Source organism: Schistocerca piceifrons, chromosome 1 (genome assembly GCF_021461385.2).
Source record: "Schistocerca piceifrons isolate TAMUIC-IGC-003096 chromosome 1, iqSchPice1.1, whole genome shotgun sequence".
NCBI lineage: Eukaryota > Metazoa > Arthropoda > Insecta > Orthoptera > Acrididae > Schistocerca > Schistocerca piceifrons.
In genome coordinates this window covers 559317136-559389224 of record NC_060138.1, presented here as the reverse complement: position 1 = coordinate 559389224, position 72089 = coordinate 559317136, and positions in this window count along the sequence as shown.

The following is a 72089-nucleotide window of genomic DNA, read 5'->3' as shown; positions in this document are numbered from 1 at the left end:
GGACTCCTGTTAGTTGGATCCCTTCACAGATCCACAAAAAAACAGTACCATATGCCGCTCAAACAATACTAAAACCAGTCAATATGGAATAGCAACAGGGACGAACTGCAAATAATAAGAGACACACACAACACAAAAGAGGCCAGATGATCCGATACACGTCATCCGCTGATACGACCAACTGACCAACCAACAGTGGTTCACGATGAATTCACAGGCAGGGGAAAAGGTCTCAGGTGAATCGCCAAATGACCGCTTGTTACCAAGAGGTCACTTCGACGGGTGGGTACACAACCGGCTACGTCGGCAACACACCTTGGCTGGAAAACTAATAATCATCAGCCTCTCACGAAATGGAGCGTTTGGTCACTTCCAGCACAACCGTCGTCCCAATCACTTCAGCTCGGAGTCCTAATTTCCTTCCCTCGCTGTTCAGAAGAGAGTCGCTCGTATCGAAAATTCGGATCATCGGCTGCAGCGTGGCGGCAGTGCCACGGGATGACCAGAGCAGAAACCAAGCACATGAAATCGCCAGACAAGGGGATCGATACGAAGACTCACATTGGACAGTGATGATCGGCAGAAATATCGTAATCTGCAGTCTAGTGTTACATACGCTGAGCGATAATTTGTCGTAGAGACAATACCTGGACGACAAGAACATGAACTACACGAGGAACGTTATGAAACCGTAACTACAGCGAATGAACTATGCACTATGAATTAAAATTCAACAAACAACTGTGATATTTATTAAGTTCAGGTTATGACAGTGGATGCCAATTTACTCCCAGTGGTCAACCAGAGCACGAACCAAATCAAGCACTGCTGCTACTAAGATCCATCCAAACCTCGGTCGACCACCTCAACTACTTTCAAAATAACATGTTCTGTATACACGAGGTGTGTTCAAAAAGTTCCAGAACATTCGTAATTTCTCACCAATGGTGTGAAAGAAAATATTTACAGACACATCCCAAATGATACAGAAAACCCTTACGAATGGTTCATAAGGTTCCAAAATGGCCGGAGGGAAGTTAAGTTTGAACCTGTTCATTACGCCCCTCGTTGTCTATCGACGCTATATCAGGAACGTCAACTAAACTATTCGTGCCAATCGAAGACTTACTGTGAGAAATATTGCAGAAGAATGTAACATTTTAGTTGAATCACGTCATGAAATCCTGACACAACATCTTGGAATACATAATGTTGCCGCCAAGTTCATCCCATGATTCACGAGTGAAGGCCAGAAAGACATTCGCCTCGCAATCTTTGAACAGTTCTTGGATCGCGCAAACGAGAACGAGATGTTCCTTAAGAGAAACATAACTGGTGATGAGACGCAAGTGTATCGTTGTGATGTTAGTACAAAGATTCAATCTTTACAGTGTGTTGGGGTAACGTCCTCCAAGAGCAACAAATAGTCGCCAGGTCATGTAAACAGTGAGAGGGAACCGACCTGAAATGTGTCGACACAATTCATGTCTCTTGCATCACGATAACACCCACTGTTGGACTGTTGGAACGTGGCTGCTGCTGCTGAAAAAAAAAAAAAATAAAAAATAAAAAAATAAAAAAAAGGAAATCACTGTGCTACCTCGTCCTCCTTACTCCTCAGAAATGGTCCCTGCGGACTTCCTTTATTTCCAAAGTAGAAACCCCGGTTGGAAGGACGAAGATTTGCTACGACAGACGAGATAAAAGAAAATTCGCAGACGGCGCTTCGCTCGATCCAGCAAGAGGCATACCAAGACTGCTTCTGGAAGTGGAAACGGCGCGCCGATGGGAGTCGTGTGTCCACTGTGGCAGAGACTATTTCAAGGAAGGCCATGCACAATAAGTAAAAGATAAACGTAGAAAAATTTGGTGGACAGAGTTCCGGAAATTTTGAAGAGATGTCGTATGCATATTTTGAGATATTTATTTCATTTTATTACGATGACAAATCCTGTATCGCGGTAAGATGATGACTGGATGAATAAATAAATAAATGAGTGATGCGTCATAACTTCAGGTAGTGTATAACTGGATACGGTCACACAACTGAATCAGGGTTTCGAACATTATTAAAATAGGTTTACAATAACTGCAACGCCGTTCAAAATGGGCCTATAATTAACGTGGAATGATCAGATTAAACTCAAGATCAAGGTATGTCAGTTCGACGAAGTCCCTTTGGGACCATCACGAGGGAATATGCACCCATCGCAGACCATTTTTGCGATGAACTCACACGAAAAGCAAGTTGTTAAAGGCACAAGCTTAAGTAACAGTCACTCTCAATTTAAATTTGTTGGTTATCTTCTGTCGTCACAAATCTAAATGGTTCTTTATTTACGTGACCATTACGGCACTCCAACCCCAGTTCTCGATACCAGTAATATCGTACTACTTTTCTGCGAAGTAACAGACATATTTTTGTGACAATATTCACATTTGGTTTTATTAATGTATAGGTACTCCGCTCTATGTTGCGTGAGGAACGTTATTAATCTGATTTCTAACCTACTTTGCAAGTGGTGGTATTGTTACAATGTAGAGGCACTGTTGATTCCAAACTTAAGAGACAACTATGTTCCAGCATCCTAGTTGCCAGACGCAACTTTAAGGTGCTTGAAGTGTGCTCTAACCTGTTTCTTGGTACCTTGTTCCTGTGGAGATCACCTTGACCACACCTTACGGATCCACAAAGTTGGAAAGCATTTTCAGGAAAAACGACGTCACCAACCCGCAAAGAGTCCAAGCGGCTGCCTCCATTGTTTTGGGCAGCCTCCCCCATTGGTCACGCTTGTTTTTCCTCACCCAGTTTTTCGTAATGAGCTTCTAATTAAAATCCTTGGAGAGGAGAGCATTGAATGAAGACAGTTTGGATGTAGATTCGTTAACAGGAAAGCGAACATCAGTTTGTCAAGGGGTGCTTCAGTGAGTTTCATGCACAGCGGTATTAAACACAGAATTAAGCCAACTGATTGACACCACTTGGCCTGCATTTGGGCATGGAAAATGATTAGGGCAGATATTAGGTTTCACCTATCTCGATCTGAAAATGTTGGCTGTGGGTAATAGTGTATGTTACCCAAATTCTCGAGAAACGAAGACACCCACAAAGACCACACATCTACAATATTCATCTTAAATGCTTAACTCTAGGTATGGTGGGGATGTACTTACTTACGCGCAGCTAGGCAAAACCCATAGAGGCATGGACCACAATCATTCTGTACCAGATATCCTGTTTAGTATGTGGAGGTTGACATAGATATAAATAAAAATTTCGTCCCACTGGAATCAAGCTCACATGAACAGGTACTGGGATGGGATTAGTCACGTAACACACTTGACGTTTCCCAACTATCGTCCTGAATCGACATTCCAGATTTGCCAAGTTATATTCGCTGTAATTTTGATGACTGTCTTATAAAACCGTAAAGAATAGTGTAAGTTCCTGAATACCGGGGCAATTAATACCCTTGGCAGACATATCTCATCTTTTCCATCATAGGGAGCCCATTAACAGAGCATGCTCTGGCAAAGAGAATACCCTGACAGCTACTTCTATAATCGTCAGCTGTTTGGTTATCCATGACCTTGATGTGCCTCACTTCGAACCGGAAAGTCGAGGTTCTCGTGGTCATCTAACGATCGTTCTGGTCTCACAATACCTCGCCAAGACCCATACTAAGGCCAGGTTATCAGCTACCAGTGGAACTATTTTACGCTCCAGTTAAAATTTACAATTTCTTTTTTCAAACCAAATAGGATGGCTAGTGCCTAGTTTGTTCTCACTGATGGACAGTGAGTGACCTTAGTAACATGATTGCTATTTCCGAATTAGACCTACTGGTCTGTAAGATTGAAATTCGGGATGGCCAGCACAAGCACAATAGCTAAAGCCATTTTAAAGCACTGAAAGTGACTTTCTGGGTATCAGTCCACTAGAAAGTTTTCCCCTAAAGCCACAGCTCATTTAGGAGTGCGACCAATTGAGAATTAAGGATAAATTTGAGAAAAAAATTATCATTCCTGTAAACTAGTCTATACCTTTGTCGTCGCCATGATAGATGGCTTTAACACGATCCTGATCTACTTTAATTCCTCTAGCGGTCACTTTAAGCCCCAAAAATGAAATTTCCCGATTGGCCAAGTTTACCTTCTACAGTTTTACCATCAGCCCATCGCCATTCATCGGTGCAAAGCTGCCAAAGACTATCAAGATATTCATCAGAAGTTCATCCAAGGGCCGGCCGGTATGGCCGAGCGGTTCTAGGCGCTTCAGTCTGGAACCGCGCGACCGCTACGGTCGTAGGTTCGAATCCTGCCTCGGGCATGGATGTGTGTGGTGTCCTTAGGTTTGTTAGGTTTAAGTAGTTCTAAGTTCTAGGGAACTGATGACCTCAGATGTTAAGTCCCATAGTGCTCAGAGCCATTTCAACCATTTTTCATCAAAGTTTTCACTTTAGATGACCAAGTCGTCCAAGTAATTATACGTACCTCTAAACATCAGCTCTTGTAACATGGAATCCAACAACTGTGACCACACTGCCGCCCCCCTAGCTAGCCCAAACAATATATTGTTAAACTCATGTGGTATGCTGGATTAATATTTGATGTGGCGGGATACAGATCTCTCGAAAACAATGCAAAGAAATTGTGGAAGTCGAATAAGAGTGCTGATTTGACCACAGCTATCTGATTAACGGAATGGTAACCAACAACTGGCTGATACCCATCACAACTTGCTGATATTTATCACCACTGGGTTTAGGCACTAAAAATATATAAGTCGCGAACAGGGAGACAAGGCCTCCTCGCACCACCCACAAAATCTTTCGCAATTCCCACATCTTAAGAGGAAACAACTGCTAAGAGGACTGGTGGGCAGACATCTGATCGGTAAGATGGATTTTATTTTCGATATTATCGTTGACTCCTAATTTCACAGTAAGCACATCAGGAGATCCTCCAAAACTTCCACTGGCCCCATGCCTGCTTTCTGCAGAAATGAACTACATTAAAGAAGGCTCTTCTTCTTTAACATTGTACTCTCTTTGAAGGTAGCTTTGATAACGCAAGTCATTCTGCTTATCAGGCTGAAATCTAAATATCAATTTCCTACTAACATAATCTCGAATACGTGCCACTTTTTCAAAAAATATCACATCCAATAAATGTTTTGGCTGTAAAGTTGCTTACAACAGGATAGTTCATCGACTGCGACAGCTACCAGACCGCTAAATATCCCTAAAACCGACAACAACTTCCCATTAACGGTCCAATATGCAAGTGTACCTTTTGAAGACGAGGCAACTTACAAATTCGAGGATGTCTCTTGTACCACCAGTAAAGGCGTTAAAAAAGGGGAGTGCAACTATTCTCACTGGAAGTATACAAAGGTAACAGCTTACAGGCATCAGAATTTGAAATAAGGAATCTTGACCCGTCAGCTGTACATATGCAACTTTATTTTCAACAGGTTTCACTTATTGCAAGGGTCATCACTGGAGGAAAAGCCGTACAGTGAAAAATCAGAATGACGTTAACATTAAATAGGGAGCGACCATAGGTACTCCATAAATAAATGTGATGATGTAGTGTAAACAAACAATAAAACTGACTTTAATGCGATTCATTCCGGTAGTGTCGGTTCATTGCGGCAGTGTGGTTTTGCACATGCTCATTGTCCTGGTGAGTATTATTTACATTTGGTTAACAATGATTTCCTAACTAAGGACTCCATTGAATGCGGTGTTGTCACGCTTATCATGTCCCCGTGTAACAAAGTATACAGGATCGTAACTACTACCGTGTCTTTTGTTTTTATTTCCTTTCAGTGAGCTTTGGTTTCCTTGCGCACACATCTGTCACAGCAACCGTTGGCTCTAATTTGATTGTTAAAATATATACCTAGTGAAATGGAATGGCAGTGCCATTGTCATTATGTATTTTGGAATCTCCGTGTATGAAGTTATTTAACTATCGTGCAGACATAAAATGCTCTCAGTTTGCTTCAAAAGTGTGTACTAATTTTTCTTAGGTTTCTAGTGGCGGTTTAGTTTTAAGAACCTGTATAAAATCTCAGTTTGAGATCAGTTCATCCGAGTGCCGCATTTTGTTCAAATCTTATTTGAAACATTTACATAAACCACCCTGTAAACTGTAGACGGGCTCTGGATTGGGAATTTCTTTCCTGAGCCTTTCCTGCACAAAGATAGACCAATATTTGATTAAGAAAATCTTTTAAGTTATTCACATGACTTTCAACATAACTCGGCTATTTCCGTTTCGCCGCGCGGGGTAGCCGTTCGGTCTGAGGCGGCTCCCCCTGCCGGAGGTTCGAGTCCTCCCTTAGGTGTGGGCGTGTGTGTGTTGTTCTTAGCATAAGTTAGCTTCAGTTAGATTAACTAGTGCTTAAGCCTAGGGACAGATGACCTTAGCGGTTTGCTCCCATAGTCCTTACCACAAATTTTCCAATTTACGTTTCACATGGTGGTTTTTTGCCCTGCATAATATATATTATACATTTTCCAAATCGGCCTATGTCTTAAGCACCGAGCGAGGTGGCGCAGTGGTTAGCACACTGGACTCGCATTCGGGAGGACGACGGTTCAATCCCGTCTCCGGCCATCCTGATTTAGGTTTTCCGTGATTTCCCTAAATCGTTTCAGGCGAATGCCGAGATGGTTCCTTTGAAAGGGCACGGCCGATTTCCTTCCCAATCCTTCCCTAACCCGAGCTTGCGCTCCGTCTCTAATGACCTCGTTGTCGACGGGACGTTAAACACTAACCACCACCACCTATGTCTTAAGCAAACTTTCTTTAAAAGATTTTATGAAAATGTCTGTGTACATGTGCTCCTTTTATGGGGTGTGACGACTTGGAACTATCTGTGCTTTACCAGACTTTCTCAAAGAAGAACAGACGGCAAAGAAGGAGCTGCTCCCATCCCGTAAGACGAACAGTAAGACAACACGCTACTATGATCTCTATGTATGCTATCAAACTGGCTCAGAATGTTATGAGCATCACCTTCTCTAGTAATAATGGATGGTGCATCACGCATGATTTCCGTAACAGCAGACAGCTCGCTCCTCACATCGCTGATTTGTGTGTGACATTGATACACAACTTATGGTGGTCCCTTATGAGTGTAGCTTTAATCTAACAAACCTCAAACCTTAATACCTCCCCTCAAGCATCTCAATCCGTTGATACTCCAGCACTAGACCGTTGTATACCAGCTGAACAGGAAGTAAAATTGAGAGAACTGTTTGATTTGGAGAGCCGGAATTTTTCTTATGAATTTATCAAATGGAGATCTGAGAAAGATCCGCTGATTAATAAAACTACGGATTATTAATCAGTGAATCTTTCTCAGATCTCCATGCAAGTCCGAAGGAACTTTGCATCTCAGTTCGGAATAACACAGGCACTGCAGTGTCTTGTTTATCCGCCGACAACGGGCGAACGACTTTCAAGTATAATGTTTCTCTCCCGTACGGGAATGTACATTATGGATGTACGAGAACTGTTTGTAGACACACGGTTGACGACATGTGGAAGTTAGTGTCTGGCCGTGAGTCGTGCTCGGATAGCCACATGGTAAGGCAATCGCTCACGATAAGCGGGATATCTGGGTTCAAGTCCCGGTGTGGTGCAAACTTCCATTGCTGTCATTCCATCACATAGCTGATGGTAGTCCATATTCGCAATTGCGAATACATTTTATGCGATGGACGTGTGTCCCATTAAGAGATACCAGTTTCAATGCAATTTGCTTTGGAGCGTTCCCACTTACAAGCAGCTCTGACTTATACTGCCTGCCATCGTGCTTTTTGTCACTAAAACGGATTTTTTGGATGATCGCTAATAGCCAAGAGTTAAGTGCGGCAAATATTTTAGGTTTATTAATGAAAAGGATTTGTGACCAGTCCTCCAGATGCTCACTTCCAAATCACTACTGACTGCCTCTACCTCTAACTTACCAATGCAAAGGACTGACAGAGCTATCCCAAAGCCAACAGTATACCGCACATGTGGCTCCCTGCGGCCTTGGACACAGTAAAAGTATCGACTGGCTGAGCTCATTCAGAATTCTATTTGGCAGATTTTCCTTCCGTCAAGCTTTAGCAGACCTACTCAAATAACCCTTTCGTCAAGAGCTCAATGCTGCCCACTTTTCCCCAAGTTAAGCAAAGGAGAGGGATAGATAAGTTGGAATATGATGGAGTAGGCAGCTTTTGAAGTTATGCAAACGTTCGGTGAGGTATAATAGGTCTACAATCTGACTGCTCAAGTTAAGAGATAATTTATCAGCCCAAGCGATGGTCACTCTGCCTTCAAACAGCAGGTCTCATATCATGAGTTCTTATTGAAGTGGATTTTTGGTAAGGTATGGAATGTCCAGCACACTCTTCCAGCCCATAGCGATTTACATTTTTAAGTGACCTGAAATCGAAAACACAAGCAGTATACGTAGCAAAATAATATCTCTTTACCAGTATACAGGATCAGAACCCTGGCACTTCAGCATAACAACGCTGTATTACCACTGAAATGGTAGAGAGTTAAGATGTGAGCGGTATTTGCTGGATTAGATATTATTTCTATTAGTTTGTTTCACAATAAGCTCTCTTAACATTCCAGGCGGACACTATAGAAAAGCAATTTACACCTTTTTTGTACTCTTAATCATTCAAAATAAAGATGACACAAACAATGAAACATGGAAACAATTTCACCTGAGTGCCACATTAAAATGCAATAGAATAAATAAACATAGTACCTAACTAAGGGCCGTCATGGCGACAGATGTGTCTAAATGCAATTTTAAAACAGGAATAATTAATAGCTCACCTTATTTGACAACCAACGTAAACAAGATTAAAAATAAATGAATTTGGGGACTAGCTGTGGCAGCACTCATAGTACATTATCAAAACAAGGTATATGAGAATATCAAGGGCTCAGGTGGCCAACGACGTTTCATATAAGTTGGAAAGTAGCTCGTGAACAGGAACACCGAGGAAACGAGACCCCCACTGAGCTGTCACTTAAAATTTTACATTCCTTACAAAGCCCATAAACAGTAGGAGGTTACCTAAAGAACACAAAAAATCTTAAAGCTTTCAATACTACTTCTAGGGCACACAGAACTAAACGTGAATTTAAAGTAGACAAAGCAGATCAAATATTTAGTCATCAGACAATACGAAAGCAAAGAATACACCAAGGTAGGACCATCAAACAACCATCTGCGTGAAAGGACAAGAGAACAAAATATAAATACCAGTTCATGTGGAAGTAGCACAGAACAAATCGAAAATCACGTAACTATAAACGTGAACAATACTTTAGTCAGTGCCACCGGCCTCATGCAGTTTTGTATACAATATAAACACCTGTAAAATAAATTACGTATTACCCGGCAGCCCACTGCATGTACACCGACAAAATGTGAGGCATAACTGTATAAAAATATGACAAAAATTAACACACTTGCTTATAGCCGAGCGTTGTTGGCAAGTGAAGCGCCTCAGCCCTTGTGAGACAAACTGAGGAGCTACTTGATTGAGAAGTAGCGGTTTCCAGTCTCGGATACTGACGTATGACCGGGAGAGCGGCGTGCTGACCACATGTCCCTCCATATCCGCATACAGTGACGCCTGTGGGCTGAGGATGACAAGGCGGCCGGTGGATACCATTGGGCCTTCATGGCCTGTTCGGGAGAAGTTTAGTTTAGTTTAGTTTAATGTGTCTCGATAACTAGGATGGCGGAACCTTATAGCAGAACACAGGGATTTTCCAAAATTTCACTCCCTAGCAGCCGATGGCTGTAAAGGAGAAGCTCACCTAGATTCCATGTTGGACCTGAATGAAATAAAATCACCAAAAGTCCCATGTCCACCAGGCTAAACTTAACTGTGAAAATCCAATGGCAATTCGTCTGCTAGTTTTGGAGATTAGCGTGTTCAAGCACACAAACCGACAGAGACGACGATTTTAGATAAAACACCACATGAGGACATCTTCCGCTCTCCATGATCTGGTCTCGATGACATAAAGCCTACACGTTGTCCCACGCTACGCGCAAGTTAGCTGTGAAATTCAATGAAAATTCTTCTAGTTGCTTTGGAGACTGGACAAACAGACACGACAGTTTTGCAGTATTGTTATCAGTATAGACATAGATAAAGATACAGATATAGTTTAGTGTTTCAGGGTTTGAACTGCCACAATGCAGGTAAAATTTTAGTTACAGTAAGAATTACTTCTTTGTTTAAACATCCAAGCAAAATTTTGATACTTCATAGCAAATATGGCTTCACTACGAACAATATATATACGAAAATGTGTCTCATATACAATGATACCTTACTTTTTATATGAAGTTGCTTTGTCCGATTTCGTTTACAGCATTCGCCAGGTAGCGTATCTAACAGAAAACATCAAACTATGACAGATAACTGAAAACTAGTCGACGGAAATGAAACGTTTCACCATCAGTAAGAAAATTCGTTAACTTTTAGGAGCGAGCAATTACTATGGACACTTGAAATGAGATGCAGTCAAACCTTTAGAGTTCTAATTTTGGTAAGATTTCACTACAGTTGTAAACGATCTGGTTGACACTAATAGCATATGCACACTCTTTAAAGTCCATCCATGAATAAATGGAATTTATTCAGAAGACCGGGTGTGAGCAAACAAGCGCACCGAATGATCAGGATATCCATTTCGGATTGAGTTAAGGATCTTGTTTGGGTGTAGAGGATTCAGTAGACAGCGTTAAGAGCCAATTCGGCGTGGGTGTTTACGACGAGCAGTGTGCTGCGAGAACAGCGTCACCCCGCACGCCGCCTTCGCCATCAGTCAGCGCCTGCCGACATCTCATCTTACAGCTGCTCCAAACAAATTTCGTTGGAGTTCTTGATTTCCCAGGCGACCGCGATCTAACTTGCTCGCGAGCTTCTTTTGGCTGCTTCAATTCTCCGGTTTTATTGGGCTCCCGGAGCACTGTTATTCGTATACAGTTTGCAGAAGACGCACTGAAGAAATTGATACGTACTCTCAATTACCGGTCTTTGTATTAACACTGTAATGAAGTGAAGGCCCTGCAAGTGCTATTGGTGAAACACTAAACTTTGTCAGTAAGAAAGAGCGCTTAGCAGAGGATGTAAAAAAAAATGCAAAAACGAAATCTGTTTTTTTATCCTTAAACTGTACACCATTTATTTTAGCCTGAAATGGTAGGAGCTCTTAAAAAATTTCTGCTTACAGAGACGATACACCAGGCCCACAATAGTATGCAGTGGTAGCTGTCCTTCATAGATAGGTAGTCAAGATTTTTCCTGATTTTCCACATAATTCACGTACCGTGCTCAGTATTGCTATTATGTAATGAAAGTTGTATCGGAACAAGATAAAACGAAAAATGTGATACAAAACATGCCAGTGATTTAAAAATGAATAAGTATCTGAATTACGTGCTTTAGGTTTGAATTTCTCTTACGACTGCATCCAAAGCAAGGATTCCCAGGATCTACGTCTTACAATCTACTCTTCCTACAGTGCAATTTTGAATTATGTTTGGTAGCAAGCAAAAAGAAAAACCAAATAGAGAAAGGGCAGATTGCAATTGACTGATAAGAGCGAAAAAAGTCGACCTAACTCGTGGTAGTAGTTCCGTCATTTATAAGGGAGCCGTGGCCGTGAAAAGACTATTAAGAATTTCAAATCCGGTACTGACTTTGTAGAAAAATGACTCTTCAAAATAACATCGCAGTTAGTAGAAAAAACTAAATGATGACAGGTTGTAACACCGATCATGTAGGTAAAGCTGTTACAATGGCGCCTGGTCCATGGTCTCACCGTATTAAGACGTCGGACATGATTCACGTTCCACATATTAACTGCTGAAAAAAATTAGAAATTCGAGTTACGACAAGGAAACGTTTAAAATATTGAAGAACGATTGAGTGGATCTCATCAAATTTCTAATCAGTATAAAATATACAACAAAGAATGAAACCACATTCTGCCTATTTTGCAGTTAGGAGCAGCGCCAAGAGAGGATAGGCGGTAGCAGACGCTGCCGCTCTAGCGTTTGTCCTAGAACACAGTACAACTGAAAAAGTACCGCTAAATAATTTGAATATTCATATATATTCCAGCAAGTCATCTAGGGAATCGAGAAGCTGTCACCCTATCCATAATGATTTATTATAGTCTACTTACATCCGAGGATGAACATGGAAATGACATAAAAAAATACGGGGTACCTGTTGGAGGCATCAATGGTCGTTTAATATGTAGACATAACAGTCTGAAACACTGAACAAGAGTAATCTAACAATGAGACTTGGCCAAACCATGAAAAGAAAACAGAGCTGATCTTTTGTTTTACTATCCTATCCCGGTGTTGCAGTTTAAGTAAGTCTAAAATCTCAAGTTATGAGTCAACGATCAAATCTTTGCTATTATTTGGTGTACTGAAGAGATAAATTTACAAATATAGGCCCTAAAATGTATGTATGGCGAAGGTAAAGTTTTATCTTTCTATAGTTGTCAATCCTTTTCTTTTTGGAGACTAAAAGGTAAGTATGCTAGAAGCCAATACCAAATAAACTCAAAATATAGTAAAATAATTTCTCTATCGCCACCATTCTTGGTGTTAATAACAGAGATAAAATTTCCTAATAAAACTTCAATAATATTAAGCTCATCGAAATGGATACAAAATCAGTACCCACAAGGAGAATGTGTTCTAGCAAACAGATTTTCGAACACAGTGTAAGAAACATATCAACATGTAATTTCGACTGTCTCGGATGCGCAGAGCTATACGCATATGAAACCTGTTCCTCGGATTAATGCCTCTTAATCTGTTACAAGGACGATGTGTGTTTTACGTTGTTTTCCACACTCGTCTAGGATAATGCTGGCCTGGTCTTAAACTTCCGCATCAGGATGCACGAAATATAAACATTCACACATAGCGCTCATAGCTTTCCTGGCATAACATAACTGTGACAGAGGTGGAAACAGGTGCCACCTACGTCAAAGTTAAATATCAAAAAGTGCCAAATTGTGAGGTAGAACTAGCAATATAACCACAGTATATCTCATATGGTGTTAGATAACCCATCCAGTGGATGTTTGAGCACCGTTACTAATAGCCGACAGGATGAAACAATTCATAAATCGTCTGCTCTGGAAAGCTGAGGACCAACAACTAGCCAAAACCTGCAGCCCCCTACACAGCCTCCTACACAGCCTCCTAGAACTTGTAACACGAGGACTAATTTACTGATAAGCTAATGTCAAGTAGATTCACAAAACATAGACTCCGATTCATCTGACACAATTAACATAGGATCATTTTGTGTTGTTGTTGTGGTCTTCAGTCCTGAGACTGGTTTGATGCAGCTCTCCATGCTACTCTATCCTGTGCAAGCTTTTTCATCTCCCAGTACCTACTGCAACCTACATCCTTCTGAATCTGCTTAGTGTATTCATCTCTTGGTCTCCCTCTACGATTTTTACCCTCCACGCTGCCCTCCAATACTAATTTGGTGATCCCTTGATGCCTCAGAACATGTCCTACTAACCGATCCCTTCTTCTGGTCAAGTTGTGCCACAAACTTCTCTTCTCCCCAATTCTATTCAATACTTCCTCATTAGTTATGTGATCTACCCATCTAATCTTCAGCATTCTTCTGTAGCACCACATTTCGAAAGCTTCTATTCTCTTCTTGTCCAAACTATTTATCGTCCATGTTTCACTTCCATACATGGCTACACTCCATACGAATACTTTCAGAAATGACTTCCTGACACTTAAATCAATACTGGATGTTAACAAATTTCTCTTCTTCAGAAACGCTTTCCTTGCCATTGCCAGCCTACATTTTATATCCCCTCTACTTCGACCATCATCAGTTATTTTGCTCCCCAAATAGCAAAACTCCTTTACTACTTTAAGTGCCTCATTTCCTAATCTAATTCCCTCAGCATCACCTGACTTAATTAGACTACATTCCATTATCCTTGGTTTGCTTTTGTTGATGTTCATCTTATATCCTCCTTTCAAGACACTGTCCATTCCATTCAACTGCTCTTGCAAGTCCTTTGCTGTCTCTGACAGAATTACAATGTCATCGGCGAACCTCAAAGTTTTTATTTCTTCTCCATGAATTTTAATACCTACTCCGAATTTTTCTTTTGTTTCCTTTACTGCTTGCTCAATATACAGATTGAACAACATCGGGGAGAGGCTACAACCCTGTCTTACTCCCTTCCCAACCACTGCTTCCCTTTCATGTCCCTCGACTCTTATAACTGCCATCTGGTTTCTGTACAAATTGTAAATAGCCTTTCGTTCCCTGTATTTTACCCCTGCCACCTTTAGAATCTGAAAGAGAGTATTCCAGTCAACATTGTCAAAAGCTTTCTCTAAGTCTACAAATGCTAGAAACGTAGGTTTGCCTTTCCGTAATCTTTCTTCTAAGATAAGTTGTAAGGTCAGTATTGCCTCACGTGTTCCAGTGTTTCTACGGAATCCAAACTGATCTTCCCCGAGGTTGGCTTCTACTAGTTTTTCCATTCGTCTGTAAAGAATTCGTGTTAGTATTTTGCCGCTGTGACTTATTAAGCTGATAGTTCGGTAATTTTCGCATCTGTCAACACCTACTTTCTTGGGATTGGAATTATTATATTCTTCTTGAAGTCTGAGGGTATTTCGCCTGTTTCATACAACTTGCTCACCAGATGGTAGAGTTTTGTCAGGACTGGCTCTCCCACGGCCGTCAGTAGTGTACCGGCGGTAAATACAGTAAAAATAGCAAGGTAACAGAACCTTTAATGACTCGACTAAAGCAATGACTCAGATTTCTCTTCCTATGGAATGGAACTGCGAAGCATCTCAACCAGAATGGATGTGAACATGTGAAAATTTTCTTCACCGTCACAAGGAAGGTCCTCTATCCGCGGTCGGCGCTCAGAGACAAAACGACGAATGGCTAGCGGGCCACATAGTGTCACCATGGCCCCAAATTTGAATATCAAACGCACAGACGATTAGCGGAAACTTTTTCTTTAATATTGTCTCGAATAAGCATGTGCAACAGGTCTGAACCGTCGCGGCAACAATTCGATACTACGTATTGTACGTTTGCAAGTACGGCTTCTACAATGCAGTAGGCATAAAAACTTATTTTATTTTTTATTTACAGGTCAAGTTCCGTAGGACCAAATTGAGGAGCAAATCTCCAAGGTAATGGATCGTGTCACTACGTGAAATTATAACATAAAAGTAATAAAACAGATAAAAATAAATGTCAGTCCAAATATTAAGTAAACGCTATCAGCAATACAACCAGAATCAGCTTAATGTTTCAAGGACCTCCTGGGGAAACTCTTCAGTATCGATTTGAAAGCGCGTGGATTAGTGATAAGACTTTTGAATTCGAGTGGCAGCTTATTGAAAATGGATGCAGCAGTTTACTGCAAAACTTTTTGCGGAAGAGAGAAGGAAGTCCGATCCAAATGTGGGTTTGATTTCTGCCGAGAATTAACAGAGTGAAAGCTGTTTATTCTTGGCAATACGCTAATATTGTTAACAAGAAACCACAATACGGAATATACATATTGAGAGGCCAATGTCAAAATACCCGTGACTCGTGAACACAGGTCGACAAGAGGTTCATAAACTTACACCACTTACTGCCCGAACCGCCCGTTTCTGAGCGAAAAATATTCTTCTAGAATGGGAAGAGTTACCCCAACATATACCATACGACATAAGCGAATGAAAATAAGCAAAGTAGACTATTTTTCATGTCGAAGTATCACTCACTTCTGATACCGTTCGAATAGTAAAAATGGCAGTAATAAGTCTCTGAACAGGGTCCTGAACGTGGGCTTTCCACGACAGCTTACTATCTATCTCAACACCTAGAAATTTGAACTATTCAGTTTCACTGATCATTTGCCCGTTCTGTGAAATAAAAACGTCAGGTTTTGTTGAATTATGTGTTAGAAATTGTAAAAACTGAGTCTTACTGTGATTTAGCGTTAGTTTATTTTGTACTAGCCATGAACTTAGGTCATGTACTGCACTATTTGAAACCGAGCCAATGTTGCACACAACATCCTTTCTAACCAAGCTAGTGTCATCAGCAAACAGAAATATTTTAGAGGTACCCGTCATACTATCGGGCATATCATTTATATCAATAAGGAACAGGAGTGGCCCGAAATGGTTCAAATGGTTCTGAGCACTACGGAACTTAACTTCTGAGGTCGTCAGTCACCCAGAACTTAGAACTACTTAAACCTAACTAACCTAAGGACATCACACACTTCCATGCCCGAGGCAGGATTCGAACCTGCGACGTAGCGGTCGCGCGGTTCCAGAATAAAGCGCCTAGAACAGCTCAGCCACACAGGCCGGCCCATGAGCAATGTGTTAAGAAAAGCATTGTATTTATCATCTATGTTATCGGCACTATAAAAATCCTGCCACTTTTGTTCCCTGACAAGGTTTAAAAAACTCTCTACTGCTGTTGGATTAACTTTCCTACATAGTTTGTAATTAAATATGACATTGGTTTGAGTACAAAAGCCATTTAGTGTTAAAATTTGAGCTTCATGATCTGAAAGGCCATTCACTCTTTTACTAACAGAATGCCCATCTAGTAATGAGAATGAATAAAGGTATTGTCTATGGCTGTGCTACTGTTTCCCTGCGCCCTAGTTGGAAAAAACTTCACAGACTATTCCGCACTGCAAAATCGTTTCTGAACTGATGAGACCTGATATGTTATTCGGGTTGTGACGAAAAGAAGTGACCTAATACACTAGTAGAAGCATACAACAAAAGAGTGATAAATGACAAATCATCCACACAGAAAACATTAGCAGTTGTCTGTTCACCTTCACCGGGTCGGATAATATACTAAAAGAGGGGGGCGGAGAGGGGGAGACACACACCACGAAGAAATTATTCGAATAGGACGGAATTTATTAGATGTGATATACATGTACAAATAAACAAATGATTAAAGTTACACAAAATTTTGATGAGTTATTCAAAAGACATAATTTCACGAATTGAGCAAGACAGTAACGCATTGGTCGACCTCTAGCACTTATGCAGGCAGTTATTTGGCTTGTTACTGATTGATAGTGTTGTTGGTTGACATCCTGAGAGATATCGTGCCAAACTCTGTCCGAGTGGCCCGTTAGATCGTCAGTATCCCGAGCGGACTGGAGGGCACGGACTGTAACGTCCTTGGTTGGGGAGAAATCAGGCCTCCTTACTGTCCAACCATGAAGACAAGGAGGAGAAACTCTCACCATGTGCGGGCTGGCATTATCTTGCTAAAACGTAAGCCCAGGATACCTGCCATGAAGGACAAAAGAACGGGACGTAAAACATCGTCAGCGTACCGCTCTACTGTAAGGGTGTCGCAGATGACAACCAATGAAACAGCATGCCAGTCCATCACTGTTGGTTGTCGGGCCTTATGGCGGGCGGCAGTCACACTGGAATCCAACAGCTGTCCGCGGCGCCTCCAGACATGTCCTCGCTGGTCATCTGAGCTCACTTCGAAGCGGGACTCATCACCGGAGGCATTTCTACTCCAACCAATGAAATTTCTGGTCGCAAGTGCCCGATACCTCCTCATCCGGCCTTCGTGGTGTACAGAGGTCAATGATAGCTAGCGCCATGAGCTAAGCTCCTTCCTGTGTGCCGGCTATTAATGGCCCTTGACGTCACTGAGGCACCGGTTGCACGGCGGATTGATGATAATGATGAATCCGGGGCTCTGAATGCCTCCCTGACGACTGCTCGGTCGTCTCGTTCTGTCGTGTCCCTAGATCGACTCCCTCCTTCTTTATGCTGCGTTCGGTCAAGGTTAATCCATTCCTACCAACATCGTGGTATGGTGCCATCGCTTCTCTTCAACTGTCGAGCGATTCACCAACTACCACAACCGGCTTCTATGATCCCAACTACACGTCCTCTCTGAAATATTGACATCTGCGTACGTTGCTCACACGCCTGTCTGCAAAGAGTAGTTACGGTCCAACTGAGTACACGGAATGAAATTTGCAGACACTTTATGACATATTTTTAACATATCCTTGCCAGCTGTGCGATGAAATTGCTCTGCAGCTTCACATATTGTCCTATCTGCCGTCAAAGTTTACGTCTTTTCTCTTTCCGTCGATACCTGTACGAGTGGAAATTTATGAACTATTTGCATAGCACCTTCATGGTGTTTCTTTTTTTGTCGTAGAGTGTACGAACAGAAGAGTTAAATACACCACTAATTATGCTTAGTTTCGAACTAATCGTTTATAGACTCGGCCTTCAAGGAAATCGAAGAGATTCAAGGAATGTTTAATAAACTCCACTGCTGCAGTTTGCAACAAATGGGAGTCGCAGGTAAATGCTCTTAGGGCTTAATTGTCCTGTAGTTAAATAGTACGATAAAGTTAATTCTCATTAAAAGCGAGACCACTCAGTCCACATTGTTCACGTATCGAGGCAAAATAAGATTAGTTAAATATTTTATTATACCAGCTTACATTACAAAGTCTTCCACCACATCCGCTTATAATTAACCATGCACATTAGTAAGAGACAAGAACTCCCAGATTATTCATACACCGCAATACCGACCACACGTTCAAATCCATGTAAATAAGCCAAATTAAATTTACCTTTAACATCAATGACACCTCCTCACCTGAAACATGACGTATTACCATCTTGTCAAGAGTCGATTGAAACTGGTTGAATAAATAAAGTGTTTAGCCAACTGTTTCATGCGGTAATATGGCATTTTTCAAATATACGGGGTGAGTCACTAACTGTTGCCACCTAGAGTAACTCCGAAAGTATGTTAGTAGCTGAAGAGTTTGTGAGAAAAATGTTGAATGGGACAAAGGGGGCCACAACATGACGTTGGTTTCTTGTTGCTAAATGGGGTAACTGCGGAGATATGAAGGTCTGGTTTTTTATATGGGATGGTGTAGTTTGTTACTTACTTTCTGATAGCGGCTATTGAGACTAATCCAATGATATGTAGTAGTAAGGTCTTTGATGGTCAACGCAAATAAAAATGGTGGCGTGAACGTCCATGTACAGAAGGTGTTCGAAGTGAGGCCCATTCGTATCAGTACAGTGCTGCAGTCTCCTTATCATGGATTGAGTGGTATTCCTTATCACTTCGGCACTTAGAGAAGCGCATGCTCTGACAATTCACTCTCGTTTATCGTGCAAATAATAAATATTCTCCGAATACGGCGTATCCATCTAATAAGCCATTGACATGTAAATGCCATTCTACGGTTTCGCAGTACAACACTAATAGTACGATAAGACTAGTATCGTCAAATCAAGTGAATGTAAAAATGTATTACTTCGAAGAACAAGTCGATATGCTTCTCATTTACGGAGTATGCCAACACAGTTCAGCGAGATCCAGAGACTTACACGCTAAAATATGTCCTCACCCTACACATCGCAAATTTAAATATGTGTGTGATAAATTGAGAACAACTGGATATTTAACGCATCCGAAACATATCCGGAAAAGGAAAGTTACTAACGAGGAAACGGAAATTGGTACTCTTGCCACTGTGGTTCTAGATCCTTGTGTTAGTTCGCGTAAAATGGCTAGGGAATCTGCCATCAGCCAGAGTGTGTCGTTCGTTTTCAGCGTTGCCATAAATATTATCCTTCCCATATCAGTCTCCACCAAAAATAAACTCCTACGGATTGTATGCGTCGCATTAAATTCTGCCGATGGGCGCAACTGCAGAGTCAGAGGGATGACACATTTATTACTTTGATTTCATTTACCGATGAGGCTTCATTCACGAACCATGGAAATGTTAATTTGCATAATATAATTTATTGGGCAACTGAAACTCCGTGTTGGTTGCGGCAAGTTGCACACCAAAAACCGTGGTAGGTGAATCTATGGTGTGGGATTCTGGAGGACAGAATTATAGGCCTCTATTTCATCAAAGGAAATCTTAATGGTAGGAAGTACACCACATTCCTGCAAGAAATACTAGGTCTGTTATAGGAAGAAATACCTTTATGAACAAGGAACAGAATGTGGTAGCAACACAATCGGTGACCGGCACATTTTTCGCTGATGGCTAGAAATGACTTGCAGAGAGAGTTCCCAAATCGTTCGATTAGACGCGGAGATGTTTCATGGTCGGCTTGTTCGCCAGACTTGACGCCTCTGGATTTTTTCTTGTGGGGATTCGTAAGAAGCATTGTTTATAAAGACGTTCCAACTACACCTGGAGATATTCGAGAGAGAATTGTCAGAGCATGTGTTTCGATAAGTGTCGAAGTGATAAGGAATACCACTCAATCCGTGATAAGGAGATTGCAGCACCGCACTGATACCAATGAACATCACTTCGAACACCTTCTGTAAATGGACGTTCATGTCACCTTTGTGCCGACCGATGTGGCCGTGCGGTCTAGGCGCTTCAGTCTGGAACCGCAAGACCGCTCCGGTCGCAGGTTCAAATCCTGCCTCGGGCATGGATGTGTGTGATGTCCTTAGGTTAGTTACGTTTAAGTAGTTCTAAGTTCTAGGGGACTGATGACCACAGATGTTAAGTCCCATAGTGCTCAGAGCGATTTGAACCATTTTGTCACCTTTGTGACCTTCGTTGATCTTCAAAAACCTTACTTTCACCCATAATTGGTTTCGTCTCGATAGCCCTATCAGAAAATAAGTTCAAAAGTATAGCATCCCATTAACAAAAAAAAAAAAAAAAAGAAAAAAAAGAAAGAAAGAAACAAAGTAGACCTTCATATCTCTGAAGCGACCCCACCTAGCAACAAAAAACCAACGTCATATAATGGCCCCCGTTGTCCTATGCAACGTTTGTCCTACAAACCTTTCAGCTCCTATCATACTTTCGGGATTATTCTAGGTGGAAATAGTTAGTGGCTCATCCTGTATAACGACTGTGGGGCAGCAACTCTTCAAAATACCAACTACTCCCTTAGGTTTTTACATTCTCTGACTTCTCTACTTCTTACTTCAATGTGTAACATGCTTGCAACATACACAAAGCTCCAAAAAGTTAATTGCTACCTTTTACCTTATTCTCAAATCATCGTCAACCTGCTGAAATTTGAAACTTACGGTATGAACGTTACACTAAGCGACAAGCTAGTAAATTCCATTTTTCTATTTTGAGAAAATCGACTGTATGCTGTAACGTCTAATCTTACTGTTGTTTCTTCAACTTTCAATTTACCTTTGGCTTGATTATTTACTTGTTATGTCCACATCACACCTTTTTTATCTATTCGAATATGGAAAATCGGTTGCCGCTTTTCAAAATACATTATCCTCCTCACATTCTACATTTTTTCCTCTTTCATTCTTCCTCAGATGGTGGATCTCTTGCATCTACTATTAACAAAGGGAAATAAAATACCATAGTGTTACATAAGTAGCTTTATACCGCACGCCTACTCCCCATTGTTGGCAGATGGTCGTCTCACACAACACATGGCATTTCTGTCTGATCAACGACAATGACTTCTCTATGATATGGGAGGTTCCTCTCCTGCTCTTACTGGCTCCATGAGATTACTACACGAAATACAACAAAATCAACGTAATGTTGTCTGCAGATGCTTCGGCGTGTGCCAAAGATCACCACAACTCCATAATGACCCACAAACTCCACAATCAACCACGAATCCTCTGTAGCGTGAGCCTATAAAAATCTCTCGCTTCCTCACTTAATACTAAATAATGTAAATACTTCCGGAGCTCACGTGCTAAGATCGAATCCACATACTGTTCGTGCCAATTAACGCTACTCCATATTACAGTTACTATGGGTGCTACACGTTTGTCCTGAACGCCTAACGGCGTTCACCTCTCGGTCGTCTCTCCACAAATGACTGTACGTTAGTAACTTATGAGACCTCAACCACACCCTATGTGCGTTAGAGAATACCTCATCTTCCTTTTCTCGGTGTACACGCTCACCACAACAACGTCTTAATGTGTACGGAGGCTGAACCTCGAGGATCTATTTGTTAAATAACTTATGTAAACAACATACTCGCAAATCATCCGATAGTGCTTGTGACGTAACGTCACATCATTCAACTTGATGAACGTCCAACATTCCACATACATCCATAACATTGAATTCAGTTTCCTACGCACACACACACAGCAGACAAGTCCTCCTCAACTAATTAATCCCCACGAACTAATTAATCTTCTCTAACCTATCTTTATGTAAGCAAAACATTCAAAATGCTTGTCGCTGAAGTCTGTCTATTCCATAAAGGGTTTGACATTCTTCAAATGATCGGTACCAAGGAACTTGAATGACTTCAGAAACTCATATAACCTCAGTGGGAACAAATCGAATAATGCATAACTCACTGAACTTCTCTTAAAACTACACGTGCCAAGACGTTGACTTCAGTTGTCCTTAGGTCTGACACTGGTGTATCTGAGTATCTTCTGTCTTACCCGTGTGAACCCTTCGTCATTGTCTTTATGATAGGCTAGCAACTGAATTCAATAGCCGGTAGGGGAGGGGGGGGGGAGGGACGAATCTCAGCGATTTCCACGTCTTGGCTCTGTGGTTCCCGACTATTCTCTTCCTACTTCAATCTATTAACGTTACTGTCCTTCCTCTGGAAACTGTTGCACGTGCCCTTTTGTTCTTCATGTCGTTGTCTATCTCTGCAGACCCACAAAACTGCGCATTGAATCATATGGCTATAATCACTCCTCATGAATTTTATGTCTCGCAGCACATCCTTAAAGGCTTTAATGTCATGCCTCTCGCATGCCATAGGATAGAACTGCAAACGTCACTGTACCTTCTGGTAGTACAAATTAATTATTTAAACGGAGCTGCACAGCATGTCGAGAAAATGTTTTCAGGATTACCATCCTTCGAGCTCTTAAACCCTAGAAATCGCGCTCTGTAATTATTTTGACTTTCGCCCTTTCCTGTGCTGCCTTCGACCAAATTTGCCTAATAAATCTTCGCTGAATTACTTAAATGTCGACAACTGCTGCGCGATAGGACACATTCTCACAATGGTCCGGCCCTCCATAAGCCCACACATAAACCATATGTGATGCATTAATGATCACAACAGTGGGAAACAAAGATCACATTGTTCCAGGCCAGCCTTGGGATGTAATGAGTTCCTGCTGTCCTTTGTAATCAAAATACTCCAAGCCTGCTCACCTTTGCTGCCCACTAGAATCTTCTCATTCCCAATGTTAACTCGGCCTGCTGCTGACAAAACTGAACTGTTTCCATCGTTGCTTGCACACTGTGTGCTAATTCTCACTTCTCCATCCTGATAATTGTCGCACAGTCACTGACAGTCTCGGGGATATCTCAACAACCTAATGTCTGATGTACTAGCGCTGCAACCGCTTCAGAGACCGTCTCCAATTGTGTTACCTTGATTTTCTGTTGCCCATTGATGGCTTCTTGGTTCTCCTTAAATGCTACAAACTCTTGTATTTCTGTAGCCTCATCTACTGGTGTCGGACAAGTGTCCTCAGATTTCCGACGCGTGTTCTGAATCACTTCTCTAATAAGCGTTCGATAAGCAATTTTTAACTGCTCAGTGGCGGCACACAGATGGTGCCCCATTTCCTCTGGTATCTGCTCAACCTTGTATTCTAACAATGCTAGCCGTTCGTCTGCGTCGACTAGTAGATTTTCGTTGACGTCTTGCCCTTGCGTCAAGAGGTCAACCTGTTTCTTAATTTCTGGAACTATCTCTAGTGTCTTTGAAATTCGATTACCCTCACTGACACCCCCTTAGTCGTCTTAATCTGTTCCAGAATCGCTTTAGTAGTAGCCTCAATTTTGGAATCTAGCTTCTTTATCTCTTCATGAGTAGCCTGAGGGGCGGATTTTCCCTGAATTTTCAGATTCATCTTTTTTAACATCTCTAAGATGCACATAAGAGATCAACTTGTACTACCGGTTCGGACAAGGATGAGATAGACGAACTGAAATTAGCATTTCCCGGTTTTAGAAGTATCTACGCAATCATTCTCACGATGAATCCTTATTATAACCACGGCGTCAACTCGATAAGGCATTAACGCATATAAATCTTCATCAATCTCAATTGTCATTTCGAGTAATTTTCAGAATTAGTTTCATGTTCCCTTTAATTAGAAACAACCAGCTGTGTTCAGCGAGACCGGATCTCTGACATATGTCATTTCCTCAATATCCTGACTGACCTCCATATAAAACCGGTTATTCAGCTCCTTAACGTTTAGTCTGGTTATGAGCTCACATTAACTATAAAAATCCTTCAAAAATGCCTGTCACATTCTCGCTTCCTATTTTAACACGTACCGCAAAACAAGATCCACAAAGAAGTTGATCGAAAATACCAGTCTAAACAACGTAGAACAAGAATAAATGTAAAAACACAATGCAGATACATCAGAGCTGACAGAAACTCATCAGATTAAGAAATGCACACGGACGCTTAATTTTAATATCTCGCCACCTTCACAAAATATTCCATGAACTTTCCTCTTACCCTACATATAAATTTGAAATCCAATGAAGCGCCAAATAAACTGGTTTAGGAATGCCTATTCATATACAAAGATATGTACGCAGTTACAATACGACGCTGCGGTCTGAAACACCTATATAAGACAACAAGTGTCTGGCGCAGTTGTTGCTCCTACAATGGCAGGTTATAAAAATTTAAGTGAGTTTGAGCGTGGTGTTATGGTCGGCCCACGAGCGATGGGACACAGCCGTTCCGAGGTAGCAATGAAGTGGATATTTCCCTTACGACCATTTCACGAGTGTACTGTGAAGATCAGGAATCCCGTAAAACATCGGATCTCCGAGATCGCTGCGGCTGGAAAAAGAACCTGCAACAACGGGACCGACGACGACTGAAAAGAATCGTTCAACGTGACAGAAGTGCTACATTTCGGCAAACTGCTGCAGATTTCAATGTTTGACCATCAACAAGTGTCAGCTTGCGAACCATTCAACGAAACATCATTGATATGGGCTCTCGGAACCGAAGGAACACTCGTGTACCCTTGATGGGTCCGACAACTGCGACATTGGACTGTTGATTACTGGAAACATATTGCCTAGTCGGAAGAGCCTTGTTTCAAATATTATCGAGTGGATGGACGTGTACAGGTATGGATGGTTCAAATGGATCTGAGCACTATGCGACTTAACTTCTGAGGTCATCACTCGCCTAGAACTTAGAACTAATTAAACCTAACTAACCTAAGGACAACACACTCATCCATACCCGAGGCAGGATTCGAAGCTGCGACCGTAGCGGTCGCTCGGTTCCAGACTGTAGTGCCTAGAACCGCACGGACACTCCGGCCGGCAGAGGTATGGAGACAACCTCATGAATCCACAATGAAATTTTCACTCTGCTGCGGAGTTTGCGCTGATATGGAACTTTGTGGTAGATTAAAACTGTATGCCGGACCGGGACGCGAACTCAGGACCTTTGCTTTTCGCGGGCGAGTTCCCTGCCGTCTGAGCTAGCCAAAAACGCCTCAGGCCCCGTACTCACAGATTCACTAATTTCAGTACCTCTTCTAATACATTCCAAACTTAACAGAAACTCTCCTGCGAACCTTGCAATGTCCTATCTTCCAGGCGTGTTAGTTCTGCAAGATTCATAGGACGCAGACGCACTAGACTGAGGGTTGTACCTCTGCAGTTGGCGAACTTCTAGCGCAACTAGGCGCTTCTCCTTCTTGCATGAAGATTGGTGTGGAATGTCTTGGCAGGTGGATGATTACTTGACCTTTTTTTTTTTTTTTTTTTTTTTTTTTTTAGAATAAGAGAAAGATGAAAGGATAGTCAGAGGGACAGTAAGAGACGCAGAAAACGAACGGCCTAAAGGGCTGGCCGGTAGGTTTAGAATGACTCACGCCGACTTATGATGATGGTCTCCCACTGCTTTGCTACCTAGGTTTCGGGGTTCCGGAATTATACAGGTAGGAAGTTATATGGCCCGTCACGTGTAGTTCTGCTAGTACTGCCAATAATTGCCAGTCGTCTGGCGTAAAGAAGGGATATTTATCAATTAGGGTTAACTCCTCCTTTGTCATGAAATTTAGCCACTTGAGCTGAGACTGGCTAAAGCGGTGGGGGCGATGGGGAGGGGAGGAGGCCTTGCACGTGGTACTGAGAGGGGGTACGGTTGTTCACAGAATGGGTAGGACCCGTCCTGTAGCGACGCCGCAATGTTCTTAAGGAACGGCTGCAACTCGTGCGGATCTGGTATTTTCAGTTGCTGCGACTTCTTTGCGATAGACTTCTCAACATGGGAAGAGTCGGTCGTTGCCACAGCGCCCTTGCTTGCAGCTGCCTTGGCGGAGTGTGACGACTGTGGCGTCACATCGTCGGTTTCCATAGGCGCCAGGCGCCACCTCCTGCATTGCTGCAGGGGGCGGAGCGGCGGTTGTGTGCGTGGCCGCATCGACCCCCACCGGTCAACTCACGGCGGGGGGAGGGGGGGGGGTGTTGGCGGCGGGAACCGGCGGCATCTTCTTGATAGCTCGCAGCTCATCGCGCAGCTGCTGGAGCTGGCGATGCACAACTGCGAGCTCCGCCTTCAGTACGGCCCTTTCGGCCGAAGATTCATAGGAGAGCTTCTGTGAAGTTGGGACGGTAGGAGACAAGGTACTGGCAGAACTGAAGCTGTGAGGACGGTGCGTGAGTCTTGTCTTCAGTAGCTCACACGGAAGAGCACTTGTCCGAGGGAGGAAAAGATCTTGAGGTCCAGTCTCGGTCGGTCACACAGTTATAATCTGCCAGGAAGATTCTAACTGCATGTATCCATGGACTCTGCACGTCAGCAGGGAATGTTCAAACCGGTGGAGAATCTGCAATAATGTGGGGCGTGTGTAGTTGCTGTGACATGTGATCCCTGATACGTCTCGATACAACTCTGACAGGTGACACATACGTAAGCATCCTGTCCGATCACCTGCAGCAGTTCGCGCCCATTGTGCATTCCGATTGACTTCGACAATCCCAGCAAGACAATGCGACACCCACACGTCCAGAATTGCTACAGGGTGGCTCCAGGAACACTCTTCTGTGTTTAAACACTTCCTCTCGCCACCAGACTCCCAAGACATGAATATTACTATATACGGGATGCCTTCCAACGTGCTTTTCAAAAGAGATCTCCACCCCCTCGTGCTCTTACAGATTTGTGGACAGCCCTGCAGGATTGGTGGTTTCAATTCCCTCCAGCACTACTTCAGATATTAGCCAAGTCCATGCCACGTCGTGTTGCAGCACTTCTGCGTACTCGCGGGGAACCTACACGGTATTAGGCAGATGTACCAATTTCTCTGTGTCTTCAGTGTATTTGCAGTCAACAATACCGTCAGCCCATTAGGGCTTTACTTTTATTAAACGCCTTTTACATGCACCAAGTATCTCCTCTCGTAATGCAAATTGTGGGGCCCTGCCCACTTGTCTCTTATAGGATGCCTAAAGGATGCTGCCTTCTCGGATAGCTATACAACAATTCAAGCAAAACATATTGATGGTTTTTGTTACAATAAAGTCAATTGACGATACTTAATTTTGATTTACAAGAACGTGTCGCAACGATTGGCGATATGCAGACAATCAACGTCGTTTGCTATATGCAATGCCCATTCAAATGCGTCACACAGTTCATATCGATGACTAGTAACGGCTATTGTAATGCTCTCTTGTAAAGTCCGTCTTCTTCTGTATCGAGACTGGCAGGAGCGGCGCTTACATTCTCTTCGTATAGAGGCCACTCCTGTCGTCGTGCGGTCCTACTCAGCGGGCTATTGGCTGTCGTCTCACAGACTTCTCTGCTCTGGCGTTCTTCTTCTTCGTGCCCGTACTAAATGTTTCTAATGGTTCTCATCACTATGGGACTTAACTTCTGAGGTCATCAGTCCCCTAGAACTTAGAACTACTTCAGCCTAGCTAACCTAAGGACCTCACACACATTCACGGCCGAGGCAGGATTCGAACCTGCGACCGTAGCGGTCGCGCGGTTCCAGACTGTAGCGCCTAGAACCCCTCGGCCGTACTAACTGTTACGTCGGAACACAAATCACACCACTACGATTCCAACGAGTGGTTATGGTTTAAACACAATGAAAAGGAAGAGAACGGTGATCTAACGAATGAACCATAGCTGTGCGTCAAGAATAAAATTAGTAACGATGGAAGTTGCGTCTGCGAAAGTTGGCCACTAGAATGAAACATGAAATTCGAAACATTATAATTTATCTTATGATTAACTGAATCAAAACTGAGACCGAACAAAAACAAGTAAACTAAATCTCTCTCTTCGAAGAAATGAGTCCAGAGTCTCATTGCATGCAAATGATCAAATGAAGCTGTTACGGTGAGCGGTATGGCTAATAAAGCAATTGAGATTACTTTGGAAAGTAAGCTTCGTGCAGACTCGAATTGCATTTAAACGCAGAGCGCTCTGATCATAATGATTGCGTCGATTTGTTAAGTGAGGTGGATAAGCAAGCGAGAAAACTCAACAACAAAGACATGGCCAGGTGGTTAATTACAAAGCGTGACCGAGTAATATCAAGTGAGATAAAAGCGCGGCTATTCCACTGCAGGTGTAAATCACTCGCCACTTTGCTGCGTAAACTTACACAAGTCAACCCTGAACCGAGATGAGAATAAGTTGGAGCGGGTCACGGCCTGCTAGATATGCGTCACATGAGCTTCTGCCCTCTGATCGCCGAAAAAACTCCAAGTGTCTCTGAAGAAGACCTGGTTCTAAGCGTTTCTAAAAACTTGTAATCTCTGCTTCAGCCCACGCGATGCCACCAAAACTGCCGGCAAACCAATCTAAATGACGGTCTGTAGTTCTGACAATGGGAAAACTTGTCTCAAAGATGGTGCGCCGACTATGCAGCCTCCATCTGTACTTCGGCGAGGACGACTTTTTTTTTTTTTTTTTTTTTTTTTACAGAGCGATTCCAAATTACTATTGACTACCTGCATAGTGGACAGGTGCGTCAGGGCGTCATGCCTTAAAAGTGGACTACTCCGGGGGCCTTGGCAAAATAACACCTCTTCGTGACGCCAGAAGAGCAAATTTCCATCATTAGGACCAGCCTTAAAGCTTGCCGACGCCTCAATGAATCCGCTATAAAAAAAACACTGTTCACGTACCAGGTGCTCATTCTGTAAACATCCCCCACGCTGTGGCTAAGTCATGTCTCCGCGATATCCTTTCTTTCAGGAGTGCTAGTTCTGCAAGGTTCGCAGGAGAGCTTCTTTAAAGTTTGGAATGTAGTAGACGAGGTATTAGCAGAACTAAGGCTGTGAGGACGGGGCGTGAGTCGTGTTTGGGTAGCTCAGCTGGCAGAGCACTTGCCCGCGAAAAGCAAAGGTCCCGAGTTCGAGTCTCGGTCGGGCACACAGTTTTAATCTGCTAGGAAGTTTCACTCCCCACGTGGATTATAAGCAGGAAAGTGAGGCTGAGCTGAAGTTGCTAAGCGTCCCCAAACTACGTGAAAAATGGCTTACCATTCGTCGGAACTCGCACCTTGCCGAAAGTGATTAGCCTATTCTATTATGCAGAACAGGCTCATCATTTTCGGCAAGGAGCGAGTTCCGACGAATCGTAAGCCTACAGTTCTGACATTGCTGTTGATAACGGAAGCAAGATTTTAAAATAAAGTGAACTTAATTTCATGTAGTTTGTCGACCTGGAAAGAGATTTCGACATTATCAAATGGTGCTGGATGCTCAAAATGCTGAGAAAAACAGGGTTGAGCTATAGGAAGATCCAGATGATATACAATATTTACAAGATCAAAGGGGGAGTAATCAGAATGGAAGACCAAGAAAGAATTGCTCGGGTTGAAAAGGGTTGAAAAGGATGTAAGCCGTGGCGTAGTCTTTCCCATTGCTATATCTACAAATCGAAGAAGCAATGATGGAAACAAAAGAAGGGTTCAGGAGTGGAATTAAAATTCGAGGTGAATGTATATCATTGATAAGATTCTATGATGACATTGTATCCTTAGTAACTGCAGGTTCTACTAAACTGAATGAACAGTCTACTGGGTGTACAATATAGATCAAGAGTACATTGAGGTAAGACGATAGCAATGAGAAGTAACAGAAATGAGAAGAGCGACATACTTGATATCAGGTTTGAAGTTCACGAAGTAGACGAAGTGAAGGAATTATGCTATCTAGGGGGCAAAGTAACCCATGATGGACAGAGGGAGCAGGAAATAAAGAGGACATCAGCGCTTTCAAAAAGGGCGATTCTGGTCAAGGGAAGTCTGCTAGAGGCAAACATAGGCATTAATGTGAGGAGGAAATTTCTGAGAATGTACGTTGGAATCACGTCATGAATGGTAGTGAAACATGGAGTGTGGGGAAAACGGAACAGAAGAGAATCGAAGCATTTGAGGAGTGGTGCTACAGACGTACGCTGAAACTTTGCTGAAGATAAGGAATGACGAGGTTTTGTGCAGAAACGGGGAGGAACTGAATACATGAAATACACTAAGAAGAATCGACAGGATGGGGGGACATCTGCTAAGACTTCAGGGAATAGTTTTCTTGGTACTAGATGGAGCTGTAGAGGGTGAAAACTGTAGAGGAAGACAGAGACTGGAATAAATCCAGCAAATAACAGCCGACGTAGGTTGAAAATGCTGTAGATGCTGTCATTATATATATGTCGTGTCACGATCTTTATCTGTAGCAACAAGTTCGTTTTAGTCAAGTGCATTTTTACTGCTGTTACAATTTTTCTTCATTCAGTTCACAAACGGACTCTTCTACAGTAAATCGTAGGCAAAACACAAAACATGTTTCTTTACCGCCTAGATAACAGTTTTGATGTTCATAAGGCAGAGAGTTACCATTAAAGAATAGAATCAAATAAATGGGCCTAATTCCGAATGAAATACAACTTTCAAAATGGTTGTTGAGTAAGTATGATACAATGGAGTGGTGCTTTTCTTCCATGTTCACCCGAGTTCTAGGGATAATGACCTCACGATCAGGAAAAAGTTAATAATTATCTATGAAATCATATTATCAATAATTACTATTAAAAACAGTCTTGATCACGATTTATTTTATAAGGTGACCGGTTTCGACCACTACTGTGGTCATCTTCAGACCATTGAGTGGAAACCCCTTTCTGTTGGAGAATCAGAAAGGGGTTTCCACTCAATGGTCTGAAGATGACCGCAGTAGTGGTCGAAACCGGTCACCTTATAAAATAAATCGTGATCAAGACTGTTTTTAATAGTAATTATTTACAAGACATTAATCACTGCTGTTCCCACAATGCATTCAAAAGTAATTATATTATCAATAGTTATATGTGTAGTTCATTTAAGGAAACAGTAGAATACAAAAGACAAACAGAATCAGAACAACCACAATCGATGTACTTGGACTGTTCAAAAATATTTCAGTGTTTTACTCTCTGTCTTACGCTGCTACTCTTAGTTTTGGGTCTCGAGAATTCTTGAAATTTTGGAAATACTTTTCCGTCGAAGTAAAGAGCACCCTGTGTTAAAGTGGCCGTATTGTATCATATTACTCCCCATCCCTCACCTAACGTTTACAAAGATATTATTTTGATTGCATAGCTTGTGTTACATTTTAACTCTTGTCCATCCACCTTATAATGGTCTGTATTAGGACACAGAATAATGATTTGGACTCATTAACTAATATCTTGTCAACTGTTCCCTGAGATGTTTTTCAGAACTTGATTAATACTTGGGGCGCTGTACACTGTCGGAAACAAATCACAGACCACAATTTAATCAAAGCAGATTAAAGAAATTTCGGCCTACATTTGTCCAGGTAACATATTTCAGTGATTAACATAGCACGATCACAGGTTCATGTAAGCGGGAGGTAAACCACTGGGCATGTGAAATTCTGGTATATTAGCAACTGTTGTAACCGCATAAATGTTGAACGCAAGTATGCAAACGTGCATGTATTGTGTTGTACAGGTGCCGGATGTCAGTTTGTGGGGTGACTTGGTCGGCCAATAAAGGGGCCGGTTGATGTTTGAGGATGACGCTGGAGTCATCGTCTGATTTTGTCCCATTTGTGCTCGACTGGAGACAGAGCTGGTAATCGAGCAGGCGAACAAGATGTGAACATCCTGTTCAGCATGGTGAGTTACAACAGTCGTATGTGTGCTAGCGTTATCCCGTTGGAAAGCACCCACCTGGATTGAGGTTCATGAATAGTAATCGACAGGTCGAATCACTAGATTGACACACAGATTACCAGTCAAGGTGCGTGGGATAACTACGAGAGTGCTCCTGCTGTGACACTGGAAACTGCTCAGGCGTCGGTCCCGTGAGCCTAGCATGCAGACAGATTGGTTGCAGACACTCAGCTGGCATGCTTCTGACAGATGCATGGCCATCACTGAAACCAGTTTTCATTAGAAAACATAACTGCCCTCCACCCTGCCCTCCAATGAGCTGTCGTTTGACAACACTGAAGTCACAAATGGCGATAGCGTGAGTTCAGTGGAATGCACAATACAGGTCGTGTGGCACGAAGCTGTTGTCGAAGTAATCGATTTGTATCAGCTTTGTGTCACCATTTTGCCGACTGCAACTCAAATTGCTGCTGCAGTATGTAACCCTCCGTCTTTAGACAGAAAACGACAAATTTCGACTTTTCTCAATAACCTTCCAATGTTTCAGTATAGGGAAAATTGTTGTAGCTCAGTTACCTTTGGAAAACTTCGATCTTAAGATGACGACGGACTGTAATCAAAACAGGACGAATGACTAAAATCTATGATTGACATGCGCATAAATAAAAGATAAAAATCAGTTACATCAATCAGGAGACCTCTCTGCATTTCAGTGCTGCCTGGTCAAGTATCTCATTTTCTTAATAATTACAAATACCTTCCAGTTGAGAATTTTTTTGATAGTAAACACTGTTCAGTTTGTCGAATTACACACTGACAGGGCTCACGTCTTAAGAAATATTGCTAAAATCGGCAAGAAAGAACCGAGTTATACCTAAACTACACTAATTTTCGCACGGGAGTTAGTTTATGAAAGTGAAGCGGTTGCTTCATATTTTTGCGGGCAGTGTGTTCCCTCAGCTAATACGGCAACTCTGAAGACAGACGAGAAGAAAATCTTGTGGGTGCTGCTGCTAAGCTTCTGGATAAACATAGTCCGCTTTGAGCGGCTATGAGGACGCCGCCCACTTCATGCATATTTACGGCCGGCCATTTGCGCCGATGAATAATGCAACGTCAAAAATAGCGAGTCGCTGTCGGAACAGTGTACGACTCGGCGGAAGCGGCGTCCGACCCGCAGTAATGCTAAACGCCAAAAGCGCGTTAAACCCCGGAAATGCAGCACCAGCAGCAGTCGCACAGGAGTCTGGTCGTGATGTAGAAAGCCACCCTGACGAGATTCTCTGTAGATTCCGGCCCTTCTCTAACTTTATCGCTAAAACGCTCCAATGCATTGAGACTCCCGCACGCAGCCATCGAGAACATCCCTATTCCTATCAGATAATAGTTGCGTCCAGTAATTCAGTCAAGTTACTTGCTTCAATACTACCGGATGACGTCTTTGACAAATGAGATAACATCAGATATACTTTTCGTTCCATACATACATATAGACGAGATCATCCAGTATGTACAATAACTAAGAAAACAAGTATGCATAATGCATACAATGAGGTGACGGAAGTCATGACCTAGGGATGTGCACATATACAGATGGCGGCAGCATCGAAAACACAATGTATGAAAGGGCAGTGCATTGGCGGTGCAGTCATTTGTCCTCAGATAATGCACGTGAAAAGTTTCCGATTTGATTATGGACGTACAACAGGGATTAACAGACTTTGAGTCTCAGGCTCTAACGCCTCACAATGGACAACGCAACGCCCGACGGCCTTCACTTAAAGACCGATAGCAGCGAAGCAGTAAAGTTGTCATTGTTATCAGACAAGTAACACTGCGTCAAATAGCCCCAGAAATCGACTTCCTGGTCGTAGGGTGTGTTCCAAAAATGAACAGCATAGAGACAGAAGTGATGACACTTTCTGCAGGATCGGACCATCATTTTGCAGTACAATGCTCAAGCACGTACAGTGCAAGCTGTTACTGATTTGTTTGACTGATGGGGCTGCTAAGTGCTATACCACCTACTACACTCCCCTGACCTAAGCCCTCGTAAGTGCCGGCCGCGGTGGTCTCGCGGTTCTAGGCGCGCAGTCCGGAACCGCGCGACTGCTGCGGTCGCAGGTTCGAATCCTGCCTCGGGCGTGGATGTGTGTGATGTCCTCAGGTTAGTTAGGTTTAAGTAGTTCTAAGTTCTAGGGGACTGATGACCACAGCTGTTGTCCCATAGTGCTCAGAGCCATTTGAACCATTTTGAACCCTCGTAAGTTCAACTCGATTTCTAAACTGATGGAAACACCTCACGGCATTCGTTTCAGAACTGCTACAAATTCGTCGGGTAATAGTCCGTGCCGCTCGAACTGTCAACACAACTGGCACTGCTAAGAATATCCTACGACTTCACATAGCTGGCAACGGATTAAACACAATGCTGTTGACTACTTTGAAGGTCAGTAAAATTTTGAAACATGTATCTATTTTGTACAAGCTGTAAAAAAATAGTTGCCACTATTAAAGTTCCAACCCTCGTATTTAGGAGAACAATGAATTGCTTCTGTATCTTCACGTTATTAACACATTTCATTTTGAAACTTGAGAACATTTCGGCTGTTCCATATATATAGCATATCAAGTCTAGATACTTTTGCCACGAATAGATCTCAATACGGAGCTCAAATTCTCCAGACACAGTCGCTAATTCCCTCTCATCTGCATCCGCTTCCTCTTCCCTACCCGTAATACTGAACGTTATTGTACAACAAGTGCCAAACACCACTACCAGAAGCTCTTCTGAAGCTTTGTAGATTAACCTGAATAACACTGTCCGCTGTGGTGTACTTGGGATCGGAAACCTCGGAAAGATAAAAGGGTATCAAACGATTCGATAATAAGTTAGGTGCATGGCTACCGTCGTTCAGATCAAAGCTGTTCCGTGATATTAATAAGTGGCTCTGGTCGTAGAGGGAGACTCCAGAACGGCTGTTGGGAAAACATAAAAGGCACTCCGAGGAATAAAACAACGTATAAAGGCTAAATCCTGCTTTTTCTGTCGAGAAATATTCAAAGAAATCTTCATCAAAAAATTCGACAATCTCTTGAGCGCTGCGGGTGAGCATTATTGTCATTGCGTGATTATGTGGGGAATCAAACAGCTTCACCAGCTCAGCTCAGGTTGTTTGAAGGATTATTAGAAGGCCCTGAACGACTGTGTGCCACCAGCCTAGGGCAGAGCTTATCTGGCGCTGGGAGGCGGTGCTCTGATTTATACGGCGAGAACTGGCCGGCTGCCGATTTACTGGCGAACCGCCCGTGTGCCCGCAGGCTCCGCAAACGCTGGAGGTTACAGCAGCATGAATCTCAAAGGAACTGAGGGTGCAGCATTTCTAGTAAGGCTGCTCCTGGTATTTTACACATCTAACTTAAAATCTGCAGTGTAAAATTTACCTAATGTCTAAGCCGATTATCAGATATTGTTTGCGATGTGGGCGTCCCATTACCAGAAATGTAGTAAACGTGCATTGCATTGTTCAGAGATACGAGAAAATTGAGGCCAAGGGCGAAGTCAATAACCAGAATTGGTAACACAGATATCTGAGGGGTAACACAACTACAGAATATTCAAAAACTCATTTTTTATTGATCTGAAAGATGCTTTCCTTCTAAAATGCAAGAAAAACGTCTAATCCCTGTAAAATATTGTTCTAAGGAATTCCAAACACCTCCTCTAGCGCCCCGGATGACCCGAAATGCCCCACCTGCGCCAACTCAATACCACCTGTAGTGCCTGGGTATTGATACAAGCAGTTCAAAACAACAACACTTTAGCAAGCGTCAATGCGTGTCCGAAAAAGACAATTCTTTCGCTACGAATCTTCTTTTTTGATACAACATTGAATTTTGAGAATTTATTTATGATCTTACAGTATATAGTTCTTTCTTTCAAGTGAGAATGAGCTATAAGGAAGTGTACTCTGACGGAAAATGTACGAAAAATGCTACGCGGTGAAGAAGCAGTTTGTCATCAAAGTATCCAAAGCATACATCTAAGGCTGAGAGCCGTTCGAAGGAGTCAGTGTCTCTGCTAAGAAACTTAAAGACAATAAGCAGCATTTTGATGGGTATTATGGATTGAGCCATAGGATTATAAATTTTCTTGCTGTTTTCTCTATTATTTCTCAACACGTGAAATGAATTTTTTCTTCAAAATAAAATTTATCTAGGTTGCGATATTATTTGATACGAATGACACATTTTACGCTATTGGATAATAAGTAGATAGTATAGAAGTAGCTGGATATGTAAATTATCCTTCAGAAAGCCATATTAAATGGAAAAGGGACGCAACAGTAACTGGATATCTACTCCATCTGTGACAAAAAACACGTAAAATACGAAGTGGACCTTGAGGACGCCAGCTGACTCCACCATAGCAGCACAAAACAGGTCCTCGGTTTTAAAAAATAAACGCCGTATGAGCCGCACACAGCACAACGCCCGTTTGGTGTAAATACAAATATTACTGTCAGTAATACTTGTGTGAATACCAAACGGAAATTTTGGTGTGTGTGGTTCATATCGGTTTTATTTTGTAAGCTTGACCCTTTTTTGTATTGCTATGGCGGAGTCAGGTGGTGTGTTCATGGTCCACTTTACGTTTTATATGTTTTATGTCGGATGGATTACATATACAATTACTGTTCCGTCTATTTCCCATTTTGTATGGCTTTATGACGGCTGCGTCCCACATACAGCTACTTTTACACAATCTGATTATGCTCCAAAAGGGTGAAAAGCGTCATTCTTATTAAATAATTTCGCACGCTAGACTGTTTTTATTCTTTAATAAATCGAAACATACTGCTGTAGCATCCTGCGTAATGGAAAGGAGCAATTTTTTTTAATGCAAAACGTGTAAGCAGACGGTAGTTTGCAAGAACGAAGTCCTCGAGACGTAAGCTTCACTATAATTATTGCTTGTCCAGATTGCCGAGATGTTGTTATATTTAGCAATAAGTTTATACGGAAAGCATATGAAAGCAACCATCGAATCGTCCTAGCAATGTGCCTGCTTGGTGTAGGGCTAAACTGAATTGTAAGGTTTTGTGCGTTCATGGAATCGCTACGACCGATATTTTAATAGGTCTGTGTAAACTAGTGGATATGATTTTAATAGCAAAGGTAAGAGCACCACACGCCAATCCTGGAATAGCTGATTAACTGTAAGATTTTTCTGAAAGTGTAATTTTTCTTTTTTTCGTGTTTATAACACAATTCTAAACCTCAAACGCGTTTTTCTCGGAATATGGTTTTTCAGAATGGTGGCACGCAGTGTATCTCCAACAATGTTTAATTCTTTTATTTGAAAGTTTAACGCAAATTTGAAATAGGGTTTCAAAGTATGCTAAATAAGTGATTTTAAATTAGTCGATTAAACTACACTACTGGTCATTAAAATTGCTACACAACGAAGATGACGTGCTACAGACGCGAAATTTAACCATCAGGAAGAAGATGCTTTGATAAGCAAATGATTAGCTTTTCAGAGCATTCAAAAAAGGTTGACGCCGGTGGCGACACCTACAACGTGCTAACATGAGGAAAGTTTGCAACCGATTTCTAATACACAAACAGCAGTTGACCGGCGTTGCCTGGTGAAACTTTGTTGTGATGCCTCGTGTAAGGAGCCTATCGCAATTGCGGTTTATCGTATCGCGACGTTGCTGCTCGCGTTGTTCGAGCTCCAATGACTGTTAGCAGAATATGGAATCGCTCGGTTCAGGAGGGTCATACGGAAGGCTGTGATGGATACCAACGGCCTCGTATCACTAGCAGTCGAGATGACAGGCATCTCATCCGCATGGCTATAACAGATCGTGCAGCCACGTCTCTGTCCCTGAGTCAACAGATGGGGACGTTTGCAAGACAACAACCATATGCACGAACAATTGGACGACGTTTGCAGCAGCATGGACTATCAGCTCAGAGACCATGGCTGCAGTTACCCTTGACGCTGCATCACAGACAGGAGCGCCTGCGATGGTGTACTCAACGACGAACCTGGGTGCAGGAATGGCAAAACGTCAGTTTATCGGATAAATCCAGGTTCTGTTTACAGCATCATGATGGTCGCATCCATGTTTGGAGACATCTCGGTGAACGCACATTGGAAGCGTGTATTCGTCATCGCCATACTGGGGTATCACCCGATGTGATGGTATGGGATGCCACTGGTTACACGTCTCAGTCACCTCTTGTCCGCGTTGACGGCATTTTGAACTGTGGACGTTACATTTCAGATGTGTTACGAGCCGTGGCTCTACCCTTCATTCGATCCCTGCGGAACCCTACATTTCAGCAGGATAATATACGACCGCATGTTGCGTGTACTGTACGGGCCTTTCCGCATACAGAAAATGTTCGACTGCTGCCCTGGCCACACATTCTCCAGATCTCTCACCAATTGAAAACGTCTGGTCAATGGTGGCCGAGCAACTGGCTCGTCACAATATGCCAGTCACTACTCTTGATGAACTGTGGTATCGCGTTGAAGCTCCATGGGCAGCTATACCTGTACACGCCATCCAAGCTCTGTTTGACTCAATGCCCAGGCGTATCAAGGCCGTTATTACTGCCAGAGGTGGTTGTTGTGGGTACTGATTTCTCAGGATCTATGCACCCATATTGCATGAAATTGTAATCACATGTCAGTTCTAGTATAATATATTTGTCCAATGAATACCCATTTATCATTTTCATTTCTTCTTGGTGTAGCAATTTTAAATGCCAGTAATATATATTTTTTTAACAAACGACTGTACTTTTTTATGAAAACTGAACGTCTTTAATCAGACACTCGCCATTTACACAAAAATCAATACTAACCCTAAGTTATTTATTAGCCACATTCTTGCAGATTACACAATTTTTTTTCTTTTTTCCAGATTGAAATTGGCGCCGCAGATCGCCTCAAATTCAGCATGCCTCGTCAGAATTGCAGCAGTATCTCCAATTTGTAATATTTTCGTACAGAATTTTTTATATACTGAAGTATGTGCTCAATAGCTACCCCAAATGTTATTTCTCTATCACCTCTTCTTCAACCCAAAAAAATCGTCAAGGAAACGCTTTTTCAGGCCTTTCGGTCGTGTTATTTTTCACATGGTTATTTGGAAGATTACTTGAAAATAGTTCCAGACCGTATGGAGGTCGCCCCGTTTCCGGAAATACGCAGGCAGTTGACTGCCCAAGCCTATAGCTCATTAGGAACAGTAGATGACCTGCAGAATAGCTGAGACTTCTTCGCCAAAAGTCTGAGGAAATGGCTGTATTCATTCGCGCAACACCTCTGAGAGCTGCTAATACGCACTTCAAAATACAAATGAACCCTGCCTCTTCTTAGATTCCACAAATTTAAATTACTTAAACTCAAATTGGAGACGTCACATTAAAGGTATTATATTATATGGAGAAGCCATTCCCTGATCGTTCCGACAGTGCATGTCGTAGTACTAGATAAGAAGTGTGCTTTTTGCTTCAAACTTACACTTCGTGCGGTGCTAGCGAATGACAAATCAAACGTATTGGGGATTCACTTGGGCTAGGGACCACCTTTTTTGCTATGTCACGTAACTGCCACATAAAGCATATAATGTTGATCCCACAATATGTCTCCTACTTCACAAATGTAGATGTGGTCTAAGGATTTCAGTTGTTTTAAAGAATACTCAATTGCTTATTAGCGCTATTATTACGTAGTGTATTAAATCGATAACGTAACTAATAACACTTTGATTTGAAATACTAATGTAACCTTATTATTTGTCTTGACTTTCAATCAAATACTAATCGTCGTTTATCTGCAGCACATTTTAAAAGGACAAAATCTACCACCTCAAGTACCCCATACAAAGTGCGTTTCGAGGCGTCTTCCACAAGGACTGAAAAATACTTCTAATGCCGAATACAGGATTTTCAGTACCGTTCGCGGAAATTGCACACCAGTAAAAATAAATTGTACTGAAATAAAATTTATGCAACACCGGATCGAGCAAGGTCTTGTTGAAGATACCGTGTAGTGCAGTTAGGAACTCTAAGGACTATGGCTTGGAATCAGAGAGTGAACAGGATTGGTAGTGAGGTGATATCTTATCCAATGCCGTCTTAGTGTGTGTCCATAATACAATGACAGCAGTTTAAATATTACCATTACACAATTCACATCGCAAAATATTATCTCTCACATACGTTCATCAAGCAGCACAATAATACGTATTGCAGGTTTCAGTCACGAGAACAGTGTCAGTCACGAAGACAGCGCCTTTCATGAATGCGGCCAAGACCGAGCAGATTCAGTGACGACACTACCAACTACCACTTACCACTCAGCACGCCGAGATGTTCACTTTGCCGTATTAAACAGAGTCCTCATGGTTTGTCGTCTATTGAGTCAATGCTCTGGAATGCGTGCTACTGGGTGTGCCTCCAGCATATGCTGTCTGACAGCTAAGGGAGAAAGTGTCCTACTTCTTTACGTTATTTCCTACTCCGAAGAAGACAGCGAGTTGTTGAGATCAGACGCACTGCTGGTGGGGAAAAGGGGGGGGGGGGGGAATCGTTGCAATATTTGACTTACAATCAAAGTAAACATTGGACGGGACCGGTGCTTAGGACTCCGGCAAAATTATGAGGGCATAAAGTGCATGGATAACTTGCCTCATATATGCCGTGTATCTTCGTGTAAACTTCGGTACATAAATATGCAGCGGTACTTCCTGTTGGTAGGAGTGTAGAAATATAGATGGCCACCGAGATGCTGTAAGTGAACAAACGGACGGATTGTATTTATCGAATATCAGGTATGTTAATCAATAGTTAAGTAAAATGCCGTGACAGGCGTATCAGATGTCGAATTTCCTCTTATTTAATCACTCAGCACACGACGCTACGACTACCTGCGTGGGAAGAGTACTACTGATCATTAGTTTGCTTTGCCACTTTGAATTTTCTTGTCGTTCTTGTTTGTGTTAGTGTTCGTGCTGCTGAATTGCCGCGTTCTCAAGTATATATATATATATATATATATATATATATATATATATATATATATCTGAGCTCAGTAGATTTATGTTAGCTTAACAGGGGGTACGCTATGTACGAGAATGAGTTGTGATGAATTGGAACAAATGCATTGAGAAGCTACATGAAAAAGGTTTGGCCAAAAAAGTTGTGTACAATGAAGAATAATTATTTTGAAAGAGGATATGAACAAAAAATGTAGGGTTTAGGGACAACAGGTTTAAATAGAATTTTCTCGGAAACGAATGATGAGGTAAGATAATGGAGAATAATGGCTCTGACCACTATGGGACTTAACTTCTGAGGTCATCAGTCCCCTAGAACTTAGAACTACTTAAACCTGACTAACCTAAGGACATCATACACATCCATGCCCGAGGCAGGATTCGAACCTGCGGTCGCGCGGTTCCAGACTGTAGCGCCTAGAACTGCTCGGCCACTCCGGACGGCCTGGAGAATACAGAAAGCATCCTTAGACAGGACCTTTTTGCGGAAAAAAATGTTGAAATAAGAGGAAAGATCTATGGAATGAAGTTTTGGGTTGGACTGCAGTACCAAATGTTATACTGAAAACAAACCCTGTCCTTTCCTTTTGTCTTATTCCGCTATGTATTTGTGTACCCTTGTGTATTTGTGTTCTCGCTTTCTTTATGTGTTTATCTGATAAGAGTTATGTTGTAGAATTTTTATAATCCTAAGCTACATTCACTATGATGAGGAATACTGTTATCCTCAAATATAATTTGCATTAATAATATGTTCTTTACCTTGTTAAAATGTTTAGTCATTATTTATTCTGTTCTGTTTTTAATGCTCATGTGTTAAGTTAATGTATCGAAAGATATTGTCATTTTTTTATTTATTTACTTATGGCATAATTCCTGTAACACTGAAGTATATGTTTATTTCTATTCTTTTGTAACGCCTGGATTACTACTAATGTTATCATTATATTTTTAACGATATTTTTTTGTACCTTTGTAGTTGTATTCTCAAGTTATAAAATTAGACAATAGGTCTTCAAATTAAGTATATAGTAGGGTTTAGTTTCACTGCACACATTTCTGTTGGTCATAGTATATGAATAATACGTGAGAAGTTAAAAAAAAAGGGGACTGTTAGTGCTTGCATGTGTGTTGATATTTCAGCAAGGGACTGGTTAACAGCATTGCTGGTTCTAAGGACATTTCAAAGTTCTTTTGTGAGGGCACAAGTGGTGGTTCATGGACTTGCTATATTATCTGCAAGACTCTTCAATGGTGATTTTGCACCCACACAGTCGCTACAGTTGGCTGCTGGCCATCTCTGCATGGACTACGGTGGGTCTGCACCTTTGGTGGCTCACCAATACCATTATCTCTACCAGGACTACAGTGGGTCTGCATCTATGGTGGCCCACTCATACCATCATCTTTACACGGAATACTGTGGGTCTGCTCTGTGATGACCTACCTTCCAATATTCTTCAAAACTTCGACTGACTCTGCCGTGGGTTTGGTCTGTTATGGCCCATTACCCGTCTGCACATCAAGAGTTATCACTGTCTTTCCGTTGGAAGGACAACACTGTTTCTCCAAGACTACATGGAAATCCACTACTTTCGTGTGCACTTTCTTTTACTGCTCAGTCTTGCGCATAAAACTATCATTCTTACAGCGATGAATGATCTGGACTGTCTTTATGGACTGTGAGGACAATTCTTGCTTTTGACCAACATTGCATCAATGAGTGTGTGCATTTGATATCTTTGTTATAGTAGTTATGAAAAATTTTATCGAATCAGTATTGTCCACTGCCCAAAACAATTTGTAAATTTTTTTGCATTGAGCATGGAGACTACGCAAGTAGGCAGTTTAGGTTTTTATGTTGGTAACGTTACGTAGTGCTCTGCATGAAAATCGCCGACTGAGCTGTGTGCAGTCTGTGGCTGGTTGGACTCATTGTTCGAATATTCACTTGTGTAGTGTTGGACAGTTGGATGTGAACAGTACGTATCGTTGGGAAGCTGGAGGTGAGCCGCACCAGTGGTGGATGTGGAGAGAGAGATGCTAGAGTTTTTAGAGGTTGCTATGAGCGAACGATCTGGACATGTGTCCGTCAGAAAAAGAAAATTCGTAAGACTGTATGTCATGAACTAATATATATATATATATATATATATATATTAAAGCAAATACATTGTTTGATCTCTATCAAAATCTTTCATTTGCTAACTATGCGTATCAGTAGTTAGTGCCTTCAGTAGTTTGAATCTTTTATTTAGCCGGCAGTATTGGCGCTCGCTGTATTGCAGTAGTTTGAGAGACGAAGATTTTTGTGAGGTAAGTGATTCAGGAAAGGTATAGCTTATTGTTAGTCAGGGCCATTGTTGTGTAGGGATTGTTGAAAGTAAGATTACGTTGCGCTAAAAATATTGTGTGTCACTTTAGTGACGATCAGAGTATGTACAGAGAGAACTGTCTGAGTACGTTCAGTTTTGCTCAGCTGTTTGAAAATCAAATACCGTAAGAGTTTCTCCAGCACTGCCATTCATTTCATTCAAAGGGGAAGTTCCAGACTCTCCTATTTGATGTGTTTTGTTTTCGATTGCAGCGTATAGTTCATCGTAGTTGAGTTACTCGTTATATCACTCAATCTCCTAATTCTGGCTACAGAGACCGATTGCAAATCGGAAGGAACAAAGGTAAGGATATAATATTTCCAGAAGTGCCTTTCACGGTGCTATTCCATTAAACCTCCAGTTAGACGACCGCTTTACCGGAATTATTTGTAGATGTGATTTAGAGAAAAGCTTGCGTACTAAAATATAGTGTATTTGTTGTCCATAAGAGTCTCTTTATTCACGAAGAAGAGTTTCTAGTAGTCGTCTCCTCCTTACCTTAGGTGCACCCAGCTAACATCACGACTGGCAATCAGTGCGAAAGCATAACGTTTCTTGGAAATTTACCGCAAAGTGCCCACTTTAGAAAATAACTTCCGGCTTTTCTTGAGTTCGTGCGTTGCATTTCACAACGTTATCCCTTTCGGCAGGAGCGTTAAAAGCGCTTTTAGGGCGAGTCTGGGGTTGAGAAGCGAAATGGGAGCTGCTGCAGCAGGTTAAAGTTGAAGTGAATGAGAGGCGCATTTTGCAAATCGGCGAGCCGAATCTGCAGGGCGGCGGCGGCAGCTGGCTTTCTGCCTCACGTGCTTTCTTTGTTTTCGTCCTTTCCTCTCACGCTGTAGCTCTTTAGTTTCAGCTTTCCCTCATCTTCCCATTCGCCGCCCTCTAGCAGTTCGTCTCTTCACCCTGCTCTACCGTTCTCCCCCCCCCCCCCCCCTCTCTCTCTCTCTCTGTCTCTCTCTCTGTGTGTGTGTGTGTGTGTGTGTGTGTGTGTGTGTGTGTGTATGTGTCCTACTGTGAGCATTAAGATCATGTTACCCAACTCCATGAAAAGGGAAGCTCTTGTAAACCTTTCCCGGGAGTTGGTTGTCTACTATTGTTCTCGAATCGTTCTCGTGGTACGTCAGAGATACAACTATTTAAGAGTTACCATTTTAGCAGATTTTTAATTTGCTCTTTCTATTATAACATAGTGTACTTAAAGGACAGGCAATTTTTTTTGCAATTTTATTTTCCTTTTAGTCAGTAGTCTGAGAAACTGCTATTTCTGGATATTTTTACCATGTCTGCACTCAGAGACTTTCTATGACAATTGTACGTTTTACTGGAAACTTTCATTACCCATTATTCACTCTATTACGGAATAGCTATCCTTGGAGGCAGCTGTCCAAGCTGTACGGATCGGTAGAAGATGAACGTACTGGTATTCACGTAGGGGTCTGCTGTTCGATTAAACGAGCGTTTGTTTTGGTTCGCGCACCATCCTCATTTATTGGTAGTTATTGTTATAGATATCGGTTAATTATCAAGCTTTCACGGGTTGATTTTTGGAATTTACTTTTAGCTTGATTTTCGGAGCGTCCACGTAAATGACGAAGGGGCGAAGCACTCAGAAGGGGCGAGGAAACGAAGAAACTGCTCGGTCTGACAGGGTATGTGATGTTATTTCAGTAATTACTAAATCTAGTGAAGTTTAGAAAACACTTGGCATTTGAACCCACTTATTAGTATGACATTTCATCCATGGTGCCACTGGGAGGGAGATGACGTCCAAGATAGTCCCACGTATCACTTGTCGGAGTGAGAGCAGCAGAAACATATGGGTGTTAATTGTGAAACTGTGGACGATGATGTCTTCCCTACGAGGTGTCTTGTGGATGGAGAAGGTAACCTGTGCTAATCCCTGCCAACCGGGATCTGGTGAAACAGAGCGTCGCCACGAATCTGATGATTACTGTGCGACTGCACGTTGTTTGCGCATTGGATAACACCCCTGCTACAATACTGTGACCATAATGCATCAGCCTGTGAGGGTACACTAACTTGCATGGCTGCACCTTTACACAGTATCGATCATTAGAGCAATGCAGCGATCATAAACTAAAGCAACGACTGCAGTGCAATCAACAATGTGCGAGTGGGTGAGTGAGAGTCGTGTGTCAGACTGTGAGTGGAAGTCGGCACGACAGTGAACTTGATGCAAAATTAATTAAATATAATTTCATCTTTAGCGTATGCAAATAATATAGTTCGGTGCGGAACTGGGGGCACGTTGTATATGGCGACGCGTGTGTCGGACTTCGATTCCACAGCTAACGGTGAGTCAACAGCATTTCGGCACAGCAGCTTTTCGAAATTAATTGAATTCAACGTTGTGTAGGAATGAACGGGAATAGGAACCATCAATAGTATCACTGACTTTTAAGTTGCGAGTGAACTTTTCAATTGAGAGCAGGCATTAAGTTGTAACGACTAATGATTGTTGTGAACAGTGTTAATATGGCTAATTCAGAACAAAATGGTAGTTTTACTAAAGACGTGGAAGCACAAGTTAATAACGTGGTTGACGGAGAACAAGTTAATGTGGTGGAAAACACTACAGTTAATTCTACAGAAGACAGTGCTATTGTTAGTTTTGATTTACCTAAAAGAGCTTCAGCACCGGTGGTTATCCAGAAAACAGAAACTGCTATTGCCAGTAAAGACCGTATGTCTCAGTTGTTAGAAGCAATCAAAAAGTTCATGAGGAAAATAGACAGGCGTGTGTAGAAACAAGAGCTTTTCGTGAGGAAAATGAAAGGGCGCCTGAGAAAATAACAAAATTTTATGAGGAAACAAAAAGTTCCACCAGGAAATAAAAAATGATTATCAGACGCTAACTAATGCGATTAGTAATTTGTGTACGAAACTCACCACCTCCTTTGAACAAAATCATGATGAGCTCCGAAAAGAGTGTCGAGACAAATATGAGACCATAAGCAGCGAAATTACAGACCTTAAAATGCAAGTTAATGGACGGTGTATGCAAACGGAAGATTCTGTTAGCAAAGTGAATGACAAAGTTAAGGCTCGTCAAAAGAAAGAAGTACAGAAATTTTACGTGATGAAATTAATGCAGTATTACGTGAAGAAGGTAGCAGTATTGTTGCTTTGACGCAAGTAATTGTTGACAATGAATTGAGCGGTCGAAAATTTCATGACTATGAACGGAAACAAGTCATCCACGCAGCTGCGTTCATTAAACAATTCAAACATGCGTTTCCGAGGCATTACACGGAACGTGCTAAAATACGAGTAAATACTTGCGTCAGCCACATGAAAGGTTAGGCACATACTTGGGGTATGAGTGTATCCGACAATTACACCAGGTATGAAGAATATGAAACAGCATTTTTGAACAAATTTTGGTCGAAAGAAAAACAGTGGGATGTAAAATTAAAAGTTCTCACACCAACAAAATATGCTAGACATCACGGTACAATGGGTGAATTTATGCAAAGGTACTGGAACGACAGTACGTACTTGGACGATCCGATTAAAGATGAAGAGCTGATGCATTATTAATTCTGAAATTACAATTTTTGGTGCTTAAGAAGTTTGCGCTCACACCACAGTTAACAATGGAGCAAGTGTGTTTGCTAATTTGCCGTATGGAAGCGCTCAGTGCCGAAGCCATGGTGCTGAATCGTAGACACTTCAGTATTTGGCAGAGATCGCAAGATTTTATAATTGATCATAATTTCCGTGCCACGTGAGTGAAACAGCAATAATAATTACACGAATCGTCATAACGGCCTACCGTGAGAAGATATTCCAAGTTACGGACGACCGAAAATGTTTGATCGCCGAGACGATGATAGACACAGAAGAAACGGATACAATATACAAGACGGATTCAGGTCAAATCATCCGCCGAACCGGCCACACAATGACAGAGACAGAGGACAGGATCGATCGCCAGAACGTGGAACAAGCCGTGATCGCAATCAGTGAGATTCTGAACAGTTAAACTGAACAGAGTTTCGGAAACGACCCACTCCGAAACTCTGTGAGAGAGACAAGGGTCGGATTATGATTAACGCCATAAAGTGTGAACGTACAAATGACGTCAAGAGGAATTGTACTGTGAAGATGAAGTAACAAATAAAGAAATTTTATTGCCATTTTTAGCAGCAGAAATATGTGGTACTGTTATGGATGCACTAATTGATTCAGCTAGCGAGACAAGTGCAATTTCAGAAAATCTATTTGCGCAATTAAAGAATCTTGTAGCCATTCCCACATTTCTTGTTACGCGTTGTCAGTGCAGTTGGAAATCAGAAGCAAACCAATTATAAACCAAACATTACTAAGATTTCATATTCAAGGGGACGAATATGGGCAGAGTGTGTTAATCTTGGGTTCTCTCAGTGTTCAGGATGGTTAAAGAAAACTACAATGATCCGTATGCCGAGGGTAGTGACAAGATATGTCAGTATTCATTAGAACAAGATGGCATCCTTTACCACCGAAGCAACTTGAATTCTGATCATTGCAGGCTGTGTATACCCAAAGACGTTGTGGACGAATTAATAAGATACGTGCACGTAAGCTATGCTCTTTTGTGCCACGTAAATGTATGCTATAATTACAAGAGATTGTCATCTTCGATAACATGGCACGGAAAGTATGATCAATTATAAAATTTTGCGATCTCTGCCAAATACTGAAGTGTCTACGATTCAGCACCATGGCTTCATGCACAGCAGTATACCTCAAAGACCTCGATCTCTATGGATCGCTACCCAGATCAAAAGGAAATTTTAGTCAAATTTTGGTTGTGATGGATGTCTTTTCAATATTTGTACGCCTGTACCCACTCAGGAAAGCCAACAATAAGATTATAATCAAGAAACTCAGGGAAGAATTTTTGTAAATACTGTCAAGCCAGAGTGCATTTTATCGCATAATGGTCCACAATTTCGGTCACACCTATGGAAAGATTTTGTTAATGCTGAAGGTATTCGGCACATTGCAATTCCGTCTTTCAGGCCCGCGACCAACCTGACTGAACACTAGATCCGTTAAGTCGGGCGTTTATTTCATGCACAGTGTAGGAAGAAATATGAAAGACGGATAGAGTAATTGACAAATTTTGTAACAGTAATTAATAGTTTGTGGGATGAGTCGACAGGATTGCCGCCATGTACAGTTCTATTTGAAAAGAACCACGATGGTAACTTTGAAGAATACATTTCCTTTCCGCAAGAAGAGGATATTACGCAAGAGGAGCGCTTTAAAATCGCTTTGGAGACGATGAAGAAACGAGTAGAAGAACGGAAACTGGCACATGAGAAGAGAGTAAAGCCCATTACACACAAAGTCGATTATTTAGTACCCATTCAAACTCACACGAAATCATCAAGTGTAAATGAAGCGGTAAAAATGTTTCATCACTACTACCGAGGACAATTCAAAATTAGAAAACTTGTTCACCCTAATTCGGCTGAAATTTAAATGGTGCAGTCTGGTCAGTATCTTAGCCTACTAAATGTAGAAGATATTAAACTGTATCATCTGTAAGAAGTGTTGCTAGAGAAGAGATGCTCTGTAAAAAAGTGAACTTTGTGTTACTTACAAACATATCATTTTGCCTGTTTGAAAGTAATTGTGAGTCATAGTAGACAGTAGTAGGTAGCTACTCTGAGCTAGGTGCAATCAGTTTTAAACATTCTGTGTCGTCAAGTAAACATTGTAAAGTGCTTGAGTCAGAGTCACATCCATAAAAGATAACAGGAGTGCGTGGCACGAGTGTTGTGTTTACTACCGACTGATTAATGTGCGCGCACAGTATGTGTTTTGCTCCCCCACTACCGTAATTCCCTTTTCTGTTTGTATGTTGGCGAGCCGACATGAAGCCACCGACGTTAAGCGATGCGCGCACAGCGCGGTTGTCACCTGCCGCTTCTGCAACAGTGGATCTGTCAACACCTCCAAGGACGTAGCACGCAGCGCGACCGGCTCTTGTTCCAGCGCTGCGCTAGGTTGTCAGGTTGGCGAGCTGTGTCAACACCACCTAAATCACAAGACCTTACAACTCTCTGCCAATAGACGAGTGACGCCACCAACCGGTAGCAGCGTGACCTAGATGCTTTTAGGAATTCTATGTGGAGCCATGTAAACAACTGTTTCGGAGCTGTAGTGTTAGTGAACTAAATTCCCTTGTGAAATCGTTTGCTTTTCTGCTCTTTGAAGTGTATACTGCCTGTGAAAGTTCAAAAGTGATCACCACCATGGTGTATAAGTGTTTTGTTTCTGGTTGTGACGGTAATTACGACGATAAGAAGGTTCAAATTTTTAAATTTCCAGCCGATGAGAATACACGAAGGAAATGATAATCTGAGATCAAAAGAGAGAATTTCGTCCCGAGCAAGCATTCTGTGGTGACTGCCTTTCATTTTGAGCCGCATTTAACGACGAAAGTATATGACAGTTTAAGATTGAGTATCAGTACAAGTTTCAGGAAAATGCGTGCAGTACATTATTTTTCACTTCGTAGGTCTGGCATTTGCTCTTCTGCGAAGACGATATACTGTGGGAAGCACAAGCAGTAGCAGTTAAAGTTTGAGTATCAATACAAGATTCAGAAAAATGCGTGCAGTACATTATTTTTCACTTTGTAGGTCTGCCATTTGCTCTTCTGCGAAGACGATATATTGTTGGAAGCCCAAGCAGTAGACTGGAAAACTGGGGCTACGTTAACCGCACCACTAAGCAAGCCACAACTCCGATATAATGCAGTCCCAAGCAAATTTCCTAACTGCCCTTCGTATATTTCCGAAGTGATGTCAAAAACCAGAGAATCTCCTTCTGAAAAACAGTAGAAAAGGGAAGCTGCTGCACTGAGAGCATCCATAGAGGACAGTATTAAATCTCTGGAAGAATGTAATAAGAAGTTTTCCTTCATTTCATTTCAAGCACTGATAAGGTATCTTGATTGTGTTACTTGTAGTGAAAAAGAAATGAAAGGTTCATATATATTGTTTTCTTTAAGTAGACACTGAAAGAACACCAAATCATATTCTGTACATAATTATTAATCAGGAACTCAGAGTAAGCATTTATGTTAAGGGTTGTGAAATCACTTCCAATAATGTTTCAAACACTGTAAGTAATAGCCATGGTCTAGACAATATTATAATATTTGTTGAAAGTCTTGTGTGCAAAGGGGAAGAAGAAGACCTCAATACATGATTGTTGAGTTGTTAGATAACTTAGAACGTAAGGGGAAAACTAAACCTGATGTTGAATTCATAAAAAGCCAGTTTTAGTTAAGCTTTCCGCCTCCTGAGAGACATAGGTTTCCTTCGCATGTTTTAGTCTTTTCTTCTTTGTTGTTTTTTATTTCAAATCTTGCTTACAGATTCACATGGAGCACCGGAAATATTATTCTTCCTCATCCTAATACTAACAGAAACATATGTCCAAATATTGATGTTGATCCTAACATTCCAAACTTTCTAGCTTGCATTAGGGAGAAAGTATCAAACCTGAATCATCATGATTGTTTTGTGACTCTCATTTTAGGTGAAATACACATTAAGCCAGCCATGGACTACGAAGGAGGAAATTTAGTTGGTATGTCACATGATACCACCACTCTTGCAACAACTTCTCATGGTGCAAGGTGTAATTTCATCATTGAAAGATGTTGTCCACATCTTGCCTGTAAATAAAATGACTGCTGACCAGTTGTTCCTTGTAATAAAAAAGTATTGATTGGGTTGGAAGACTTAGGTTTAAAGGTTATTTGTATTTGTTCTAGCAACAACTCAATTAATAGAAAAGCTGTTAGTAATTTTGCAAATCCACCATAACCGAGTATTGCTTATCCACACCCTTCAGATCATTCCCGACCCCTGTTTTATGTTATACACCCAGTCACATGAACTTCTGACATTTTGCTTCCCCGGCTTTTAAAACACATATGTAAGAATGCAAGCTTCATTTTCTGCAGTTAGGTCCATATTTGCCGTTGAAACGAACGAATTACTTACATTCGGATATAGTATAAGTATGAAAGCTCTGTGGCCCTCTTCATTAGAGAAACAAAATGTAAAGCTTGTTGCAAATTTTCGGTGATAATATGAAGTGTAGTTTACTGGAGTTGGGGCATACAAATACTATTAAAAATTATGAAGGAACTGCTGAATTTATTAAAATGATAAGCACATGATGGAAAATTGTTAATGTCAAGTCCCCTTTGAAAGGCCTTAGACTCAGAGAGGAAATGCAAAAGCCTCTTAACAAGCTGCAAGGATGATGAGAGCCATAAATTTCTAGAAAATTTTCTAAATTGGCTACACAACTGGAGATCCGTGAATGTGTCAAGTGGTAAGCTCAAACATACAATATATACATTATTAGAACTGACAAAGTATTGTCTATCGGAACTCAAAAATGTCATACTTGGTGCCTAGAAAATTTCACACTGAAGCCTTGGAAGCCAGGTTTGGACTGTATCGATGGCTATCTGGATCCCAGTACCAAGTGTCATTGAGGCAAATATTTGAGGCAGACAAAAAACTGCGATTATCAACTTTGTTAGAGCTTTCTGTGCAAGGTGACTCAGCTAAGAAAATTGTAATTACATCTCTACAAAGCTGTTATCAGTCTGAATGTCTTACGATTTGTAAATTAATAGTTAGTCAATGTGATTTGGAACTTATTGATCCGGAATTCCTTACATTCATTGTTGGATATTATTGCTACTGAGCAGTAAGGGGGTTAAGGTATGATAACGGTGCTCAGTTTTTAACACTGCGTAAGCGGCTTTCCTAAGATACTAAGCACAGGCTAATTAGGGCTCTTGGTAGGGTTATATATACAGAGAACTCCTCTGTTGTGCACAGTAATATCTCTTGGCCGTGCTCACCAAACGAAGCCCATTCTTAAAGTGAATATATATCGCGACATGGTGCGTTTAGTCTGCGCGAGCATAAAATTTACTCCTTGACTTCTCGTTGCTCCATGACGAGCGGAGAAAAGTGAGAAAATTGGAATGTCACTGGACTTTGTTACTAGACACGATAACGAGAGGACGTGTAGGAAGTGTGTACTATGATACAGTCACTGTTAGCCGTCATGTTATATAATTTGTATTTTTTATGTTCACGAGAAGTACGTAATGTTAATGTGGAGTTTAGTAACGACCAGAATACAGTCTGCTGCACTTTAAAGGGGTAATTGCATGTATTTAATTTTTATCATGCCTGCTACAGTAGTACAAGCTTATATGCCAACTAGCTCTGCTGATGACGAAGAAATTGAAGAAATGTGTGATGGGATAAAAGAAATTATTCAGGTAGTGAAGGGAGACGAAAATTTAATAGTCATGGGTGACTGGAATTCGAGAGTAGGAAAAGGGAGAAAGGAAACATACTAGGTGAATATGGATTGGCGGTAAGAAATGAAAGAGGAAGCCATCTGGTAGACTTTTGCACAGAGCATAACTTAATCATAGCTAACACATGGTTCAAGAATCATAAGAGAAGGATGTATACAAGGAAGAATCCTGGAGATACTAAAAGGTATCAGATAGATTATATAATGGTAAGACAGAGATTTAGGAACCAGGTTTTAAACTGTAGGACATTTCCAGGGGCAGATGTGGATTCTGACCACAATCTATTGGTAATGAACTGTAGATTAAGACTGAAGATATTGCCAAAAGGGGAGAATTTAAGGAGATGGGACCTGGATAAACTGACTAAACCAGAGGTTGTACAGGGTTTCAGGGACAGCATAAGGGAACAATTGACAGGAATGGGGGAAAGAAATACAGTAGAAGACGAATGGGTAGCTATGAGGGATGAAGTAGTGAAGGCAGCAGAGGATCAAGTAGGTAAAAACACGAGGGCTAGTAGAAATCCTTGGGTAACAGAAGAAATATTGAATTTAATTGATGAAAGGAGAAAATATAAAAATGCAGTAAATGAAGCAGGCAAAAAGGAATACAAACGTCTCAAAAATGAGATCGACAGGAAGTGCAAAATGGCTAAGCAGGGATGGCTAGGGGACAAATGTAAGGACGTAGAGGCTTATCTCACTAGGGGTAAGATAGATACAGCCTAAAGGAAATTGAAAGAGACCTTTGGAGAAATGAGAGCCACTTGTATGAATATCAAGAGCTCAGATGGGAACCCAGTTCTAAGCAAAGACGGGAAAGCAGAAAGGTGGAAGGAGTATATAGAGGGTCTATACAAGGGCGATGTACTTGAGGACAATATTATGGAAATGGAAGAGGATGTAGATGAAGATGAAATGGGAGATATGATACTGCGTGAAGAGTTTGACAGAGCACTGAAAGACCAGAGTCGAAACAAGGCCCCGGGAGTAAACATTCCATTAGAACTACTGACGGCCTTGGGAGAGCGATTCCTGACAAAACTCTACCATCTGGTTAGTAAGATGTACGAGACAGGCGAAATATCCTCAGACTTCAAGAAGAATATAATAATTCCAATCCCAAAGAAAGCAGGTGTTGACAGATGTGAAAATTACCGAATTATCAGTTTAATAAGCCACAGCTGCAAAATACTAACGTGAATTATTTACAGACGAATGGAAAAACTGGTAGAAGCCGACAAGGGGAAGATCAGTTTGGATTCCGTAGAAATGTTGGAACACGTGAGGCAATACTGACCCTACGACGTATCTTAGAAGAAAGATTAAGGAAAGGCAAACCTACGTTTCTAGCATTTGTAGACTTAGAGAAAGCTTTTGACAATGTTGACTGTAATACTCTCTTTCAAATTCTAAATGTGGCAGGGGTAAAATACAGGGAGCGAAAGGCTATTTACAATTTGTACAGACACCAGATGGCAGTTATAAGAGTCGAGGGGTATGAAAGGGAAGCAGTGGTTGGGAAGGGAGTGAGACAGGGTTGTAGACTCTCCCCGATGTTATTCAATCTGTATATTGAGCAAGCAGTAAAGGAAACAAAAGCAAAATATGGAGTAGGCATTAAAATCCAGGGAGAAGAAATATAAACTTTGAGGTTCGCCGATGACATTGTAATTCTGTCAGCGACAGCAAAGGACTTGGAAGAGCAGTTGAACGGAATGGATAGTGTCTTGAAAGGAGGATATAAGATGAACATCAACAAAAGTAAAACAAGGATAATGGAATGTAGTCGAATTAAGTCGGGTGATGCTGAGGGAATTAGATTAGGAAATGAGACACTTAAAGTAGTAAAGGAGTTTTGCTATTTTAGGAGCAAAATAACTGATGATGGTCGAAGTAGAGAGGATATAAAATGTAGACTGGCAATGGCAAGGAAAGCATTTCTGAAGAAGAGAAATTTGTTAACATCGAGTAAAGATTTAAGTGACAGGAAGTCGTTTCTGAAAGTATTTGTATGGAGTGTAGCCATGTATGGAATTGAAACATGGAAAATAAATAGTTTTGAAAGCAGAGAATGGAAGATTTCTAAATGTGGTGCTACAGAAGAATGTTGAAGATTAGGTGGGTAGATCGCGTAACGAATGAGGAGGTATTGAATAGGATTGGGGAGAAGAGAAGTTTGTGGCCCAACCTTTACAAGAAGAAGGGATCGGTTGGTAGGACATGTCCTGAGGCATCAAGGGATCACAAATTTAGCATTGGAATGCAGGCAGCGTGGAGGGTAAAAATCGTAGAGGGAGACCAAAACATGAATACACTAAGCAGATTCAGAAGGATGTAGGTTGCAGTAGGTACTAGGAGATGAAGGAGATTGCACAGGACAGATTGGCATGGAGAGCTGCATCAAACCAGTCTCAGGACTGAAGACCACAACAACCACAACAATTTTTATCATAAAGGATTTTGGGAGAAACTATTGTGCACCACAAGGTTGTATAGGACTTCGATCATTTGGTGGTCGATGTTTGCGGTAGAAACTGCTTTTATCAGACGGTCAAAGCATAGAGAAAGTTTTCTCTGATAAAAAGAACTCGATTTCAATCGTAGACAACCATCGGATGATCAAAAGCGAATGGGAGCGTTCCAATTCGAGAAGATCCTATAGAAGTTTTCTTTCTCTTACAATTCAAGAATTTTTCAGGCAATCGTCGGAGTCGGAAGCTGCTTCTCCAGCACGAGAGTAACGTGTCTACCTGTACGAAATTACGTACTCTAAGAGATCGTCGACGCCGATAGTGTTCTTTACAGACATACAAACACAGACACTACTCATACTAGTTCAGTAACAACGAGTTTAATATAACCACCTTGTAAAACGTTCATTCGTCTTTTGATCAGAGTATAGTCATTGTGGGTTGGAACTTAACGTCCAGAATTACCAGTGCTTACATTCATTGCTGCACACTGTTGCTACAAGAAAATAATGAAGTTAAAGTGTGGTAACTGTGCTCAGTTTTTTACAGTAGATAAGCTGTTGGAATGTGGTGCTGAGCACAAACTAATTAAAGATCTTCATAAGGTGGCCTGCGGTATCCACAGAAAATGCCATTGCTGATACTAATGTATTATTTTTGTTTCATGCGAAAACTATTATCAGACGAACATCGTGATTCCTTCCTCAGACTTTAAAACCAACAGCAAACAGCATGTAAATTAAGTCTTGATTGTGTCATGGCCAGTGATGATTTTGCAGTAGATGCCTGTGACAAACATTCAGCACAGGAATTGTGTAAATCTGTTGTCTGGGCAGGTGTTAATATTTTATTTAATAACTGTATGCGTCACAATTTGCGCAAATTGAGACGCGTGTGGCGCGGCGCGGCGCTGCGCAGCGCGCGTTTTTGTAGCGTCACAGATCCAAATGGGATCGCGCAAATTGCAACGCGACGTGACTGGGACGCGACACGCGCCTGCACCTGGTCGCGCGGCGTTGTGGTTGAAGGCACAGTTTCTCGCGCCGCGCGTCACGTGAGCACCGATGGAGGGGTGAGGCGGGGAGCGGGGAGGCAGTCCTGCCATATGCTCACTTCGGCGTGGCCATATGGTCAGTGGATATATATGTATTGTCCTTGCGAATAATCAGCATTGCGGTATATTGAGTTTTATTGTCACTGAGTAGTGTTTCGTATTTCGCCGTTTAAGCGCTCCATTTCTTTTCGTTAATTCATAATAGTTATTAGTTACACATATCAGCATACCTTTTGTTTGTTTATTCTTTTGTCAAGAACAATGCACAGTCCAATAACTGGTGAACCATTAGCTACTGGAAGTATATCTTTTGCCTCCACAATGTTTTCAGATGGTGAGATGGTTCAAATGGTTCTGAGCACTATGGGACTCAACTGCTGAGGTCATTAGTCCCCTAGAACTTAGAACTAGTTAAACCTAACCAACCTAAGGACATCACAAACATCCATGCCCGAGGCAGGATTCGAACCTGCGACCGTAGCGGTCTTGCGGTTCCAGACTGCAGCGCCCATAACCGCACGGCCACTTCGGCCGGCATGGTGAGATGGGACAGACGATTCATCATGATGGTAGCGAATAAGGAAGTGAGGAATATTATAAAATCCTGTGGTCTAGAAGCAAGGCAGGAAAGTAAAACAAACTTGGAGCCTGTTATGCTGGAGTATCTGTACAATCTGTCACAAAAAGTCGAAAAGGCGTAATTTCCACAGGTATGACCCACGTTTCACTATCATTATTTGGATATGCATGTAATAAGAGACATTATGCTACATACATGTGGACATTATATTTCCACTGCAAGCTAGAAACAATCGAGAAGCGCTCATGAATAAAAATGTTTTAATCGGATCGTCGCGACGAGAAAAAACATTTCAGTCATCGCATACACACTATCAGCATTAATAAACTAAATATACGACAGGCTACACAAATGAAGTAGTGGTTGGTATTATTAAGAAAGTGTGAGTATCGTAAAAGAGTGTGGTGATTTGATATATTTAATTTGTTGAAATGTATTGCTGACAAAGACAGATCTACTTTAATGACAATGTTTTTCGAACGACGTGAACTCTTCCTCTCACAAAGCACACTTGGTTAGCTTCCGCATTCCTGTCCGCATTAATTAAATATAAGTTCAGCGTATGCGAATAACAAAGTTGGTGCAAAACTGGGGTAGTTTATAAGCCTGTGTCCGATTTAACTCGTTACTAATACGAGGGTTGGAACTTTAATAGTGGCAAAAATTTATTTACAGCTCGTACAAAACAGATATGTGTTTCAAAATTTTACTGACCTTCAAAGTAGTCACCAGCATTGTGTATAACCTGTTGCCAGCGATGTGGAAGTCGTAGGATACTCTTAGCAGTGCCAGTTGCGTATTCTCCACGACTCAACAGCGAAAATCGTCCAAGTCAAACTCCGAACCCAGTGCAATTCTGGCACCGGCTCAATTCCAAGGGTAGTATAGCAGAGGACTCAACCTAGAGCGTTTCCGAATTTCTCTTAACTTCCTTCCTAAGCTTTGTTGAGGCGTTCTCTCCCTTCTGCTGCGGCCAATCACAGGGCATGGTGTGAACGCCCGTCCAAGCCGAATGATAATAGCATTTTCTCCTACCAAATTCCAGGCCGGCTGATCTACTAGTTAGGGCAAGTGGACAGAGCCATGAAAATTTGTTCACACGCGCTGTAGGATGTCCCAAGCGCCCCACAGCAGGTGAGAAGCAGGTGGCCGCCAAATTAGGCAGTGGTTCCCAAAAATGTTTCGAAAGATGTTTATTGTGTCCTCTAGAAATTCACTTCCCAGGCCTGCAGAAACAGATCCTGCCTAACGGAACGTGCATCGGCTGAGCTGGGTTACTCACGGGCAGTGTGCGTTACCCTAGTGGCCTCCGAGCTGGTTGACCGTTGTAAGAGGATTAGTGGTGACACCAGAAAGGGTATGTTCCATCCTCGACATAATAGTGAGCACTCAAGAACTTCTCAATTCGCTTGTGTGCAGGACGCGTCGCATATCTGTCTGCCCAAGGCAGTGTTAAGGCATCAATAACGTGAAGGTAATGACTGTAGTAAGTTTTATCGTATAATGAGAAAGAAACGTACATAGTCGTCAGTCTAAAATCGCCAGTATGTTCATCCTGTGGTCACTCAAGTTGAAGTATCGAATGAAGCAGAAGATAAAATGAAAATTAGCCTGTTCGACAATCTTGTGAGTAAATGTAAAATGAAATATGACTGGCGAGAATGGCCTGCCGCCTCTCAACACATACGGAAATCGTCTTGGCCACGAGAGCATCTAAACACCACGCAGACAATTCATACAGACACGCGCCGTACACTGAAGACTGTTGTCCTACTGAAAAATGGCACAACGACAGTAATGTTGCAATATGGTACAGAATAATGCAAATAAGGAAAGAAGAGGTACTTTATTCCAGTTCCTATAATAATGCGTGACATCACCAACAACTTTAATCTTTGCACAATTCAGTACACCTTTAACGCGTACGGACACAGACTCTAATTCTTTTACTTTAAGTCGATTCCTTGTCCTAAGAACCATCGGTATTGTACGCATATAGTAAGATGTACCGCGATCTCCGTTATACACTTCACATATCTGAAATGTACGATAAGCAATAACTTCTCTGTTGTTGAAAGTCTTCAGCCCTGATACAGTCTCCACTTTACCACCACGAACTAGAGCCACAGTAACCCAACCATTACCATGTGCACTACCATCAGTATACATCCACAAAACACAGAAGGACCATTCAGCCTATTACTTCCCCTCGGACAGTAGGCGTTGATGTTTACAGGACACGATGTACTTGTTGCACAATATGGCGATCCTCCCCTGCGGCTGGTCAGATGTAGTCGAGAAGAATATTGACGACGAGTGTACCGTCTTCATGTTCCTATGCAGTCCGTCTTCGGGCCAAAAGCACTTCTGAATAACCAACGAATCTTGGTATTATATGATTCTACCACCTGGCCAAACAGATAACCACAATGAGGCCTCAGTCAAACTCTCTCAGGAGTTTATAACGCTGCCTCACACGAGTAGTCAGTATCTATGTGTCCTTGACAGTGGTCTCTCAACATCTAATGCTCTTCACGCCCCTTATATACATTACGAGGACTCGGAATAGCATTACATCTCTCTGATGGAACACCTGTCACAGAGAACTGCAGCTCTAATCATTTACAAACTCGCCGACAGTGTGTACTTGTGCAGAGTTATATCAACATCCGATCATGTCTTTCTAGGACTTCACTTTTTAGTCAAGCAGTGCAGTTGTTCCTCACATGTCCTCCATCGCGAGTGGTAAGTGCTAGAACACTCTGGATAGGAGCGTTGATGTAAAGTGCCCTGTTCATTGATACTAAAAAATGGCCAATATGACCAAGAATCAACGGTTAAGTGAGTTATGGACAAACTTACCTTCCCACCACTTCATTTGAGATTTTTCGGTGAGAATGGATGTCGTCTGGCATTGTAAGGACCATTGTTCCTGAAACTTCTCTCCAGATGTCTTCTTGGGACACCGAAGTGGAACCTCGCCTCTTAGGGGAAATGGTTTTCGTAAAACGCATATCATTATATCTACCAATACTTCCGTATTTGATTCTGTGTTGCGGGAACGGTGATGGTTGCCGGGAAAAGAGATCGTAAGAGAGGTAGTCTTATGATCAAATAAGGCAGGAGGGATAGATAACGTTCAATCAGAATTTCTAAAATCATTGGGGGAAGTGGCAACAAAACGACTGTTCACGTTGTAGAATGTTTGAGTTTGGCGACATACCATTAGACATTCGGAAAAGCATCATCCACACAATTCCGAAGACGGAAAGAGCTGACATGTGCAAGAATTATCGCACAATCGGCTTAACCGCTCAGGCATCCAAGTCGTTTACAAGAATAATATACAGAAAAATGGAAAAGAAAATTGAGGATGCGCTAGATGACGATCTGTTTGGCTTTAGGAAACGTACGGGCTCGAGACAGACAATTCTGAAATTGCGGTTGATAATGGAAGCAAGACTAAAGAAAAATTAAGACATTTTCATAGGATTTGTCCACCTAGAGAAAGCGTTCGACAATAGGGAGAGACGGATCATACACAATATGTACACCGGCCAAGCGGGAATAATAAGACTCCACGACCAAGAACGAAGTGCTCGTATCGATAACGGTGTGAGAAAAGGCTGTAGCCTTTCGCCCCATCTGTTCAATCTGTACATTGAGGAAGCAGTGATGAAAATCAAAGAAAGGTTCAGGAGTGGAATTAAAATTCAAGATAAAAGTATATCAATGATACGATTCGCTGATGACCTTGCTATCCTGAGTGAAAGTGAAGAAAAATTATATGATCAGCTGAACGGAATGAATAGTCTAATGAGTATAGAGTATGGATTGAGAGTAAATCGAAGAAAGATAAGGGTAATGCTAAGTAGCAGACATGACAACAGCCAGAAACTTAGCATCAGGATTGATAGTCACGAAGTAGATGAAATTAAGGAATTCTGCTACCTAGGCAGTAAAATAACCAATGATGGACGGAGCGAGGACGACACCAAAAGCAGACTAGCACTGGCAAAGAGGGCATTCCTAGAGATGAGAATTCTGCTAGTATCAAATATCGGCCTTAATTTGAGGAAGAAATTTCTGAGAATGTACATCTGGAGTACAGCATTGTATGGTAGTAAGACATGGACTATGGGAAAACCTGAACAGAAGAGAATCGAAGCATTTCAGACTAGACATGGCCTGCACCTCAACACGTATAGGAAGGGGAGGTTGGCAAAGCTTATAGGTGACAGCATAGGAGGGGTTGGTGGAATCACTCATGGGAAAATTCCTGCAGTAGTGGGTGTTAGAGCTGCACCTTTTTTAGATTGAAGTCAGCTGATAGGTATTCCTGCTTAAGGGAAGTCTCTCCAACAAGGTAATCACTTTCGACAAAGCTTAGGTATCCGAGTAATGAGGGAATTAGTATATTTCATTAAAATATACAAGGTATTAGAGATAAAGTTAGTGAACTGCTTATAGATATTGACTCTGAAATTATTGGTATATGTGAACACTTCTTAAATAAGGAGATAATTCAGAGGCTTCCTTTACCAGGATACTGGTTGGCTGGCAGCTTTTCGAGGAGCTCTTTGCGGTGTGGGGGTGTAGCCATGTATGTGAAAAACGGCATCCCATTTGAGTCAATTGATGTTTCAAAGTACTGCACTGAAAAGGTGTTTGAATGTTGTGCAGGTGTGGTTAAATTTAACGGAGCTAAGCTTTTAACTGTTGATATTTATAGATCCCCAGACTCCGATTTCACAACATTTTTGTTAAAGCTAGAGGAGGTTCTTGGTTCACTTTATAGGAAATATAAAAAGTTAGTTATATGTGGTGACTTCAATATCAATTGTATAAGTGACTGTGCAAGGAAGAGGATGCTGGTAGACCTCTTTAATTCATGTAATCTTATGCAAACCGTATTCTTTCCAACGAGAGTGCAAGGGAACAGTAGAAAAACCATAGACAACATTTTTGTTCATTCCTCATTACTAGAAGGCCATTCTGTTAGCAAAAAGGTGAATGGCCTTTCAGATCATGATGCACAAATTTTAACTTTAAAAGATTTTTGTGCTGCAACACGTGTTAAATATAGTCATCAGCTGTTCAGGAAAGCTGATCCAGTTGCAGTAGAGACCTTTTGTAAACCTTATTAAGGAACAAGAGTGGCAAGATGTTTATAGTTGATACAGTAGACGATAAATATAATACTTTTCTCAAGACTTTTCTCATGTTCTTTGAAAGTTGCTTTCCGTTTGAGCGTTTAAAACAGCACAAACAGGCAGCCTGGGTGGCTTTCTGAATATAGCAGGTGAACTCAATAGAAACCTAGTCCCAACAGGGAATCATATAGCGCTCTTAGAAAAAAGTGTTCCGAGACTGTTACCTGAAATGCTGCTCCATGATACTGACAAGAGGGAGACTGAGTTAATAATTAAATCACTAAAGACCAAGAACTCTTGATGGATATGACAGGGTATCTAGCAGAATACTGAAGTATTGTTCTATGTATGTTAGCCCAGTTCTCAACCATATCTGTAACTTTTCCTTTAGGAGTGGTCGGTTTCCTGACCGATTAAAGTACTCGGTAGTGAAGCCACTTTATAAAAAGGGAGACATTGATAATGTTGACAATTTTAGACCTATTTCTATGTCATCGGTGTTTGCTAAAGTTATCGAGAAGATTGTATATACAAGGTTACTGTAGCATTTAAATTCACATAATTTGCTGTCAAATGTTCAGTTTGGTTTTAGAAATGGTTTAACAACTGAAAATGCTATATTCTCTTTTCTCTGTGAGGTTTTGGACGGATTAAATAAAAGGTTGCGAACGCTAGGTGTTTTCTTTGATTTAACGAAGGCGTTTGACTGTGTTGACCACAAAATATTACTGCAGATGTTGGACCATTATGGAGTAAGGGGAATCGCTTACAATTGGTTCGCCTCATACTTTAAGAACATAAAGCAGAGGGTAATTCTCCGCAATATTGAGAGTGGTAGTGATGTTCAGTCCCAATGGGCTACTGTTAAGTGGGGCGTTCCCCAAGGGTCGGTGCTGGGGCCACTGCTGTTTCTTATTTATATAAATGATATGACTTCTAGTATTACAGGTGATTCAAATATATTTCTGTTTGCTGATGACACCTGCTCGATAGTGAAGGATCTTGTGTGTAATATTGAAACAGTAACAAATAATGTAGTTCACATAATAAGTTCTTGGCTTGTGGAAAATAATTTGATGCTAAATCACAGTAAGTCTCAGTTTTTACAGTTTATAACTCACGATTCAACAAGAACCGATATTTTGATCAGACAGAATAGGCATATTATAAGCGAAACGGAACAGTTCAAGTTCCTAGGCGTTCGGATAGATAGTAAGCTGTTGTGGAAAGCCCATGTTCAGGATCTTGTTCAGAAACAAAATGCTGCTTTATTTACCATTAGAACACTATCTGAGCTAAGTGACACTTCAACACGAAAAGTAGTCTACTTCGCATATTTTCATACGCTTATGTCGTATGGTATTATTTTTTGGGGTAATTCTTCTGATTCAAAAAGGGTATTTTTGGCTCAAAAACGGGCTGTTCGAACTATATGTGGTGTAAGTTCTAGAACGTCTTGTCGACCCCTATTCAAAAATCTGGGAATTCTGACATTGCCCTCACAGGATATATTTTCTTTAATGTCATTTGTTGTTATCAATATTAGCCTATTCCCAGGAGTTAGCAGCTTTCACTCAGTTAATACTAGGCAGAAATCAAATCTGCATGTAGAATGCACTTCCTTGATCTTGTGCAGAGAGGAGTGCAGTATTCTGCTGCATCCATTTTCAGTAAGCTACCACAAGAACTCAAAAATCTTAGCAGTAGCCCAAACTCTTTTAATTCTAAACTGAAGAGTTTCCTCATGGCTCACTCCTTCTATTCTGTCGAGGAGCTCCTGGAAGAGCTAAAAAATTAAGCAAATTCCAGTGTTACATTGTTGTTGATTTTCTTCATTTAAACTTACGACTCGTCACCTGAATATGTTTTTTTTATATTTCATTTTATCTGTTTCGAATATCGTGTTATAATTTCATGTATTGACTTGTTCCATGACCATGGAGACTTCTCCTTACTTTGGTCCCACGGAACAATAAATAAATAAATAAAATAAATGAGTTACAGACGAATGTTGAAAATTAGGTGGACTGATAAGGTAGGGAATGAGGAGGTTCTGCGCAGAATCGAAGAGGAAAGGAAGATGTGGAAAACATTGATAAGGAGAAGGGATGGGTTGATAGGACATCTGTTAAGACATGAGGGAATGACTTCCATGGTACTAGAGCGAGCTGTAGAGGGCAAAAACTGTAGAGGAAGACAGAGATTGGAATACATCCAGCAAATAATTGAGGGCTTAGGTTGCAACAAGTGTTACTCTGAGATGAAGAGGTTAGCACAGGAGAGGAATTCTTGGCGGGCCGCATCAAACCAGTCAAAAACAAAAAAAGGAGTGTTGTTGGTAAGTTCAGTGGGACCATACTGCTGAGGTCATCGGTCCCTAGGCTTATACAGCCCTTAACCTAACTTAAGCTAACTTACGCTAAGGACAACACACACACAGACACCCATGCCCAATGGAGGACTCGAGCATCCGATGGTGGAGCAGGACAAACCGTGGCAAGTCCCCTCAGACCGCGCGTGAGATTGGAGGATTTCGAGAGAGAGTAAAAGAAGCATGACTCGTTCATCGAAGCATGGATCGGCTTCCCCATTTTTCCTCATTTCTTGTTCTTCTCACAATAATTTACCGCAATTTGCTGGATTTTCACGAATTGTACGTAGGACAGCGGGAAGGCTTCACTGACCCCAGGAGTAACTCCATTTTAGTATATTGCTGTTGTCATAATTACAAACGTATTTTCGTTGCATTTTGTTTTCGTCAGCAGTCACTGCGCAAAATGATGATGTATGGATTGTCTGGAAGGTTTCCACGCTAGCCTCCCGAACGAAGCTTTTTAGTCGTATTTTCCTTGTTGCGGTTGTTACCGGTCTCAATAGTGAGAATGGTGAGAATGTCCATTTTAATTTCCTCTTCACTGGCTTTTTTTATTTTCTTTTTTAATGGGATTTTTCAATTATGTCGTGTCAGCGTGATCTTACTATAGAAGAGATTTTACGTATACTGGAGAACTCAGATAATGAATCAGAAAGTAACTTGCCAGATTTAGGTGGTGATTTTCTGCCAGAGACAAATGACGATGTAGAGAGGATGATGTTACCATCAGCAGATGACTCTCCATTTCAGTTCTTTCCACAACAATATGTTGAGTCAACTAGTGCGTTAGTGAAGATAACATCTACAGATACAACGAAATCGAAGGTCGCGAAGATGCCATCGCCTGGAATAAGTGCTACTTTGGACGTCCCACAGAGAGAGAGAGGAGAATCGAATGCATTTTTCTTCTGATAAGGGGCTTTGATGGATAAATTTATTTGCCAGGAATATAGCACAAGATTTTATTGATAATTAACACACTGAATCAAGAAATTTTTACGCAAAACATCAGTAGATAAACCTTTTTAAAAGAAGTGAAGAAAATTAAAAAAAACGGTAACAAAATACGCACAAGGCGATCAGAGGGACCAGAAAGCAGTGCAGTTTATGTAATAATCAGTACCTTCCAAGACTGCTCAGAAGGGGACTTACTGCATTTACACAGTAACACAGTTAATATAAAGTCCTTAGTCAAGATACATACATAAAAACAAAAGAATTTAACAACACACAAGCAGATTAAAAGAAAACCCAAAGAGTCGTCATCCGAAGCCGATTAGGTAAATGGAGGTCACTGTTGTTCGGTTCCAGTTGTGCAGCGTATGCTATATATATATATATATATATATATATATATATACGCAAGGTAGTTTCACTGAAATGCTAACTTACTCAAATTACAGAGCAACTAAATTATAGCATTAAAAAATTATGTTATGAACATAAGGAATAAAGCAGATATCTAGTCACTAGCTTTTTCGTTCCATTTTTTAAGGACCTGGTGAGGTGCATGTTAAATGACTTAAGTAACATGAATAAATAGTAAAATAAATTTTATACTCAACTCCAATGACATTTAAAATAAAGTGACCGTAGATTGCTTCTGCTGATGGGCGACAGTTCTAAATGTGCAGTGAACCGCGTGACTCCCAGCCGATAACCTGTCATAAACGTACCCGCTCTGGTAACTTCAGATTAACGGGAGTTGAATAGCCAGCCAGCAAAGCCCTCTAAACAACTTTAATTACAGGTCAGACAACAGTGACCAACACTACAACATATAAAACACACAATTAAACACAGGATTCAAATATGCACTGTTAAACTCTATGGAATTCAGACGCAAATCCGGCAAAATACGTGTACCCAGTTACTACAAATAAGCTTTATTAACTCGGTCCAGAATAAAACAATACTCTCAGTATACCCGAACGCCAGCATTATTTTTTGCTTTACCAACTTATACACTTGATATTCGAAGTGAATCAGGTATTTCTCCGGTGACGGCAACTTCAAATTCTCACATCCCGAACATTATAAATCAGCTTCGTCAACCGCCTTCGACACGACACTTAATGTGATGTTTACAAATTGTTCACCGTGCAGTCTTTTCTCGGCGGCAACCATTCCAAATCAGTTACAGAAGCTGAGTAATATTAACAATGTCCAGGCTGCTTTCTTTTCTGAAAGACGGTTCCACACAGCCAGTGCGGCTAGAAAATCAGCTAATCACCTCCAGTGTTGGTTCCAAGTCCATCGCTCTGCTTCGCCACAATCACTGGCCAATCCCCTCCCGGTTTCATGACTACCCAGCAGCCACGAGTTTTTTCTCAGTAGCTCGCTTCCACTGCAACTAAGGCCAAAATACGCCATTACGTTTTTAAGGGGTCTTAAATTTCCTGCAAGTTTCATATACAACGTGTTCGAAAATTCGGAGCAGCTACTGGTATATGAGGCTCTGAAAATATGCAAAAATGTGAAGGAATTCCAAGAAGTTAGAGTTGTCAGTGGTTTCATCTTAATAACTTTCCTTTAAATGAAGTTTTGTGCTGGACGCAAAACAAAGTAGCAGAGGATTTAATTTCCTTCAAGATTAAGACAAAATTTGAAGTTATCCCCTATATAAGCCGGGAAATGGTGCGTTAACAATTATAGTTAAAGTGGACTCTAAACAGAAAAGACCGCCTTTAGTCAAATATAAAATTTCTGGATGTAATATCATCTTAAAGCTATTATGTATGTAATATAAACATCTATTTCATTAGATTCATTTAATTTCTCTGAAGGCGTTCACAATGGGCCTAAGTCCACATATTACTCTGATCTGACGCCCTTGTTGTGAGGCACAGACATAGGAAAGAAGGTGAAGTAAATATTCCTGAATTCGAATCAAGAACAACTGCGTACATGATTAACTTAGCCGTACATGCCCTCGGTGTACCGAAGCAGCTTAAATCACGTAATAAAGGCAAGGCCTCCGGTCCTGACTATACCAGTCGGCTTCCTTTCAGAGTGTTCTGAAATAATAGCTCCATAATTACCAATCATATACAGCCACTGATCTAAAGTTCATTATCGGACTGGAAAGTTGCACATGACACGCCAATACCCAAGGAAGGAAATAGAACTAATTCTCAGAATTACAGACTCATATCATTAACGTCAATTAGCAGTAGGAGTCTGGAAAATGCACTGATTTCGAACTTCATGCATTACGCGCAAGAAAATGATTTATTGATCATCTGCAATGATGTACGTAAAATAAATTTCTTGAGAAACACAACTACCGCCACGCGGGATTAGCCGAGCGATCTAAAGCGCTGCTGTTATGGACTGTGCGGCTGGTCCCGGCGGAGGTTCGAGTATTCCCTCGGGCATGGGTGTGTGTGTGTTTGTCCTCAAGATTATTTAGGTTAAGTAGTGTGTGAGCTTAGGGACTGATGACCTTAGCAGTTAAGACCCATAAGATTTTACACACATTTGAACACACAACTAGCTTTTTATTCTCGCGAAGCAATGAATGTTAGAGACAGGGGAATCAAAGTTGATTCCATATTCTTAGATTACCAAAGGCTTTTCGTACTGTTTCTCGCCAGAGACTTCTAATTAAACTTCGGAACTACGCAGTATGTCCTTAGTTTTGGGTCGGGATTCGTGATTTACTGTCAGATAGGTCACAGTTCGTAACGAAATAATGAAATCAGCGTTCGGCGTCATTGGCCAGGAGGCCCCTTACGGGGCAGGTCCGACCGCCGGGATGCACGTCGTCTTACATTCGACGCCACATTGGGCGACCTGCGCCCCGGATGGGGATGAAACGATGAAGAAGACAACACAACAGTCCGTCACGCTGACGTTTAAGCTACCGGGGCGGACACTTCTCGTAATAACTGACGGAAATATATCGCGTTAAGTAGTATATTGCGCTCCCCAGGGAAGTGCTATAGGAACTCTGCTGTTCCTGATCTACAACAACGATTTAGGAGGCAGTCTGAGTAGCATTATTAGATTGTTTGCAGATGATTCTGTTAGATACCGTCTTTTGAAGTCATCAGATGATCAAAACCAGTTGAAAAATGATTTAGATAATATATCTGTACGACGCGAAAATAATGAGAAGTGTGGGTCATCCATACGAGTACTAAAAGAAATCAGCTTAATTTCGGTTCCACGGTAAATCACATAAAACGAAAGGCTCAAAATTCAACTACATACTTACGTGTTACCACTATGATAACGTTGTGGGGAAAGCAAACCAAAAAGAGCGATTTGTTGGCAGAAGGCATAGATAATGCAGCAGGTCCAGTAAAGAGACTGTTTACTCCAGGCTTGTCCACCCTCTTCTGGAGTATTGGAGTGCGTATCACATGGGACTGACGGAGGACAACGGAAAGGTTCAAAGGAGGGAAGCTCATTTTGTATCATCGCGGAGATGAGGATAGAATGCCACGGACACGATGCGACGATTGGGGTGGCGGTCATTAAGAGAAAGACTTCCTCGGTGCGCCAAGATCTTATGAAATTTCAATGATCATCTTTCCCTGGTGCTAGCGAGAATATTCTTTTGGTGCTCACCTACACAGGGATAAATGATCATTACAATAAAATAAGAGAAATCAGATCTCGCACGGAAAGATTAAGTCTTCATTTTTCCAGCATACTCTTTTGAGAATGAAACGTTAGAGAAATACCTCGAAAGTGGTTCGATGAACCGTCTGCCAGCCAGTTAATTCTGAACTGCAGAGTAATGATGCAGATATAGATGAGAAGGTGAAGACTATAGAGTCTTGAGATTACGTTAGCGACTAACAATTTTCCAGTGTTTCACGGTCACCCTCGGTTCTATTACAAGATCTTACTACACTTCCTCAATTGAAGCTAGAACAATAATACAAGCATGATAAACGTATACGAAGGAGTATCGGTGGTTTGTTAATGTTTTACTTTCGGATTTTCCGCAGTAAGTAGCAGATACTGCAGCCCGGAGTAAACTGAGTAATACAAAACGTCTATGTTTCCTCACTTTCCCTGCGCTTGTCTCGTAAGTGATTGATCCGCTTTTTCGTTATTCCTAGGATTTAGTTTTTATTCAACACTGTGGTGGGATACCCTTCCTGATGTCACAGTCGTCAACGTTACCTAGGGGAGGTAAGTCTTTTACTTCATTTGTCTGTGGATCGTGTAAACTTTGATCCCTGCATTATCGCTTTCAACTGTTCGTGTATCGTATTCTGTGAGGTGGAATATGGGGTCGAGACCAGCATTTTTTTTTAAACGAGCGTGAAAAACCGCCTATAAACAGCACTCAGGCTTGTCAGGGTACCAGCCCATGGTTGTAAATTAATGAGTGTCTGGCTCACCTCCGGATCTCATAAACTAGCGTGCTGCATCCCCCCCCCCCCCATCCCTCCTTCTGTTAACTCTTCCGTAAATTTTGGTAATACTGCCCTATGCGGTTCGCCTTCTTTTAACAGGCGACACTAAAATTCAGCACACTCGACTACTGAGTGTGACGCCGACGCAAGGAGATAGCAAGAACAGTATCATTCACAGTTCAAGAACAATCAGAATAATTTATTTAATGAAACGATACAGCAAAATATGTAAGGGAATTCCCTTTTGTAACTAAGAAAAATAGCAGTCAAATTTCTGAAGTAGTTAAAATAGCAGAATGAATTATTACCAGAACACCAGTTCAGTGGTTCTGTTCTTTTACTTTACACTAATTGGGCCACACAGGCATACCTTTATATCAAGACCATCATTTTATTTTACCACTGTGAAGATAATTGATACGGAAAATTACGGACGATTAACCTCAAAAACTTGGAATTAAATAACTTGGTAGAAGCATCAACCGGCTAAATTTTAGCATCTTTAAATTTTTGAGTCAAGCGGTTTGGTAAAAGCATAGTTCTAACACGAAAGACGAAAGGGAAAATCTGGGGTTAATTCAGTCACGCAGTGCTTATATCAGCTGGTTAAGTTATACCAAGCTCAGTACAAACCAACGGTAACTTTGACGCCAGGACGTATCTCGTCATACAACGGCTGCGGCCACTCGCCAAAGTAAGCCGACAAACGCCCGGGCCATACAGGGCATTAGAGAAATCTGTTGCACACTAAAACTAAATTTAGATTACATAGTTACGGTCCGAATAACGCTCAAATCACTACACAAGCAGAAAGGAACGCCAGGCAACAGGTCCATGATAGTTAAAGAAACCGTGCTCGACAAAAGAAAAACCAGAACAATTGTGGATTTTCTTGGCTCTTCCCATTACCAAATGCGTAAAATTTCCTGAAGCATTAGAAAAAATGAAAAAAAAACTTTGGCTTACTTTTAACTCATTAACGAAGACTGATAAATTATTTTATAACGTAAGAGCGTATTGTGAGCTTAAATAGCTATATTTAAACGTTTCACAAATTGCACCAAGATTATAATTACGGCTTACGAGAAATATCAGGTAGCCGCTCCTACTCAGGGAAATAGGTTGGAATAAACGAGATTGTAAATTAATCGCCGTTATAGCAAAAGAAATGCTAGAGAACTGAAAGTTCAACTCCCGATCGTGCTTACAATCAATGCGGCAATCCACTCACTCCCATGAGCTCATGATATAAGCGTACTTAGAGCTTAATCGCTGCTATTACTTAAGGCATCTTACACAATTAGCCCTACAGGAAGCTCCAGACAGAATTTCACAAAATTTTATATTATTATTGACATTTCACTAAATTACGGCAACCACAGCCCTTACCACTGCACCAAACCAAACGGTGGGGAATTGTAAATTAAATTCACTTGATCACCCGAGAACTTCATTACTAGTTGGTTTTAGTCTTAAGCTTGAGCTAAGATACCACTCTCCTTTTTTTCTCCCTTATGGGGAGAGTTGGGAAAAATCCAACTTACTGGTACAGTCCAAGTATAAATAAGAGTTCAAAAGAACTTCTGACAAATTCATTAGGACGCTTTGGGGGCAGAAACACAGCAACTGTGCACAAATTAACGACAGCAAGCACTCATGTGAAACACAACAGTCAGCCTGTATTGAAAGCACTGCAGGAAAGTTCAGACAGTAGCTACACTACATGGCACCAAAAGACCGCAGTGTAAAACATAGTTTAAAACTGCTCACGTAATGGGTAATAACTCGAATCGGTTGCTCGCAAGTGGTAGCGAGTAGTAAAAAGTGCAAGGTCGACATGGTCTCTCATATGCTTGCTTCCCAGGTCGTAGGCTGCCAGAGACAAGTAGCTCACTCGCCACAGTGCGCGACCTGTGACTTGTACTCAGCTCCTACCGCCAGCCAAAACCTGCAGCTGCTCTAACACCACTGCCT